Source organism: Hydra viridissima, unplaced genomic scaffold, assembly GCF_058129835.1.
Source record: "Hydra viridissima isolate aposymbiotic clone 2 unplaced genomic scaffold, HvirCarnegie_v1 scaffold_1, whole genome shotgun sequence".
Lineage (NCBI taxonomy): Eukaryota > Metazoa > Cnidaria > Hydrozoa > Anthoathecata > Hydridae > Hydra > Hydra viridissima.
In genome coordinates, this window is record NW_028324300.1 from 20,878,922 (window position 1) to 20,951,010 (window position 72,089).

The 72,089-nt window shown below is 29.0% G+C and overlaps 2 protein-coding genes and 1 pseudogene across 5 annotated transcripts; all 3 read left to right on the forward strand.

Annotated features, from left to right (window-relative positions):
- The first annotated feature begins 10,251 nt into the window (after positions 1 to 10,251).
- Positions 10,252 to 57,004, forward strand: LOC149893853 (uncharacterized). Of its 4 annotated transcripts, none has more exons than XM_090076299.1 (13): positions 10,284 to 10,455; positions 10,689 to 10,890; positions 14,591 to 14,878; positions 17,606 to 17,734; positions 28,668 to 28,736; positions 30,736 to 30,762; positions 30,981 to 31,001; positions 33,097 to 33,257; positions 33,461 to 33,761; positions 33,998 to 34,051; positions 41,279 to 42,628; positions 48,147 to 48,185; positions 56,323 to 57,004. In XM_090076299.1, exons 3-13 carry the CDS (start codon positions 14,593 to 14,595, stop codon positions 56,904 to 56,906), a joined length of 3,021 nt encoding a protein of 1,006 aa, XP_089932425.1. In that variant the 5' UTR covers positions 10,284 to 10,455; positions 10,689 to 10,890; positions 14,591 to 14,592; the 3' UTR covers positions 56,907 to 57,004. The 4 variants fall into 4 exon arrangements, with proteins under 4 accessions (XP_089932428.1, XP_089932425.1, XP_089932426.1 ...); XM_090076300.1 differs by lacking the exon at positions 56,323 to 57,004 and adding an exon at positions 55,295 to 55,739 and having other exon boundaries at positions 10,287 to 10,455; XM_090076302.1 differs by lacking the exon at positions 41,279 to 42,628 and having other exon boundaries at positions 10,252 to 10,455.
- On the forward strand, positions 45,950 to 47,640 carry LOC149893854 (uncharacterized; annotated as a pseudogene).
- A 1,645-nt stretch (positions 57,005 to 58,649) lies between the features above and the next one.
- On the forward strand, positions 58,650 to 61,650 carry LOC149893855 (uncharacterized). The gene is made up of 2 exons (XM_090096619.1): positions 58,650 to 58,860; positions 59,802 to 61,650. Exon 2 carries the CDS (start codon positions 60,770 to 60,772, stop codon positions 61,232 to 61,234), a length of 465 nt encoding a protein of 154 aa, XP_089952745.1. The 5' UTR covers positions 58,650 to 58,860; positions 59,802 to 60,769; the 3' UTR covers positions 61,235 to 61,650.
- Positions 61,651 to 72,089: the final 10,439 nt, after the last annotated feature.

Genomic DNA, 72,089 nt, shown 5'->3' on the forward strand with positions numbered 1-72,089 from the left:
TGAAATGTTAGTTGGTCAAATTTAGTGGATTCTGGATATTTTAGTCATGTTAGTTTCTGTCCACACTTTCTGTCAACCACACAGCTATATCAATTCCAATATGATTTGCAGTACAGAGGATTTTAACATATGTAGCCCATATACCACTTTTGGTGAGATACTTTTCAACGTCATCACCTAAATATCCTGATAAGAGACTGGAGCAAGGTTCTGTCGTCATGTGTTTTACAACCAGTTCGCGAACACATATATGTTGACATTCAGAACCTGAAAACAAAAACAAAATTGTTCGAAAAAAACAATTTCCATCAGCTTTGCATGCATCCATTTTTAAAGGTACATTGATTTCTTTTCAATCAATAAAATTTGGCATAAAAAATATTTTGAGAGCAATTTTTTTAGCAATTTTCTAGCGAAAATCTTTGCATTGATGTTTCATTAGGCTGAGGTGGCGTTGAAATTCATCTTTATTGCCACATTCTGAAGATAGTACAGACATTTTTGAATTACTTTCTTTTTCAACAAATGGCTTAAGATGATGTAGAGAGTATTTTTTTTGCAATGTGTTATTCCCTTTATTGTTCCTTAATAAGTATGTAGAATTTAATAAAGTATCAAGAATCTCATATGGACCCAGCCACGAGAAAGTAATTTTTACACCTTTCCTATCATCTCTTTTAAGATTTCTTAAAAGTACTTTCTGACCAACACAATATTTTGATGTTGTTGCATGCTTTCTGTCAGTCTAATTTTTGCTTGTTTTGTGAACAAACAATGTTGTTCATGGCTTTTTCTTCAATTCCTCTTTTCATTTCTAAAACTTTTTGTAAAACCTCTTTATCATATACAGGATAATATTCATCATCATTATAAATACATAGAGCCTATCTATGTATTTTACATCGATTGGAAGGCAGGGTTGTTGGTTATAAGTAAGGAAAAACGGTAAATACCCCATTGAATCATGCAAAAAAGATTCCATCTAAAACTGACACCCAAATTTTTAACATTTTTATTTAAGAACTTAATGATTGCTTTCTTAATTGTTTGATTCTGTCTCTCTTCAAGGCCATTGGCTTGTGGATGGTAAGACGAGGTAACATGCTGCTGAGTACCTGTCATGTCATGTAATGCAATGGATACAGAGTTTACAAATTCTCAACCTAGGTCATTGATTTGTATTTTAAAACTACCATATCTGTATATAACCGTATAGAGAAAGGATGCTACTGATACTGCTGTTTTGTTGTTAAGAGATTCAGCTTCAGTCAATTTAGAAAAACAATCAATAAGAACAATTACAAATTTGAATCCGTTTGATTCAGGTAATTGAATTAAATCCACACCAACTTGCTTCATTACTTGTTGTTCTACTTTAACAGGTTTTAAAGCAGGAGATACTTTAAAATTTCTGTTCGAGGTTTTTTGACATCGCACATATTGACTTATATGTTTTGTGATATCCTCCACTATGGAATGTTAAAAAAATCTTGAAGATATTTGCTTTCTAACAGCATTAATGCCAAGGTGACTGGCGAATGCAAATATAATAGATCTTAATTTGTGGAGTTTTCCTTAAGGATTTATGAAACCAAATTAAAAAAATTTTATTTACTTTTTCATTGACATCGACAAGAAGGCTTACAGTTGCACAAATGAAAAAGTATATTCATTCTATTTTTTTCTTTCTCTGAAGTTCCTTGACCCTCGTGAACTTCTTTAACTATGTATAGTTGCTCTTCTCGATCAATTACAACAAGAATCCTACAAGAAACAAAAGTTTTTTAGTTTAAATAAAAGTAATAATTAGAATTATATTATTTTTAAAATTTCTTTTGCAATACATCAATTCGTTGTGTACAATTGCAATGTTTTTACATTGCCTTTTTTCCTCTCGTTTACATCTTCTGGAAACTTTTTGCTATTCAAATATTTCATGATATCATCATGAAAGTTAATATTTTTGTACATCTTGAAAATGCCGATAAAATAAACGCCAAAAAAAACTGTATATTAAAAAAGTCAGTAAAATGATAACGATAGCTGTAAAATTTTAACGACAATAAATTAAAAACTCTAAATCGGCCGTGCGATTACAGCAGGTCATGTAAAATACTTGTTTTAAAAACAAGCTGTATTTTTATTACCATTTAAGTAATCAAGAATTGAGTAAGCAAGTGAAACAAATATGGTTTTGCTTTAAATATTCTTTCATCAAAATTTTGTTAAATTTCTAAAATTATTATTTTTATTTTTATTTCCAAAACCTAAAGACACGTTAAAAACTTAAACTTCTCAAAAATTGTTTTTCTTCCAAAACAAATATGACGTAATGTTCTCAACTAAAATATAAACCAATGACAAGAAATATTTCTAAAAAAAAAAAAGCCGTTTAAGTCCAATTTATTGAAAAGTATAAGAGTACGGCTAGAAACAAAAAACAAGACAAATAAAGGTTTTGCTTTGAATATTCTTTCATCAACTCCTTAAGTTTTTTATTTTTTCCAAAACAAATATGACGTAATGTATAAACCAATAACAACAAATATTCCAAACAATCTTTTGAAGATTTTTGGTCCAGATGCATGAAGAGTGTAGGAGAATTCTGGAAAGCAAACATACGGCAAATAACTGCAAACGAAAATAGTATATGCCTCACTTAACTAGATGATGATAGATTCTATGGTCATTTTTTCTAATAAAATCTTTTCTTATCACGCTCGTGTTATGAAAAAAAAAAATTATGCTGTATCATTTTTTGCTGATTTTACGAAAAAAATCAATTTACAAAAAAGAAGAACAAAATTTCAACTTGAAAGTTTTTGTTGAAATTGTTTTTTTTGAAAAAAAATTTCAGCTGTTGTTAAAATAAATGTTGTTAGGTTTGAAGCTTTTAGTAAAATTAATTTTTCCATAATTCAATATACAAAAGTGCAAATCAGTATATTAGAAAGATGAGTTCTTTAGGTCCGTCTTTTTGGTCATGTAATTTTGTGATTTTTTGTTTTCACCTTCGTTTTATTATGTCAATTTTTGAGAAAGATAATTATCTATGAATTTAAATAAAATAAAATACGACAGGTTTCTTTTGAAAATATTTCTTTATTTTTAAAAATTTTAAATTGTTTGCCGCATTATTGATGGAAGATAAATTCGCTCAAAGATTCCATTTCTCCAATTTTTTCTTTGTTTACGAGCAGAAAAAATAAACTTTAATCAATTTTATCTCGAAAACTTTATAATCACATCGTATTATTATAAAATATGCCACATGCCTTTGGAGGTTTGTTTCTAATTTATATTTTACATTTAGTTGTAAAGATTCGCAATTGGATTGTGGGCTTTGTTTAATCATGGAGTTGTTACCAACAAATGAAAATTTGAATTGCAACATTGCAGTTCTCGTTCAACCAAATTTTCATCAAGTTTTTTTTATGACGTTTGCTTTTAGGGACTTTCAAACACCTTGTGATCATATTTATTACAAATCAAGTATTTTACAGAAAGTTGAAAAATAATCAAACATGGTTAGGGTTTAATTTTTAACGTCACTTTAAACTTTTTACATATTAATAAGAGTGTAATTAATATGCAAAAGCTGATTATATTTGAAGAAAATTGTTACTTTGAATTTTTGATTTTATGAAATAAAATCTGTTTAACTTTAACTAATTTTCAATTAAATTTAATCATTTTTATGAGTTAAGGTGGCTCACCCCCTTTAAATCTAACTTTTTATTTATAAAGGTTAAAAACTTGTTTTTTATTTTTTATATAAGGAAATTATATTAAAACTTTAACTTCTTAAAAGAAAAATGAAATTTCCACTTTTTGATGCTGAGTCAGCATAATTTGTCTAAAATCTTACCTTAGCTAAAACAATGATATCTGGAGTAAAATTTGCACTGAATACACCATATTTTGCCAAATGGTAGCTAAATAGTTGCTCCAGGGCTGGAACTAAATCTTTTTTTTCAAATGTTAAAAAAAACTAAAATGGCAGCAATAAACGTGCAGAAATTGATTTAGTGCCTGTGTCAGTCTAACAAACTACATTCAAACTAATTTATTTATACTTAAAATGTTATAATTCTAGTCCCAGCCCTCATAAATAAGTTAATCAACATACTGTGAAAATCTGAAGATTAAAGCTTTAATGAAACTAAAGATATTAACATTTTCGTAAGAAAAACATACGAAAATAAGAAAGTCTTGAAAAACACACTTTAAAAAATACAACATAAAAACAAAAAGTTTTTTTTATTAAAAGTTACTAAAAACTGCCACTAGCATAAGATTTCACATCATCATTCTCCTTCTCAATGTCTAAATAACCTTTATTCATTGATCTTATATGTTCTCTTCGTTTTTTATTAATATCAGTCGATTTTCTTGACATATTTGATAATCGCTTTTTATCTTTTTTGAAAGCTCCTTTTTCGAAATAAACACCTCCAGAAAACCCAAGCATTTTAAAAAAGCAAGTTAGAGAAGAAAATCCATCATTGTAATATAATACAAGAATAAACAGATATTTTAAGAATTTTCCTTGCAGTAAAAGTAGTTTTAGGGCATCGCTGCCTTATGAAGCCATTAAATGACTCATTGCAGTTTTGTGTCATCCCATGTAAACACTTTCTTAGCATTTCAGGCTTTGACAATTCTTGATAAATAGGTTTTATTTCCTCCATATTTGCCACAGGTAAATTAATTTTTTGTCTATATCTTGTTTTACCTGTAACTTTATCTGATTGCCATTTGCACTAAGTGTTTTTCCATTTTAAACAAAATTGATGACGAGTGATTTCATATGGAAAAATTGTACAATGGTAAAGTACAGCTATTACAAAATTTCTTATACTCAGTAGCTTATTTTTATTTTGTCTTATAGCTTTTCCAACAATGTTCGGCCCTACTGCACTTTCGCAACCCCCCTTTTTTTATTGCAGATTATGATAGGGAATTTTATGCTGATTCAGAAAAATATAAAAACATAGACCTGAAAATAAACGGAAAGTGCTCTAATTCGAAGTCAAAGTTGTAAAAAATCCCACTAAAAACCCTAATATTCGCCATTTTGAGAATAATAAGTTAATGATCTTTTAGCTTATAGAAGCAATAGCATGGTTTTTACGTTACAAAAGTCGTTAAAGTATGTTTTTCCGAAGTGTCTTGGTAGAGCGCAATGCGCTCTACATAGCCATAAGGTACTCAGGGCGCAATATTGTACACGCATGCGCAATTATTTTATTATAACTACGATTTATATTTCACAATAAAGCTGGTTTAGATAGGCGGTTAGGGTTAGGGTTAGGGATAGGGATAGGGATAGGGATAGGGATAGGGATAGGGATAGGGATAGGGATAGGGATAGGGATAGGGATAGGGATAGGGATAGGGATAGGGATAGGGATAGGGATAGGGCAATACAATAATAATTATTCATCAATTTGTCTACATTCTCACATTCTACGTTTAACCTTTATTTGAAATCTTCCATTAATTTCATTTCGTTATAACACTTTCGTTAAAATACTTTAAAATGATAATGGTAAGGCTAATTGAAACCAGGTCTGCTTATTGCGCAATGTAACGGTAAATAATTTTCGTTAAAACTGAAAGCGTTTTAAAAAAGATTTTTAAAAAATGGGGAATATTTGGGATTTTTAGTGGGATTTTTTACAACTTTGACTTCGAATTAGAGCACTTTCCGTTAATTTTCAACTTATGTTTTTATATTTTTCTGAATCAGCATGAAATTTTCATAATCTGCAATAAAAAAAGGGGGGTGCGAAAGTGCAGTAGCGCCCAAAGTTCTGCATAGTGTTAATAGTTTTATAGGTCGACCTTCCTTTTCCAGATATTTTTAAGCCATCGCCTAACGACCTGCCTTTAAAATCCCATACGTATAGATTCATTATGAAAAATAGTAACCTTGCTATTACACTCACCGCATGTAGAATACTGTTCAAATATATTTTTAATAATTCTAAAGTTATAAATAAAGAAAAAATTGTCAACTTCGGAATCACATTTTGTTGCAGCACTAAAGTTATGTTTTTTCTTAAGCTTTAATGCACTTGTTGTTTCTGATTTCCTGCTACAACCATTTACTTCCTCTTCTCTCCTTGCATACCTATTTCCTTGATATTTTCTCTTTAAATTTCTAATTTTATTTCATTTGTTCGCCATATCCAGATAGATAGTTTTCAGTTAAATTACATTGTATTCAGTTCAATTACATTGATACAGAGCACATTTTTAAGAAATATCATATTTTACAGAACAGTAGAAAAGCATAATAGATCTAACATTGAAAAATACTTCAATATTCAAGTTGAAACCTTCAAGAGGTAATGAATAAATTTGTTGTTTACACCGTTGCTATGGCGCTGCTAAGGAGTAAGAAACTGTATTAACCACAATAACGGTATTTTTTGTTACTTTTTAAGCATATAATAGTAAAAATATAATATGGATTTTGTACTTCAATGCTTAAAATAACATAATTCAAAAAAAAATAATTTTTTTTTTGATTTTTAATGGGGGTGAGCCACCTTAAATATCATTTGATCTCATTTACTTTGTGTAAATGAAAGTCTTTTAGATTGATGATCGTTTTATGTGTTATGTTGCTTATCGTGCTGATTTAAAACTTTTTGTTAACAAAACTTCGTCATCAACGTGTTAAAACTTTTCATATGTTTTCATTTGGTTAAAACTTTTAAGTTGAGAGTTTTAACTGAAAATGTAGTTTTGTTCTTAAAATGATTGTAGAAGACTAAAGATGAGAAATTCGCTTGATAACATATTCAAACTGACAGCAGACACTGCAGAAAATGAAAAATGTGACGAACAAGTAAAAAGTGATGATTTACATAAAGGTATTGACGGCTATTATGTTTTGATTAATGAAAAGAACATGACTGGTGATTTAGAGAACGAAATTCTGAAATCAATTTATTACTAAATTTAGAAGAATATGAAAAATGCTTATTCATGCCGGAAAATAATCATACTTATTAAATTACCTGCCGTCCTTTTCTTTCAAATAAATTATAATCAATTCAGAGAAGAAGAAGAAGAAGAAGGCATCAACTGTATGAAAATAAGAAAGAAAATATGATGAGAATATTAAAAAGAATCATGTCGGAAAAAGATGCTTGATAAAAGGTATATAAAAATATTTTAAGAGGTTTTTTAAATTCTTTTGTGAGTTTAATTTATGGTTGAATTTGTTCCATTGTTATAATCTAATTCCACTTTTTGTTTGTCATAGTTTGAAGGAAATTCCTTTCGTTTTTCTTTCATTTAATAGCTTCATTTTATTTTTTTAAACATGGCGAGAAATAATTTTTTTTTAAATGTGTAAAAACTTTTGCTAAAACAAGACGCTGAGAAGTTCAAATAGAATGCTAAAATGTAAACAGGGGAAAGTCAGAGGTTTTCGGTGAAATTTTTTGTGTTTCTCAATCAATTTTCAAAGAAATCAAATACCGCTAAATCCAGCAGTATTTGAAAACTCTTCACAATTACTAATGAATAAGTATCTTCGATGTTTTCCTTCATACAGCGCTGTGCAGTATGTCCTTACAATGGATTTACAGCAAACAGCTCTAACAGCTCAGAAAATCTTTGCGAGTAATTCATGTCATTTGCAAAATTATTTATACTGATATTTGTGCAGGTCAAAATAATAGCCGAAAAACTTAGAGAGTGGTCATAATCGTTTTAGAAAGAATACCAACACGTGAGCAGACCGGATACTCACAAAAGAAACATGATTCCATTCAATCAAGAAGAGGTTTACACATTGCAATGAAATCTTTAAGAGACATCGTGATTATCCTTTTAATAGAAGTTTTCTGTTTCAATTGAGAAAAAACTTTATGTTATTTGAATTCAGCAAGAGTTTCCAAAACATGATGCGTATCAGATGCTGAAACACGAATGTTCTAAAAAACCAGGTTGTTATAATGGCGTGATAATTTAAACATGAATGAATTCTCATGTTCTATTATTCAAAATCTTCATTATGATAAACTAAAAACCAGGTTGTTATAACATTTAAAAGACAACTTTTTGACAAAAAAATAATCATCACTCAAGAAGAAGACCAATATCAGCGATTTTTTGCAATACATCCACCCTAAACTATATCGCCGTTGTCGCAAGCAAAACGTGTCCAGTATTCTAAATTTTACAGGGCATAAAACAAATTGTTTATTTTGTCACTATCATGTAACCAGCTATAAATCTTTGTGAATTCAAAAATCTTGTAACAATACTTGAAATATAATTAAGCTGCTGTAATATTAACCACAATGCTCTTTGTACTAAACAACAATTTTCATCAATAAAATAAAATTTTTGAGTTTAGTGGTTTGTTGCGACAACGACGATTTATTTTATGTGTTAAAGAAAAAAGTTTCTTAACTGCCAAGTCAGTGTATTCTCTGCTCACTGGATGAAAATAAAAAACTAACAACCAATTTAACTTCATTCTTAATTAAATGAGTATTATCAAAACAAGCTGCATCAGTTCATTGAAAAAAGAGATTGAAAAAAAAACATTTACTTTTTAGTAAATTATGTTAAAAGATACCTATAAAATTTATTATTTAGAACGAATTTAAATCAAAAATGAATAGCAACTCCATAGGTGAGTCATTAATTTGCTTAATGGATAAATAAAGCGAAAAAAAAAATTTATTTTAAGAGATGTAAGAAAAATTCTAATTGGTTGTTACACTTGGTTGTGTTGCAACTTTTAAGTAACTGGATTACAAATAAGAAGGTACCTTCTTTTCCATTTTGATAGTCATAAGTACAATGGTTTTTCCGATAAATCATCCGGATAGGTTCTTCGAAGAACCCAAAAGAGAATCTTTTTTTAAAAAAGAGAAACTATTTGTACAGGTTCTTCAAAGAACTGATTTTGAAGAACTATTTCATATTCAAGACATCTGACTGAAAAAATGTTCACTAGACAAATTTTTGAATAATCTTTTGAAAAAAAGCCATAATTAATAATTATTACTGAATTTTCGGATAATTTTTTAGCCTACTAATTTTATTAAAACTTATTATTTTTTCAAACAAATTAATTCATGTTCAACGACTAGGTTAACAAAATTACATGGGGTTCCACATTTTCCTCAGTGACACAAAAGATTTGCTTTTCAAATTGTTTTTTTCTATTAACATCTGACTGCAAATACAAATCATGCATTTCAAACAATTTTGCAACACTTAAAAACACTGAAATATTTTTTGTTGAATCACAACAACTGGGATTTTATATTTTAAATTTAAGACTTGCATGTTTATTTATCACTTTTTTAGTTTTGCACTTTTTGGTATTATTAAAAATTTTAAATTCCAGTGAAGATTGTCTCTTTTTCTTCTTTTAAATATTGATTTCAAAAATTTATAAAAAAATATTTAAAGTTAAGCTACTTTTCACAATTTTTATAACAAATTACAATTAAAGACTATTTTTCTGTTCCTTTTTTTCTTTTATGAAATTTAGAAATAAAATGTTTGAGAGAACGAAAATTCGACAAATAAAAAAGCTGACGCCAATCGTTCAAGTCACATGCTGCTTATAAAAACATATGCTAAGGGACGTCACTTTGGAGGGGGTAGGGGGGGAGTTTCCCCCTCCCAGAATTAAGAAAAGAGAAAAGTTGGGAATTTCCTTGCCACGAGTTGGAACAATTGTGCGTATAAGTTTTGTAATAAAATAATATTTTCCATATTCCTTTGTACTAATTCATTTCCGTAAAATTTTAAACTGCTATATATGCTGCCAGAATAGTTTGTAAAGTTTATTGGACTTGAAACTTGTAACATTTTTTTGGGCTGATACAATTTCATTATGAATGGGTAAAACCTTTAGACGTATTTTGAACTGAATATTTTGTATATATGTAAAGGAAGCTATGTTTTGTTAATAGAAGTTAATAAATACTGATAATTGGCATTTCATGAGAGTGAGTGCAGTGTAGAATAACAATCAGTAGATTTTATAAATAGGAAAAAAATTGATTTCTTGAATTCTTGAATTATAAAAAACAGTTGTTAAGCAGTTGAAAAAAAAAGGTTTTTTCCCCTCCCCCCCTGGAGTTTTCTCACGCAACGCCCCTGCATATACTGCTTATAAAATGACAAAATTACGAGTTTTTTTTTTTTTGTTTATATGACTTTATTATGACATTTCTTATGGCTATTGAATCACTGTCTCCTCAACGTTTTTTTTTTTTTTTTTCAACAAATCTGGTATGATGTTTGACAATCAAGATATTCATAAATCCTTTTAGATCTGTATTTTAATTTTATAATTAAAGTGAAAAAGATTGCTCACAAAAATTACCTGAAAATTGCACAGACCAGAAATATTTGAAGTATTTGTGGGAACTGGTTTAAATTCACAAATTCATAAATAGCAACAAGGTGAAATTTTTTAATTTCATGCATTTTGTTTTAGTTGAAAAGAAAGTTGAATTGCTAAAAAAGTTGCTACCTTTTTCATTTGTTTACACTCGCGCGCATTTAGTTCGAGATTTTTTAACGAAATAATAGCTCATGTATTATGTGAACCTTGTTTGTAAAAGAACTATTACAATCTTTTGTTAAATTGTAAAATTTTTTAATGTTTACTTTGCTTTTGATTTCTACTTTTGTAGCATGGGGACAATAACAGCGCTGTTTTGTTTCTTGCAAATGACGCTGCAAACATCGAGCTGTCACTCAAGCTGTTACTTTTGGTCACATGATTTTTAGGAGTAATCACTACTCAAAGTTTGAACTGGTCATTTAGCTTATACAGTTCAAGATCTCTGCTGACTCTTTGCATTCTTTCCTTGAGCAATTTTAACTGTGGAGTAGGTAAGAATCTAATTTTAAAATCGTATATCTCTAAGAAATATATTTCTTAAAATTTCATTAAAATCAAGTTAAGTATTAAGGACGAGATATTTTTAAGAATTGAAAAAGGACTCGTTATAAGTAACAATAGATATAGTTTGCTTGGAGTTTTCTGTAAATTAAAAAGCAATAATAGTATCATATTTAGAAGCAATCACTTTCTCAAGATTTAGTTATATAAATTAACATGAGTATAATAATAAAGTAATAAATTAATTGATAAATGTTTCATTAAAGTGCTAGTCTTCTCAGGTTTTTTCATTTGCATCTGGAAATTTTTTCCTTTATTTTGGAAAAGTCTTGATTTATCTATACCACAGAAAAAAGAATAATTAGCAAAGAAATAATTTATGTGAACTTTTTAATTCCAATATTTTTATGCAGATATTTTGCTCAAAACAAACATTAAGTTAGAAACTGAATTTGGTTTAAGAACATTTTTCACTGAAACCATTTATTCTAAAAATCTCTTCCAATGTTAGTTTTGATAGTTAGAAAGAAAGTTTGCTTTATCATTTATTGAAATTTTTTTCAAAGCAATTAATATTTACTACTTGTTTCTATAATTTAAGTAGCAATTGAAAATAACTTAAATAATAGTGTAATAGTACAATATATATATAATAGCAGTCTAAGAGAATTATTCTATTTTATAATTCCCATGTACAAGAAATTATAATTTTAGATTCTATGTCAACAATTGTTAATGCTTATTGTTATATTCAATTTCATTCCCTCTCATATTTTCTTCTTGTTCACATTTCAATTGTTACTGGAGAAAGTGACCATGTCAGTTTTTTAGTTTCAGTTCTGATTGTCAGCCGTTCATACAAATAAAGTTTAAAGAACATAAGTTGTGTGCCACTTATTTCCTTTTTAACTAGTTCATGTTGATGTGAGTTGTGGCTCAATGATTTCCTATTTCAATTAAAAACTTTCTATTATATATATGTGTGTATATATGTGTGTATATATGTATATGTATGTATGTATGTATGTATGTATGTATGTATGTATGTATGTATGTATGTATGTATGTATGTATGTATGTATGTATGTATGTATGTATGTATGTATGTATGTATGTATGTATGTATGTATGTATGTATGTATGTATGTATGTATGTATGTATGTATGTATGTATGTATGTATGTATGTATGTATGTATGTATGTATGTATGTATGTATGTATGTATGTATGTATGTATGTATGTATGTATGTATGTATGTATGTATGTATGTATGTATGTATGTATTTATATAAATCAACATGTATGTATTTATATAAATCAACATTTAAACCAACATTTCTGTCATTAAGTAAAGAGGTTGGGAAAGAATGGATGATAGGTATGATGAACTTATTAGCAACTTTTTATAAAATCTTAGATTAGTAAACTTTACCAGGAAAAATTGCTAATTATTCATCAAAAAAGTATAAAGTTATCAATAAAATTGAATTAAAAGGTTGCTTCATAGTATATAATGTTAAAATGTAAATTTAAAAGTGTTTTGGTGCTTGAATAAAATTTTAGTTAAGAATTTTATATTATTTTACAAATAAAGTTTTTAGATAAATCATGTGGGTATGAGTTAGAAGGTATCAAAAAACTTTTGTATTATTGAAATGTAAAGATTTAATATTTAAAAAGTCTATTTGCCAAACTTAGTAACATTTGAAGTCGGGTTAAGTAAATGGACAAAGCATTGAGTAAAAGTGCCAATTTGCTCATGAGTTAGCTTTGACTCTTCATTTGTTAACTATACTTTTATCTCAAAAACGAAATCTGAAAACATTAGATTTTATGCACAGTTTTTATTTAAAACAATTTTTTTTTCTTCAAATAAATAAAAAAGCTTACACACATCTTATGTATCTATATTTTCAAAGCATTCAACATTTCCTACTTGTTACTATTGATTAAGTTGCAATCAATGATTTTGTGTTCAGGAAAACCTTTCTGTTTTATAGTCAATACTTTTTATAATTAATAATATTGCGTGGCAATTAATATGTTCAGTGTTTTAGTCTTTTAATCACTGAATGTGATGGATACTTGCTTGCTGAATTTAGATCAAACAATTTAAATAAATTTCAAATCTTGCTTCTTAAACAATAAAATATTATGAAAAGGAAACCCCTCCAATTATTTTAGCTTTTTTTTATTTTAAAATTGTTTATCATGCACCTGGTAATACATATTTTGAAACCACAAGCTTCTTTTAAGTTGCCAGCTGAAATACCGTTTAGAAATTTAAAAGCAAATTAAATGAAGCAGAAAACAAAATGCTGAACATTTTTTATTTATAAAAATGCTCAAAAAAAGCAGAATGCTTCATGTTTTTTATTTTTTCACATGAATACAAACTTTTTTTAAAAAAAGCCTATTTGTTGTAAATACTAAAATATGAAGTTTAAAAATTGTTTTTAACTTATATTTTGTAAATTATAAACAGAACATTTTTTTTTTATTAAGTTCAAAGTTAAGCTGGTATTTGTTTTTACTTTTTTTCTTAAAATAAAGTGCCTGCTTTTCTTGTTAATTGTTGCTTACAAGTTGTTGCTTGTTGCTTACAAATGAGCTTAAAAAAGATTTTGTGGAAAAGTTCAGTTGTTTGAAAATTATTTGAAAAATATTTGAACACCTTAAAATAACAAATAAAAGTGTTTAAATAACAAAAAGAAATGTTCGAATATTCTTATCAAAATACTCTGAAGATGAGTTTTGCACTTTTTCTCAAAAAAATTTTGGCGGATCTGTTTTTTAAGATAATGTCTATTAAAATCTTATTCTCAATCTCAGGAGTCACTATATGTGGTGATTGCTCTTTTTCTTCATTGTAAACTTTAGTTATAATAACTATTAGTATCATTTCTTTCCTGGTCCAGAGTCAAGATTAGAACTGACTAAGTTTTCAAATTTTTTTAATTGAATATTATTGTACATTAAACATTATAAATCTTTTCGGGTAACCTTAATGGGTAACGCTTTAGTTAAAACAACTATTAAACAAAGCATGCGTTGATTCGTTTTCAAAGGGCTGAGTTTATTGATTAAAGAGAAGGTTGATTGATTGAACACTTGCTATTAATTATCAATGTTTTATGTTGTTCTTGTATTTTAAACAAAGGGTTGTTACTCCTTGTCATTCTCTTGTGGTTAGCATATTAAATGGTGTAAATCTAATTCACATTTATATATGCATGTATTTTACTGAAAAAAAATTTTAGGTAGAAACTGGTGAATTTTTCACGAAAACTTCATTCATATAAGTTTTCTTCAATTAACATTATTCTACTTGTTTCTTACATTTGTAAGAAGTTATTAAGAATTTTACATTTTTATTTCACCAAATATAAGTGCTGTTGCATTCAGTTTCATTCACCCTCAATTAGGTTGGAACAGGAGAAAATATTTGTATCAGTTTTTTTTTGTTTCCATTCATTTAAATAAAGTTAAAGAGCATAAGTTGTTTGGCACTAATTTCATTTTCAAGTAGTTCATGCTGATGAGAGCTGTGACTCAATGATTTATTGTGTCAGTTAAACCTCTGTATTTTGTAGTCTGTACTAAAAGTGATAATGAAACACATTTGAATGAATATGTTTGTTGATTGAATTATTTATAACGTAGTAGACAATAAACAAATTTTATTTAGGAATGGATGCAAAAGTAGTGAATATTTTAAAAGATAAGGTGGCATCAGAATGGAAAGTATTTGCATTTTGTACTGGTTTTAATGATGTGGCTGCTGTTGTTGACCAAATTGATCATGATGTGGATATTGATCAAAAAGGTCACAATAATTTGATAAAAGAAAAGTGTAAAATTGAATATTTCTTAAAGAAACTTTATCAACAACGTCCAAATGATTACAAAACTTGCATTCAGAATTCTTTGAAAGTTATGAGAAGGAATGATGTTTTACATGATATAGATTTCTTGGGTAAGTTACTTTTAGTTTTAGTCTTTCTTCAAATAAATACAAGTTGGGGAAAATTTTATAAAACATCTTTTTTTTGAAAAGTTGTTTTTCTTAAATTATTGAATTTTTGAAATTGTTTTTGTTAATAATTAATTAAACAAGTCTTTGAAGAAGCATTTTTAACCCTTGCTTTCTTTTGAGTTTGTATAGTGTAAGTAAAGAATTATTAGTTATAATAATAGTCCATAAAACTCTTTATCTATTTTATTTCATTATGATATTACTGAAGTTGAGTGAATTTTACTGGAATTTTTATTCATTTATTCAATCTCCTAAAATGTCAATGTTACCCCATTACTATTTTTAACATTGAGGCATGTCTAATTGTAATTGTAACAAGTTGCAATTAAGTGATAATGTCAAATCTGCAAACATGGCAAAAATATCACAGCAGATATTGGCATGTTCTTTAAAAATTATCAAAAGCACAAACACTACAACCATATGAATAGAAAAATTCTAACTTACAAGACTGTCTTTAATCTCTTCAGCAAGAATGTTAGTACAGATATTAGCACTTGTTTAGAAATATAATAATTCCATAATAATTTTTCTATAATGATTTACAGTTAAAATTTACATTGTAAAATGTTTTCAGAGAGATACGAGCAGCAAAGAGGATAGTAAATAACTGAGGAAATAACTTTCAAAAGAAATAATTTGAAGAAATAAAATTTAAAGAAATACAAATAAAGTAATAAAAATCATGAAAAATAAATAACTTGATTTTCTTGATTTAATAATATTACATTTTTTACATGATTCCAAATAAAGTGGGAATAATTTTTAGTTAAATTTTCTTTTAAGTAAAATCAATTTTTCAGAAAAATTAACATTAATTTATTTTTTCAAAAACACTAAATTTTTTAACAAAAGAATAAAAGTGAAGAATAAGTTATGTAAGGATTGAAGATACATGCAAAGAAATAAATTTTAAGTAAGCTTTGTTTTATTTCATTTTTCATTTCAAATTCAAATAATTCAAATAAGGCTTAATATTTTTTTAATTCAGAAAAATCATTTTAAAAAAAAAGCAAAAAAAAAAAAATTTTTTTTAAATAATTTGCAAACATAAGTAAATATATTTTTAAAAAATTAAAAGTTAAGGAAAAGTTCAAATTTAAATATAAACTTAAAAATAAAAAAAAATATGAAGAAAGGTCAAACTTAGTATCTAGTAAAACTTTCTTTTCTTCTAATACGTTCATCCATTCAATATGGTATAACATCAACCAAGTTAAAGCAACCATTTGAGGAGCATTGTTGAGATGATGAGTTACAGTTTTAAATAAGTCATCTTTGTTGAATAATTGCTGCTTTGCAAGCTGTTGGTTCGGCCCAGATAATAAATTCAACGCAATTGAGTTCTGGGCTGTAACAAACCAAGTCATTGATTTTGTTTTGTTATAACCAATCTTACACTGCATTCAAACTAACATTGAACAAGTAAACGTTCAGACACTTCATATGAAATACAAGTCCAAATACCAATAGAACCACTACCTTGCCTTGTTCATTTTAGCACACAATCTTTGCTGTATCTTTACCTGGTTTTTTGGCAAAGCATAACTCAACCCTTAGCTTGAATTATGCTTTGCCAAAATGATCAAACTCAACATTTATCTCCACTAAATAACACATTTTGCTACCAATTTAAAGGCTTTTGAATTTTGTCTTTAGCAAAATGCAATTGAATTTTAAATTGCTTTTTTGTAAGTCTTGGTTTTTTGATTATTGTATGCCAGTTAAAACCCTTATTGAAGAGAAGTTTCATCAACTAAAATACTCATTGGTAGCTTATTTGACAATGTTTGTCTTTTTTTTTTTTTTTTTTTTTTTTTTTCATTGCAGAACTTGAAATTTTCTATGGTCTACCAGTTTCCTTTCACTTGCAAACTGACCCTGGCTCTTTATAACATTTTAAAAGACTAATCACACACATGATTCACTTATCCTCTCTATTATTTAGACCCAACTCAGAATGGTTACTGATTTGGTTCTCAACTCTTGGGTAAACATGTGACTTGCAAAATGTTTACTCTTATTTCTACTGATTACTTTACTTTGGTGTTGTATTTTTAAATACAAAAAAGAATACTTTTGTTTGTATATTTTAATTAGTCACGTTATTTAATCAATGTATTGAATTAAAAATATATTTTAGTTAAGAGGTCTAATTAGCTTATTGTTTGAACAGAAAAACAAAATTTGAAACATTTCAAATTTTGATTTATAAAAAAAATTTTCATGATGCTTAACTTAACAGCATAACTGAACTAATATGCTCAGTGTTTTATTCTTATAAAATAAGAGTGCATTGGTGTTATGTTATGTTTGTATAGAAAAAAAAATTTTTTTACAAGTAGTTAGAGACTGCAATTCCACTATACATGTTCAATCCCTGTATTGGCAGTATCAGAACTTGAATATTCATCAATTTTGTTATTAAGTTATATTTGAATCTTAACATTTAAAGTTTAAGTTGTTTTTTACTGGTGGATTTTAAAAGAGATAAAGCAACATTTTAAGCTCACTTTATGAGATGATTGCATTTTCTCCTCAGATTAAACTCATTTCTATACTGGTCCAGAGTCAAGATTTGAACGTAAAAAATTTTCAGATTTTTTTTTACTGATAATGATTATTGTACATTAAATATTTTAAAACTTAGAACATTCTTTTTGACAGGTGTAATTGATGACATTCCTGGTAAAACAGTTGTTAATCAAAGTGTTGTTGACTTTCAAGAAACTGATAATAATTTACACAACGTAACTGAGCCTAACAATTCTCCATCAAGTTATTTGGATCATGAAGGTATGATATATGTAACATTTGCTTTAGATTTTCTGCTTTCATCATCTTGAACATCTAAAAATATTTATAGTTTTTTTTTTTTTTTTTTACCTATAAAATGCTTTGAATTTTTTACATTGTACTATATGTATTTATTAAATGTATATGAAAACTGCTTAGTTAATTTATAAGTTTCAAAGTATTTTAAACAGTTTCAAACAATTAATCGATTACAAAAATTCAATTTTCAATCAAATCAATTTTTCATTTTTCAAACAGTTTTCAGTGTAACATAAGTTTAATATAATTTGAAAAATTACCTTTAGTTCTGCATTAAATATTTAGAGTTGAAATTTATGCTATTGAACTGATATCTTTCCTTGCATAATTATTACCATTTTTATAAATATTTTTCTGCTTTTATGTAAACCAAAAGAAGAATCTTCAATTTTCTATATGCTAGTGTAAATTTGATTGATTGTTAACTAATGTATGTATGTATGTATGTATGTATGTATGTATGTATGTATGTATGTATGTATGTATGTATGTATGTATGTATGTATGTATGTATGTATGTATGTATGTATGTATGTATGTATGTATGTATGTATGTATCTATGTATCTATGTATGTATGTATGTATGTATGTATGTATGTATGTATGTATGTATGTATGTATGTATGTATGTATGTATGTATTTTGTTATTGTTAAATAAGAATTTACAGCAAATAAGTCATTTGGTAACCAAAGTTATTGTTCTTTCAATGACCAAATTTTAGTCTTTTGTATAGGGACACATAAAATAGAGTTTATGATTTTTGAAGTTTTAGAAATTTTAAGTATGATATTAAAAATTTTTTTTTTTTTTTAAAAAAATGGTTAAATTATAATCAGAAAAGGAAAAATCTTAACTAGGTAAAAAAAAGTAAAAATGATTGAAGGATGAAAAAAAAAAAAGGGAAAGTAGTAAAGTTTCAATCATTAAAATTAATAATTGGAAAAAAAGAGAGCATTTGAAATGAGAGAAAGAAAAGTTTTGCAAAGAAGTAAGGGTGGTAAATTAATCGGTATTTTGAATTAATCAATTAACATTTAATTTTAGCTAAATTAATTGATTAATTGATTAATTTTCGATTAATTTTTAAAAATTTTTATGATTTTCAAAAAGTATATTGCTACTCATTAAGGTTTTGTTTCTCTTTTTATTGTCAGATATGATCTTAAAAAACTTAAGTTATTATTAATATCACCATTTAAATTAGTTTGTTACTTAGTAATAAACAAACAAGCAGCCCTAAAACTTCTTTCTGCTTCTATAGAAGATGGAGGAAGGCTTGGCATGGCGTTGTAAGTCTTTTATAAAGCGCATGGTCTTTTTCCAGTGCTTTCAAATACTGACATTTCACATTTAATACAAATCAAAATTTCTTGAGGGGATAAATTACAAGTCCTTTAACTGTTCCTATTGATAAAGTTGTAGGTGATAGAATTTCTGCTTGTTCTTCAGCTTTAGTTTTTTTCTCATTGGTTCCATATTAGAAGTGGATTTAAACTCAGATGCTACTTCTAATTCACTATTCCTTTGGTTATCATCACCTAGAAACAAGCATACATACATTTCTCTTGCTGTTTTAACAATACCATTTTTCTTTGGGTACTTTAAAAGATTACCTGGTGATTCTGAATCTGACTTATAGTCACCCGGATTATCTAAATGGCAAAGTAAACCAACAGTATTATAATTTCTTCTTTTATTAATTCTTTGAGACAACAGTAAATAAATTTTGACCTTTATTAGTATTTTGCTCTTTAAGATTAAAAACAAAATAATTTTTTCAGATTTCATCAGATTACAGTCTCTATTTCCCTATGCTATAAAACATAGCTCTACAATATGAAGAGCCTGAACAATATCAGAGATCTGTTTTATTTCTTCTTTTAAAATCAAATCAGTTCTGGATATATCCACAAGAGCTTTTCCAATAGCACTTTTTATTTCCAAGAATCGTTTTAACATACTGATTTGAGAATTCCATCCTGTTTTAATATCAGAATAAGCTTAAGCTCTTTTCCTAAATCGGCTTTACAAATGTTTTGAAGAATATCATTTTTAAGTGGTGATTTTCTAAACATCTTAACTTTTTTACGAACCTTTGATATAAGAATACCATAGTCCTCAATAAACTGGGTTCCCTCATCAACAAAACTATTATTTTCTTCATTCCAGCATTCTTCATTGTCATTAACATCATCAGGATCAGATTCAGCTTCTTCATTTTTATCATCTTCATCATTGATTAGTTCTTCTTGAGTTGTTTCCATTGCTGAACTTTTTTTCTTATAAAGAATATTGCATACTGCAAGATAAATCCCATAGCAATTGCAAAGTTGGTGAATAACCCCCATTTCTCGTCCCATTTTCTTCATAATTGAAGCACCATCAGTGATACATCCAAAGATATCAATGGTCAGATTCAATCCGGATTCTTTCGACCAGGCTATTTGTGCTACCGCATGGAAAATGCTGTACAATCTCTGTAATTCTAATTTTTACGGGGAAATATAAAAGTTTGAATTAGAGAGATTTTCGAATTATAGAATGTTGACTCTTCTTAATCGCATTTCACAGTGACTTTACATTTAATCGAATTACAGAGGTTTTGGAATTATGGAGATTCAAATTAGAGAGATTTTACTGTATATTATTTGTTTACATTTCACAGCAGTACAAGGTAAAAGTTTATTGTCAAAAAACATTGAATTTTTTTGATTTTAAAAGCGGCTTTAAAAATTAAAATGCTTGAAACAATTTTTAAAATTATTTGATTAATCATTTGGAAATTAATTGATTAACGATTAAGTTTTTTTAATCGATTAATCGTTAATCGGTTACCACCCCTACAAAGAAGAGTGAAAATGCAAACATTTGGTATGAAGTTAAAATAGTTTTCCTTTATTTTCTTCTATTTCCTTACTGTGCCTCAAGCTTCAAAGATGCTGTTTGTTGTGGTAAAATTGTAGACAGAGGAAAAGACTGTACAGCTTCACAAAGACTCTTAAAAATATAACTTATATTGATGAACTGTGTCATTTCATCAGCTGCAATTCAAAATACTGACACTAAAGTTATTGAATTTTATCAAAGTAATATTTAATTAAGTTTGAAATTATTTGACTCAATTCCTCCTGCAATCTGACATTATTTTTCTATTACTAGTGCAATGTCAGTATCAGATGTTTTAGTTTCACATGATTGGAGAGTCAGAATTGTTTGTTGAGTTTTGAAAAGTCAAATGTGTTTGGAGTAAGGAATATGTTTTTATAAATCAACAGGCTTGAAATAAAATATGAAAAAGCAGATTAAAGTGATTTAAACTGAATATGAAAAATAAGTGTTATTGACATTTAAAAAGTTATTTTTAATATACAGTGTGTAGAAAAAACTTCCATTCAAAAGTGAAACTTACGTAGCATTTAAAAGAATACTTAAAGATGAGAAAAGAGTTCTAAAAACTAATAAAAAAAAGTGAACTATGCAGATCATTTTTAAAACTTATACTTTTTTAAGGAAACTTTTTCTTTGCTATGTATACTAAAAAAAAATATGAAATTTCCCACTTTAAAGCAGATATAATGCAGGATTGCTTGTAGCAATTGGGTTAAGCCATGAAATTTCCTGAATATTGATATAGAGATTTGGTTATTTGCAAATGTTTGTGTTTCTCGGCCTTTACCTTAACATACTCAGTGGACAAATATGGTATTTCAGTGTTGTTTTGATTTTTTGTGGTTCATAGATAATAATTCAACTTAAAACCATTTTTTAAGAAATTCTTAAGAAAATCAAAAAGTAATATGCTGCAAAACAGTTAATTAGTATTGGATGAAATATGTCCTATATATTAAAAAATGAGTTCTTCCTAAGAGTTCTTCCTTAGATGTAAAAGCTCTATTATTATAATTATTTAGATTTTTTTTTACATGCACATTAACTATTTCTACATTTATATAATAAGTTGGTTTCATCAACATAATTATGATTGAAAGATTCCCATGTATTTCTAAATCAGATCATCCAAACATCATTAACTTCATAGTCATTTAACTTTACTGAAAAAGTTTCTAATTTTTAATATTTGATTGAATGAAATAAAACTAATCACAAGTTTGAGTTATTTTTTGTTTTTCTTGAAAGTTTTGATTTCTCGAGACTTAATAATAATTTACACACAATATCCAAATCTGCCATTTTAAAGTTGAGAAAGTATTATTAAAATAAGACCTTTATGGAAGATTGTTATCAATCCACTTTTGGGACTGTGAAATATCTCCAAAGAAATTCTGTAGAAAATAACACAAATTAAAAATTTTGTAATTTTTCTCAGAATTTTGTTAACAAGATGCGTAAAAATGTTATTATTAAACATAAATGAATTTTGTTAACAAAATGCGTTAAAAATGCGTAAATTTGCGTAAAATGCGTAAATTTGCGTAAAAATGCGTAAATCTGCGTAAAAAGCGTAAAAATGCGTAATTACCGCGGTAATTTTGCGTAAAAATGCGTAATACGCAATTTTACCGCATTTATCACTTTTTACCGCATTTATCACTTTTTACCGTTTTTATCACTTTTTACCGCTTTTTATCATTTAACACATTTATGTTTATCACTTTTTACCGCTTTTTACATTTAACACATTTATGTTTTTGAAATTTAAAAAAATCTTTTTATTTATTACCAATATTTCAAATAAGACAAGAAAAAAAAAATCCATATATATTCGCAAAAAGATTTCGTAAATTTAAAACATTTTGTTAATGTCGATTAAAAACTTGTGCAACAACTGGAGTTACAATCTCTGAGGGTAGAAGCTTAGTTGGTAATCAGCAAAAAAGTGTTTAGATGCAAACGTTTAATGGATTGTTTCAGATAGTTTTAGAGTACTTTTGAAAATGTTCTTTTATAGAAATATATGTTTTAATTCTTTTCTATTAGAAACCTTTGTGTATATTTAAATAACTACTTGTAGTTATTTGAATATACACAAAAGTAAATTGTTTTTTTGGAAATCCTCAATTTAAGTCAAAAAAAGAATCAATACCAAATCAAACTGAAGGCTTCAGGATTTCAAAGGGCTTTAGAAAAGTTCAAGTTTTGAAGGCATTTTCAGAATAAAATAAAATTTGAAAGCAGGTTTAGAAGAATTTTATTTGAAAATTATGCTGTCATTTTTTTCCCTTAAAAAACTACTAATTTCCAAAACAATATAATAATTTTTATCAGAATAATTTTTTTCAGAACAAAAAGTGTTTATCAATTTCTTTATTACTATTTTCTTTTGTAAGTGCATCTAAAACTTCATTTGGTCATTTTGCTGTTTTGATTTTAAATAATAAATTTGTTTTCTGTTGATCTCAAGCATTTCTTATATTATCTCATTGAAAATTATGGAAATAAAGTAGGATTTGTTAAATCCAAATATGGGGCATGGAAAAGAACTTTTACATGTACAGTCTAAAAATTAAACTTCTCCTTATTTTAAAGAAGAGATAAAAACATGAATTATTTAACATAATATCTTTGATATTATCGTTTATCAGTTACACTGGGTAACAAATTTTCATGAAAGTTTGGTTTCATTTGAAAGCTTGATGTTTCTAGATAAATCTTTGCATATTAATTCTGAAAATCACTTCAGTTTTTGTCTAGCTATAACGGTTGTGTGTTCCAGCTGATTCCATTGTTAGAAAACAAAAAATACAATATAAAACAGAAAAACTACAATAACATTTATTTACTTTGTATATGAAATTAAATTTACATACTTGAACATAGGGCTGCTAGCTCGAACATTTTCAAGTTTGAACATTCAAACTTTATGCCAAAATTTTAACATTCAGGTTTGAATTTTTTTCGCTTAAAAGTTTGAACTTTCAGAAGAAATGCCTAAAATATTAAAACATTAAGTAAAAATAAAACATGGCTACTTTCAAAGACATTAGCACATCCAGAGGATCTGAGGTTTGGGATTGTTTTGAATTTTCCCAAGAGCTGCAACAAGCCAAATGTAAAATTTGTGAAGTTTTATTAAAAACTCCTGGCTCAACAACGAGCACTATTACAAGACACTTAAAAACAAAATGTAAAATTGACATTTTTAAATTATTGATATTATAAAATTGTATATAATAATTGACATTATAAAATTGACATTATTAAATACCTTGGCCTCTGAGGCTTTCGAAATTAGTCATGTTCCTAAAATACCAAGAATTGAAAACCTTTTTAGTTTAGATTAAAAATTTACCTGAAATCTTGAGCAGATTGACTGCTATTGATGGAATAACAACCATTGCTAATAGTCAAGTTTTGTGATCGCCATATCGTGCTGAAGGATGTAATTTGCCCAAAAGTCATCAAACTGTTCGTGATTTAGTGATGAAATACTTTGAAATAATCAAGAAACAAGTAATTGCTTTATTACAAAAAGTCATTTTAATTAATGGCAAATTTAGCCTAACATTTGACGAGTACACATCAGTTAAAAACAGGAGATTCATGAATTTGAATGCTCATTTTAATGGAGGATTTCAATCTCTTGGAATGTTAAGGGTACATGGCACAATACCAGCATCGAAAGCCATTGAAAAAACTAATAAAAAACTTAATTCATTTAGTTTAAACTTAAACAAAGATTTTGTTGCCTTTGTTACAGATGGAGCCAGTTTGATGAAAAAAATTGGCTATGACACTAAACCAGAACACCAAATATGTTACAATCATGCTATTCATTTATGCGTAATTGATGTCCTTTTTCAAAAAAAAAGTGCTGCACTACCAAATGATAATTTTGACAAAGAACTTGTTGATACCATTGAAGTGGTGATACCATTGAAGTTGGTAGTAACAATGAAGTTAATGAAACCATTGAAGTTGGTATACTATTGAAATTAATGATTCAATTGAAGATGTTAATGAAGATTATGATGGTGTTAGTGAGGAAGAAGATGAAAATTGGATTGATTATGTTTAAACAATTCAAATATCTACTGAAAATTTGGTACCCTCATTGAAAACTGAATTTCAAGAGCCGGTGGCCAAAATTAAAAAATTAGTAGAAATGTTTTGTAGATCACCTGTACAAAATGATGATGATCTTCAGCCAAATATTGTTAAAGCGTTTGGAAAAGAGAAAGCTTTGATTTGTGACTCCAGGACAAGGTGGAGCAGCACAATTGCTATGTTAGAACGATTTTTGGAAGTCCAAAAAGAAATAGAAAGAGCTTTATTTAGCAAAAACACCAATTTGCCACTTTCTAAGAATGAACTTGATAAAGTTAACAACCTTTGTGTTCCCCTAAAGCTGCTCAAACTAGCTATTAAAGCACTTTCCAAACGTGATGCTGATTTATTGTCTTCTGAAATTATAATTCAATTTATCTGGAAAAAGTTGGATGAAGCCAACACGCCAATTAGTCAACTTGAAAAGCAACAATTTGAAAAAAGAATTGTTGAAAGGAGAAACATAAAGTTAATACATCTAATGAAATATTTATCAAACCCAGATGTTTTGAATCAAGATGATCAGTTTGGGAATAAAATAAAAAGAATTTCTTTAGCAAATTTTGCTACCAATTTTATTCAAAGATTATTCCAGTCTAGCAAGGAAGACTCTGATGCTGATGGATAAGTCAATAACAGTGATGTAACTGATGATATGAAAAATACTGACATTAAATTTACTTTAGCTCAAGAACTTAAATGTTTCATTAAAACATCTGATTTTCAATGACAGTAGACAAAGGTGAACTTGGATCTAACCTCATTAAAAAGAAAATGGCTCTTTTTGAAGCCAGCAAATCAAGACCCAAAAATTTAGAAATGCTTTTTAATGCTTTTAAAACTATTCCTCTGACATCTGTAGAGGCTGAAAGGGCTTTCTCTAGCCTAGGATTATTTGCAACAAAAATAAGGAGCTCATTACGGTATGATACATTAGATGCATTAACATTTTTAAAACAAAATGTTAAAAATACTGAGTGATATTGTTTATTTTAAAATAGGCAATTTTTTCAAGTTATATGTAGTGAAAATAAGAAGCGGGTCTCAATAATAAACAGTTTTGTTTTTATAAATAAACAGTTTTATTATTAGATAAATAAACACTTTTGTTTTTAACTTGTACTCTTTTATTTTGCGTGTTTTAGAACATTAAAAAAAGTTCAAATTGGCAGCCTTACTTAAACATAAGATAATGTGAGTTAACATCATAAGTTCAGAAATGTACATTAGATCATTTTTGTCTTTTGTGAGTGGAGACATTATGGACCAAACTCCAGATAAAGTCACCCATCATGCTTCATTCCATCTTCCTTGGTACCGCTTTTCCATTATCTAGATGTCCTAGTGAAACTCTTCTCCATGTGAAACCTTTTTCCACCTTTCTTCATTAAAAGCTCCTAGATTTGGACAGAGTGTCAAGATGAGAGTGTAAATAGTGCAGTTTGGGTGACATTCAGCAGCCTAACTCCTGACAACTGTCAAGTAGTTCACCAACCAGTTCCTTATAGTTCTCACTCTTGTTGTTTCCCGGAAAATTGGAAACAACATGTTTGAATGCAACCCAGGCTCTTTTTCCTTTCTCTGCCATTTTGCTTTGAAGACCTAATGTGAACATCTGCTTTACCTGGGGTCCAGTAAGCACACCAGTTATAATTTTGGCATCTGATAGTTCAGGAAACATAGATCTGATCTCCTTAAATGTATTGCCACTGTGATCCAGTGCCTTGACAAAGTGTTTGATCAAGCCCAATTTTATGTGGAGTGGAGGCAGAAGAATTTTGTTCACATATACTTGAGCAACATTTTTCAGATTGTAGACCCCTGATTGCATATCTTTTCTTTCAGTACATTCTCTTTGGAGGTATTGATTTACAGTGCCTCTGCTGTACCACAAACACAATAAACAAGGATACTTAGTAAATCTTCCTTGCAGTTCAAGAAGAAAATCAAGCATCTTGAAATCTCCACATGCACATCCCACTTGTAGTAACCATAGTTAATCTTTTGCAGTAAAATTTTATAATTGTTGTAGCCTTTTTTTAAGTTTACACTGTGTCTGACTAGTATGAATGGATATTGATTTCCACTGTGAAGTACAGCCATTAAACTCTTTGTAGAGCTGTCAATAAAGAGCCTCAATTGGTCAAGTTGATGTGAGATATATATCTTGTTTGGTACTTGGTAATGCTCACATTTGGTTTCAATAGCTTCCATTCTTTCAATCTGGATGCAAGCAGTTCTGTACCAGCTTTTGGAAGATTCAAATATTTAACTAAATTGTCGATTTTGTGTTGGTTTGGAAAGTGAGATTCACCAGATTACCAAGCTCCATCTTCTTTCTCCTCCATTTATCATCATCCTTATCAAACATTTCCATGTTGAGTTGATCTGTATTTGCTTGAATTGGAATAGTTATATGTTCATCATATTGCACCAGTGCAATAAAAGGTGGTATGTTAAGATAGATTAATTTCTTCTTGTCCTCAGCTGTCTTATAACCATAAATGTCCACCATGGAAAAATAATGGTTAATCAGGTATTTGCTCGCTCTATCCAAATTCTGGTTGAATGCAAATGGTATCCTTTTCTTGGTGCCTCTTAACCATCCTTCTGATGTTGATTCACAACAGCCACAGATAACATTCTTGGTCCCCAATAAACATCCCAAGATACTTCACATAAGCTTGGTAACACTTTGTATCCCTTGAAGCTGTACATTTCACCTGAGCAGGTCCAATATGAAATCCACAAACATAGCAGAAGGAGTTCGCTAGGAATTTACAATGTCTAGAAGCCATTATAAATTAGTAATTTAACAATTTTTTAGTTCCCTAAAAAAATAAGAAAGAAAAAGTAATCATTATATAGTTAAAATAAAGAAAAAAAAAATCATTCACTTGAATAAACTAAACGCCTAAAGCAACATGAAAATGAGCTTCACCATTAAAGTTGCCATGGTCAAATTATGAAAAAAACGTTAAATAAAAGATTGAAATAAATTTTTGTTGGCTAGTGTTATTAGAAATGCATTAAGCTAATAAATTTTCTAAAGTGTCTTTGTAATAACCAGTGTTCATATTTCTGTAAATCTTTACTAATAAATCAACTTCATGTGCAGGGAAAATTCCCCAAACCATCACACTTCCTCCAACATGTTTTACATTTATATTTTGGTACCTAATTCTATTTTTTGTACCAGTTCAAAGCTGTCCATGTTGTCTACTATTGCTTCTTAGATTAAAATTAGACTCCTTTTAGAAAGCAACTTTTTTCCAATCTTTATTAATCTGATTTCAGTGATCTTCGGCAAATGGTAACCAGGCCTTCTTATTCTTTTTACTGATTATTGGTTTTTAAATGCCTATATGGCCAAAAAGAAAAGGAATTTGTGAGAAGCTATTACAATACTATCACAACCGTTTAGCAGAGTGTTAAGGAAGCAAAAAATTTCATTTGGTCTTTTGCTGTTTTGAATTTCAATAATTCGTTTCCTTTCTATTTATCTTGAACATTGCTTATATTGCAATAGCCTTGTAGGAAAACATGGAAATAAATCTGAAGACATCAAATCCAAATGTGGAGCTTGGAATAAAAATTTTCAAATATGGAATTTAAACTTCTCATTTTTTTGAAGAAGAGTTAAAAACATAATTTATTCAATATACTATTTTTGATATTATTTTTTCCTTATAATCAGAAATGCATTAAAGCAATTAAACTATCTTGTTTTTGCACCATTTAATATCTCATATTTAAGTTTAAAATATTTTTACATCATTGGATTCCATTTGTGCATAATAATATTTTGAAACAATCAATGCAATTATTTTTGCACTAAAGCAGGAGTTGTAGATTTTTCTATAAAATGACTTTTTTGATCTTGTAGAAAGTGAAGAGGAAGAAGAGTCATCAAATGTTAATTTTCTATTAAATCAAGAGCTAACAGAATCTTCTGGTATATTTGAAATTTTCATACTTTTTTTTGTATAAACAACAAATAAAAAATTGATTATTTCAAACACAATTGTAGAATATTAACACAATAGAAGTTTTGCACTAAAACATGAATTGTGGATTTTTTTATAAAATGACTATTTAGATCTTGCAGAAAGTAAAAAGGAAGAAGAGTCATCAGTGGTCAATTTCCTATTAGATCAAGAACAAATAGAATCTTATGGTATCTTTTTTGTAGAAGCAAAACTTAAAAGTAGATTCTTTCAAAGAATTCTAAAGAATTTAGGCTATAGAAGTTTTGCACTATAACATGAATTTTGGATTTTTTTTTTTAAATGACTTTTAACACAGAAAGCAAAGAGGAAGAAAAGTCAGTGGATTTTGTTTCTTATTTAGAACCTGATCAAATGGAATCTTCTGGTATTTATATGAATATCTCTCATGTTTTTTTACAGAACCAACAGCTAAAAAATAGATTACTTCAAATATAATCCTAGAGAATTAATGCAAAATAATTTTTTTTTAAACAAGTCAGGGAGACTGGGTCCAGTTGTCATATTTTTTCCCTTATTGACTGTAGAGTAGATGTTCCAGCAATAAGCAACAGTGTTTTATAATATTATTGTTCACAGTTGATTCATCTATAAATGATGGTGAAGCAATTTCATGAGTAGTCTTTCCTTCCCTTGAAAATTTTATTACTCTCTCACAAACTTAGATTTGCATATACCAAGCCATGTTTATGCTCCCTAAACCTTTTCTATGTTTAAGTAAAATCTAGACTTAATAAGTTCTATTGTCTTTGGGGTTTCTTTTTTAAACCAAAAAAAAAAATTGAAACATGTTTTTAGCAATTGGTTGTTTTCTGACACTATAGGCTACAGTGTCATTATTTGTCGCATAGCATTCTGATAGAATGAAAAAGTTACACCTACAAAGATTTTTAAAACTGAAAAAATCTTTATAGATGATCTGTTGATTTTATAGCTTTGTGAGGTTGATTTAAAATCTTATGCAAAATTCTCAATTCTGTGCATTAAAAATTACATGGTTGTATAGCAATATCTAATCAGAAACTCCATAATTATGAATTTAAAATAACATTAAAATAATTTTTAATGTTCCATGAATACTTATGGCTAAATTGATAATCAATGAATTCTTTATTAAGTATAAGTATAAAGGATTTTTAACAATTTAACATATGTCATCATTGGGCTCACTTAAATCATTGAAGTTTTAAAGTTCATGCATAATGGAAAAATGCTGTATTAATATTATAATGCCAATGTTTTTTTTTTAATAGAATTGCCAATCTGGCAATAAAATACTTTTAGAATAGGATGCTGGAATAGTATATTGTTCAAATATAGATAAGTATGTTGGACTAGTATAATGTTTAGATATAGATAAGACTAAGATTAGATTTGATAGTTTTTGGAGTAAATTTTGCAGCTTAATCCAAATCAACTAAGTGAAATGTTATTGGCAGCTTAGTGAATTTAAAATTGAATTTGTTTTTAAAAGGCCTATACAAAGTGTGGGACCATTTTCGCTTACAAAAGTGTGAAAGTTTTTAGGGGTATCTGCTGCTGCATTTGTACAAAATTTCAAACTTCCATGTTGAACAATAATGACAAGTTGCTTAGAAATGCCATATGAAACAGCAAAAAAAGAAATAAAGGCCTCATTTAAAAAATAAAAAAAAACATTTAAAGATGCTGTAAAAGTATAACCAAGTTATAATTCTTTTCGAAATAAAAAAAAAAATAGTTATTTGCATTTACAATAAATAGTTTAAGTAATGTTATTCAAGTTTAAATGATTTTACATTCTTTGTTTTATTTCAGTAAAAGTCTTGTTTATTGATTTATTTAGTTTGTCTTTTATTATTATTTAGAATCTTTTAATTCCCCTTTCGTCTAATATTTTTTTGAATTTTCTATTATTGATAATTCCTCGAATACATTTGTTAAGCTCATGCTTACATTTTGTTTTAGTTCCTGATGCAAAGCGGATCAAAATTGGTAAATGGTTTCATTTCTTTAATATTTTATTCAGTTTTAACAATTTCTAATCATTTGAGTAAAAGACTCATTCAGTTTCTTACTTATTCTGTTTTAACTTATGCTTAAACAATCATTTAGTTCTCTTCTCATTTGATTCTTTCAGATATTTTATTTACCTACAATGCATTTTTTATGCTCATTAATAACTATTGTCTTTTTTTTGTTCTTTTTTTCAGATGCAGAACAGTATAAGCATGGTAAGCAAATTCATGTGAAATTACATTTTAAATAAAATATTTTTCAGCTATAATAAAACATGTAAAATAAAAAAGAAGTTGACAAAATTTTAGCTAAATTTTAACACCACTATTTAAGACCTGTTGACAAAATCAGACAAAAAATTTGTTTATTTGCAAGTTTCTCTTTTACCATCAGCAATTATCTTCCATTAAAATTTTATTATGTTGAAATTATGATAAATGATAATTGCAGATTTATATTCAGGCTATATCAGAGGGGGGTTACACCATTTGGCAAGGGTCTCATGATACATATGGACCTCTAAATTAAAGCATAAAAACTTTAATTATTATATTATAAACCCTAAGTTATGTATCAGTACTACGATTCATTATTATCATTATTACTTATATAAAAATAAGCTACTAGTTATTTAATTCTTTACTAGTGATTTATGATGAAAATAAGTATGGGTTGTTTTAATAACTGGAGAAAATTTGCATATATTTGTATCTATTGTTATCATATCTAATGTTCATAAATCTAATATTAATTTATGTTTTAACACTGAAAATGATGCTAAATTCTTTAAAAACATTTTTCTGTTTTAAGTTATTTCACCAACCCATTATTATTGTATTTGATATTTGTATTTGAGTCTTATGATTCTAGATTATTTTCAATTATTTTTTATGCTGTTTCTAATGATAATCATGACTTTAAAAAACTATTTTTTTGCAAGTTTTCCATTTAGCATCAGCAATGATCTGCAATCATAATTTCATTCGATTGAAATTATGGTGGAAGATCATTGGTAGCATTATTTTTATTGTTATTGCTGTTATTATGATTATTATAATTACTGTTACAACTATTTCTATTATTTGATAATTTTTGTTTTTAATGTCTCAGATTTTGATTAAACTCATAAAAAACTGGGAACCTGAAGCATTTTATGCACATGGTTAACAATAACAAGTTTTCCTAAGTTCACTTGGCACTCTGTAAAATCAAAATTTATTACATCTTTAATTTTACAATTTTTCTATTTTGGTTTTTTAAAAAATTAAAGTTGAGAAACATAACAGGCAAAACAAGTGTTCACATCATTATAGTGAAATAGGCAGTTTTAGTATTTTTGCATACACAGCATAAACATAGCTTAAAGTAAGAGTTAAAACCATTTTTTAGTTCTCATAATTTTACTTTGACTATGAGTGTTAAGCTTTCTTTTATTAATGTGCAAAATGTTCAGCACAGTCTGAAAGTTATTTCTTGAGTTCAAAATAATCTAAATTTGAACTCCAGAAATAATCTGCCTTCATTTCATAATCCAGTCATTCATTATATCTTACTTCCTTAACTAAACTGAATATCTTCTTTTTGCTCTTTACTTTGCTTGTTACTAGCTAGCAATAACACATTTAAGATTTTTAGGAAGATTTTGTGATGATCTAAAAGTTACATAGGAACTGGTTCAAAAGCAGTAAACAAAGTAACAAACTGGCAGATCACTGAACATAAACCAACAGAAACCTTCAATTAAAACCTTGAAAATTATTTTTTTTAAAATTCAGTTAAAATCATTTTACTTAGAAAAAACGTGTTTAAACAGTCATTAGCCATCATCTTTGGAAAATCAAGAAAAATGGCCAGAGGTCAGTGTTGAAAGTAACTTTGAGGTAATAAATAGGAAAAGCAAAGATCTCAATAAGAAATAAACTTGAAAAGTAAAAAAGATATAAACTTGAAAAGTATAGTTATTGCTTTTTTGCACTTGGTGGCAGTGATAGTGTTATTATATGGGGCTGTTTTAATCGGAATTGGTAGGTTTGACTGGGTCCAGTTGTCATATATTTTCCCTTATTGACTGTTGATTAGCTGTTCCAGCAATATTGTAAAATGCCATTGTGGATATGCTTTTCAGTAGCATATCCACAATGGTATTTTACAATATTATTGTTCACATGAATTCGGATTTTGAGTTTATACTCCCACAACCATCTATCTAATCTTGAATGACCCACTGTTTCAATATATATTATGTGGCTAGAAACTTTTTTAAATGTAAATACAACATTCAATTATAAATAGCATACATTCTATTTATAGGTGAACCATTGGTAGCTCAAGTTGATTTGGAAAGTGGTAAATCAGCTGTTTCTATATGTATTGACCTTAATTTGTCACAATCTGCTCCATCATCATTTTCTAATGAGGGACCACCAAGAGTTGCTGCCCTTTATGATTACTCACCTGTTGATGAAAATGAGGTATTTTTTGTATACTCATAATTACACTATATTGTATTTTAAGATATATATTATGCTTTATACATATTATTACATTTTTAAACTGAGGTTTAAAAATGTAATAATATGTATAAAGCATAATATATATCTTAAAGTACAACAAAAGGTTTAAACAATTGTTTGGAAAAGTTAAGAGAATATTTTTGAAGTTGTTTCTTGTTTAGGAAAAAGTGAATGTTGTAAAAGACCAACCAAAAATGAGTGATATTCTTGACAATTCAGAACTGCTGTTACAATTGGCAATGATGGTTGGGGAAGATTGGCAGATTTTGGGACGCTTTTTATCAATCAAAGATCATGAGCTTGATGTCATAGATCTTGAATATAATGGTTTGAAAGAGAAGGCGCACAGAATGTTAAGCACTTGGAAAAACCAACAAAAGTTTCCTGCATTAGATGCTTTAGCAAAAGCAATATACAAAATAAATAGATTAGATTTGATAAGAGTGATGGAAAAGTTCTCAAGTATAAACTTATTTTTCTAGTTTGAAGTAAAATAATTTGTAGAAATCTTTTTTTTAACTTTTAATTTTTTTTTACTTTTTTTTTTCTAAATCTGAAAATTTTCTGAAGTTTATAAGCATTGTAAAAAAGGTTCTTTAATATTTCTTTTTTATTTTGCTTTTTATAACAGAAGTTGAAGTTATTTTTTACACAAAATTTGTGAATAGTTTGCTCATTTTTGATAAAATACTTATTAGATAAATCATTTGAGAGAGAAAACCCCCTGAAGCCATCCATTGAAGAAAAAGAAAGTAAGTTGTTGTTAGCTGTATATGAGTTATTTGGTAATATGCAACATCTTATTAAAATGCTGTTTTTTTCTTTTCTTTTTGCTGATTTTACCTTTTTTTAAACTCATTTTTATTGTCTAATGAATTATTCATTAGTTGTCTATTGGCTTTTTTGAAATTTTTAAATGAACTGCAATAGAAGCTCATACTAGAATGTTCTTATATATTGCCTAGTCTTTTTCTTATACAATGGTAGATAGATAATATGGGAATAAGTTAAATTGACTTCTATGAAGGTTAAAGTCTTTTTCCATTGATTTAATTGGTTAAAAATCAAATTGCCCAACCAGCAAATACAACTTCTAAAGAGTTATTAGAACTAGTACAATGAAGAAATTTGTCAGTTTTATAAAATTAGTAAAAGAAAGTTATTTGTCAATGTGCAACATCTTATTGTTTGAATATTGTTTAAATATTTTTAAACATCAAATCACATCAACAAAACATGATTTTTGTTTATGAGGTTTTAGCTCATACAAAGGATTATTCCTATTCAATTATTTCTATAATAATTTTTTCATTGATGAAAAAATTATTATAGAAATAATTGAATAGGAATCCCTTCCAAACCAAAATCAATAATTGAATAGGAATCCCTTCCAAACCAAAATCAATAATTGAATAGGAATCCCTTCCAAACCAAAATCAATTTTAAGGAAACTCAGAGGGTAACTTTGAACTGTGTAAACAATTCTAATTACAGTAAAATACTCTCAAATGATTGGTGATTCCCTAGTTCTATTGATTATGACTTTTGATTTTAATCATTTTAAATTAATACGTTTTGCGATCGGTTAGTTTTCAATGTCTTAATAAAAGATGGCTTATTTAAATCTTTTACTTTTAGGTTACTCTTCATTTAAACAAAATGTCATAGAGTTAATGTAATTGTAGTAAATGTCAAAATTACTAATAAATTTTAGTAAATGTCACAGTTACTTCATACTGAAGAGTAATGCTTTTATATACCTAAATTTTAATTTTTCCACTAAACACCAGATATATATGGCAGATATTTAAAAAAACCAGGAAACTTTTTTCCATCATCTCAATAATATCATCCACCTTGCGATAAGCAGTCATTTGTATCTTCTAGAATTTGTGATGACTGAATTTTCAGCACTGAGCAGCTGTACTTGAGGATGTTATTGAACTTGTAATGTAGTAAAACGAGATCAGGAGAATTTAAGCATGTCTGAAGGGCTTTGCTACTTTCAGAAGTAATCATAGGTTTGCAATTATCAACTGCAAACCATTAATCACTGCTTGTGACCGCCAAAAATGAAAAGAAAGGCACTAATTGCTGACTAACTTTTTCTTGGCCAACCAATAGATGGTTGTAGAAAATTTCTCGTACAAACTGTAGGTCTGGTTAAGTCCAGGTACCCTCCTCAGATTAAGTGGGTTGTGAACTGAAGAGAATGCCACAATATAACAAACTTCTAGTTGGTATCTACTTTCAGTCATGGTTCACATCTTGAGTAGTTGTTGATGCACCATAAAATAGCATTCAACTCATTTAAAAGCTCTATCCCTACAATTGTGTTGTTTTGTAGACTATTGATGTAAAGATGATAGTTCACCACTCATGGTACTTGAACCTAGAGCTGGGGACCCTCTGTTTGTTTTCTTGGTATCTCTCTTATCAGAAAAGGCACAAATTGTGTCAGGAATTAGAGGTGATTGAGGACTGCATCTATTTAAGACTCTGTCTCATGCAGTGCAAGAATTATCTATCCATAGAAGTTTTTTCAAGTCCATCACCATTGGAGACAGTTTTTTTAGAGATTTCAGTTACAGAGAGGGCTGAAAAACAATCATACAAGACTGCATCTGAGATGTTTAATAATATGGCTTGTGTTAATGACTGTGCCAGATTTGGTGTTGCTCTCATACAGAATTTCAATGTCACAATAACAAAGGAAGAAGAAGCAAAAGAATACCATTTGCAACTTGTGGAAAAACACTGGAGTAAATTTGCAAAGTTAAATCATAGCAATCTTGTAAGCTTTTAGAACTGAACTGTTTTGCAGTTCTAAACAAAAGCTTCTGATCAGATATTATGTTATTATTAAGGAATTGACAAATTTACAAACAGTAATTCTGAGCATAACTAAACAAAGTATTATCTATTTGTAATTTTTTGCTTTTATTTTTGTATTTGTGTCATGGTACTAAATACTTATGCAACATTGTGCAATTGTAATTTTGTATTTTTAATTGATGCCATGGACACAATGAATTGACAATTCAGCCTGGTTATGATTTAATAATTTTGTATTTACAGGATTTAGCTTTAATTGTATCTTAAACTCCAGTGAGGGATAAATAGAAAAACATATTTGAATTCTAATGATAAAAAGTTCTCTAATGGTGAAAAACAATCAACAGTAGGATAATCACTGATTTGTAGAAAGTTTCAGAAGATTATGACACAATGAATGCAATTTTCATTAATTTTTTGGCATTGGTTTGCAAGAAATTCATGAAACTTTGGGGATCCCTAATTGTCAATTAATTAATGTAAAAATTTAAAAAAATGAGTATATGCAACACTTTTAAAAAAAAAACGTTTTCTTGGTTATTTTAGGACACCATAGTAGTTGTTAAGGGTCTGTTTAACATTTAAAATCTTACAGGTTCTTCAAATATCTTGCAAAAATTCATTCCATCATAAGGTGGGAAGGTTTCTATCAAAAATGACAAAATTAATTTCTTATTTTAGTAAGAATGGAATAAAACTTGATTCTTTTTCAAAAATACTACAAAAAAAGTTTTAAATGAGTCTAAAAAAATTAATGTGAATAATTAAACTGAATAAAGAAATCTTTTTACATTTTTAATAAATTTGTATGTTATTTAATCCAAAATTTATATATAAAGGTATTTCTGAATTTATTCAGTTTCTTTCCGAGATAGCACATCTGTTAGTGGTGATTATTTAATGATGTGGGTTGTTTCATAGATGTATACTTTAGTGCAATTTTACTGCAAGAGATGTTTTTGGAAATAGTTTTGATTTGCATGGTTATTTTAATTTTAATAAATTTACTTTTTTTAATGCATTCAAGAGATGAAAACAGAGCTTTAATTAACTGTTTAGAGCTGTAATTAACAGACATCAGTGATACTTATCTTATGAATGTTTATAGGTTCAATACATTTGGTTTTTTTTCTAGTATTGAAATTGATTCTTACGTGGTTCCAAAAATTGATTCTTATATGGTTCCCAAATTTGATTTTAATGGAGATTGTAGGCGACTGCAAATGAAAATGCTTTAGTTTTACCAGTACTAAAATTAAGCTGATTGTATCAAATGCAGTTGTTACTCATTGTTGAACTAACTTTTTAATTTTGTATTAATTTTTGTGTAATTTTACATTAATGCAAAGACTTATTATTCCACTTAATTCCCAGTCCTTTTTTGATCTCTTGGAGTTTTATATTTAAAATTATATGCTGTTGTTGATTTTCATCTTAATAATCAAGTTTTTTGATTATGATTTATATTTGTACTGTTTTTAATTTTTATAAACAGGTTGATGAGATCTTTTCTTTTTTTTTATAGTATAGTTATAGTTACATATACTAAATGGCCTCCTTTGAAAATACTTTTTGTAAATCTTTATTCTATTTCTTTATTAAATACAGCAAAACTTCAATCTTCATAGAGTACTGTTACTTATTCTTATCATAGTTTAATTGAAAAAGTGAAACAAACTAAAATAGGTTGCTATTAACAAAGCATTTTTAGGAAGAACCTTTACAAATTTGCATCATTTTGAACATTTCAAATTTACTTTTTGTCTCTCTGATTCAACTTATGATTCAATACTTTTTTAGCAACAGGATTTAATGGTTTTTATGTAGTAACAGAAAAAATATTTTTAATGACTTGATTTTTTTAAGTTAAAAGGTTTTCATTTTACCAATTCTCAACATTTTACTTTTGAAGCAAAATCATAATATTGAACTTTTGTAGACAAAGTTTGATTGCTTTTATATATTCATGTATATTCTTATATGTATACATTTTTTTGATGTTTACATCTTTATTAGAGATTTCAAGTTGAAAGTTTTTGCAACAATGAAAATTTAATTTTGTCAGTTGATTAATTACTAAATTAACTGACAAAAGTTTTTCTTTTAAGTAATTTTTATTTTATACAAGTTTTTAATTTTTTTTAGTATAAAAAGCTCAATTAAAGAAAATTTGATATTAATTGTAAGTAGTATGTGGTGACACATAGTTAATTTTGCTTAATTATGTGCCAGCAGACACTGATACTTAGCAAATAAATTTTTAAAGAATGTAATTATAAATTATTGATTTTGTAAAATATAGATCAATAAGTTCGTATATCAATAGCTAAAGAAGCATTTGTTTAAAAGATAATTAATATTTATTTGAAATTAAATGTATAGTTTAACAAATAAGTGTAAATATGAATACAAACAGCCACAATAGGAAGTTGTAACAGCAGGAAAAAGGGAACCTTTTTTTTGTGGTTTTTAACTTTATTACAAATGAATTATTTAATGTATTTTTGTCAATGAAATTAACAAATCTTGAATGAAATAATTTTTTATTTTTTTTAAAGAAATTAAAATGATTTTTGATTTAAATATTTACACTATATTCATATTTTTCTTCAAAGAAACTATTTCCTAAAATTTTTACATATAATAATAGGAAATTTTTTTTAAATCTTTGAATCTTTTTTGTTTATATTAGATTTAAATTTAGAAGTGTTTTTTTTTGTTGCTATTTTTGCTTATGCTATTTTAACATCAGGTTCAAAATATGTTTTCTTAACTTCTTTGTTTAAGTTTAATATTTTCTTGTGTTTTATGTTCATTAAATATCTTCTCTATAATAAATTCACGAAATTAAAGTATTTTTTGCATATTTCCTTTTTGACTAAAAACTTTTGTTTTTCATCTTAAGTTGATAGTAATAGAGTTCCTTCTGATTTGTGAAACAAAATTAGTATATTTTAAGTATATAAGTCCTAAAAAAAATTAGAAATTGCAAAAGTATTTTTAATTACAATCTTTCTTTTTAATGTTCTATTTCATAGTAATTAAAACTTTAAAGCTTGAAATTTTCAATATAGTTTAACATTATGCTGATTAACTTGAAATAAAAATTGAAGTTGATCAATTTTAAGTTTGATTATGTTATTCTTTTCATTGTTATTGTTGTTGCTGTCATTATTATTAGTTTTATTATTATTATTATATTGTTATTATTATTATTATTATTATTATTATTATTATTATTATTATTATTATTATTATTATTATTATTATTATTATTATTATTATATTATTATTATTATTATTATTATTATTATTATTATTATTATTATTATTATTATTATTATTATTATTATTATTATTATTATCATTATCATTATCATTATCATTATCATAATTATTATTATTATTATTATTATTATTATTATTATTATTATTATTATTATTATTATTATTATTATTATTATTATTATTATTATTATTATTATTATTATTATCATTATCATTATCATTATCATTATCATTATTATTATTATTATTATTATTATTATTATTATTATTATTATTATTATTATTATTATTATTATTATTATTATTATTATTATTATTATTATTATTATTATTATTATTATTATTATTATTATTCTTGTTACAATTATATTGATGAGTTTAATAAACTTAGACATTACAATGAAATGTTATAAAAAATATTTACTCTTTCTTCTATTTTGATTTTTAATAAAAACAATTTTTTCACTACATAAATAAATGACTGATAAACTTTTATTTGTTATCATAAATTTTTTATTATAGATCATTTTTGTTATCATCATGTTATCATTTTATTTGTATAATTTTAATTGTAAGTGAGTGTGAGCACAAAAACAACTGTACTTATGTAGAGCCTTTAGATGAAACTTAAGAGATAACTTAAAAGCATGCACAAATAGAATTTACATAAACAGTATAAGTAAGGTTAATAATAATGTTATACTATGAAAAGTTGTGCTTCCTACAAAATATTATCACGTTTGTAAAGAACATATCAAACAACACAAAATGCTTTCAGGTAAAAACAAGTAAAATATCATTTTATTCTCTAAAAATATCAATAATAGCACAGATAATTTTTTGTTTGATTTGTTATCACCTTTTTTTTTCCTCTAGGTTTAACTCAATTCATTTTTCTGAAAAAGCTGAAACAAAAATCTTTAAAAGTAGATTTATTTTCAAGATATTGGAAGAAATTTTTTGTGTTTTGAAAAGGGCTATTCTAAGTTAAAGTTTTTATTTTACCATATGATAACTTATTCAGTATCTCTGACATCAAACTTATCTATCATACAGAAATTGTTTGAGTAAACCACCTTTGGTAAAACCTCATCTTGAGCTTGATTTATTTTATATTCCATATTTGTAATCAAATATCGTAGCTAATAAAGGTTTTTAAAATTAAAATCATTTTATAACTTACTTAAGCGTTTTTTGTTTCCTAGAAAAGTTTTTTTTTAGAGCTCCTTAAATTCAGAGGTCAGTGTAGATGATGTTCTTATCCTCTTGATATCTTTTTCTAATTTTTTTTTATAGAATAAAATAAATAAAATAAATAGTTAAAAGCCGTGCAAATGTTTACAAAAGAAAAAAAAATTAATATTAACATTATTTTTATTATTATTATAAATTGTTACTATTATTGCTATAAAAAGTATTTTATCAAGTGATTTAAAAAAATATTTTTTTAACTTAATACTGTAATAAACAATAAATAATTAAATGTACAATACAAGAAAATATTTAGCACTTAAAAATAATAGAATTTTACCTATTAATAATAACAGTTCATATTTACATCAATTTATTTAAAGAAAAAGGGTGAGTGCGTTTTGGGTCATTATCCTATTGAAGCAAAAAATCATTTCCTAATCTATGTTTTTGAGCTGAAGTTTTTAAACTTATGTCAATAGATCAATTAACAAATTAGGATTAATTGTTTTATCAATAAACTCTAACTTACCAACAACTTTCCAAACTATACAACCCCAGACCATATTACCTTGTTGTATTAAATGATTAAGGTGGCACTGAGACTGTGGTTAAAAGAAAGTTCCTAATGGCACTTTTATCTGAAAACTTTTTATTTTTTTTAGATATAAGCAAAGCACTGAAAACCCATTATCTTAAAATCTATAAAACAACTGAGCAACTTGTACATAAAATGATAACCCCTATTGACGTTGAACTTTCTGATAAATTTATAGAACTAACTTTGGTTAATGCAAATGAAGTGGAGAGAGATGCTGTGAATAATTCTGAAAGAAAATATTTTCTTCAAAAACATTTGAGTTATGAAAGAATAGGTTTGCAAGAAGTATTATCAGAAAATCCTTCTTTACTGTTAATTTCTGGAATTGCTGGTATCGGAAAAACATGGTATCTCAAGAAATGCTTACTTGATTGGGCAAAGGGTTTAATATGGAAAAATGTAGATCTTGTGTTTTTTCTGGAATGCAGGCAGTTAAATCTGTTTGATAATATTGGCAGTGTAGATGAGCTACTAAATTTTTTTTACAAAGATGTTTTAGAAGGCTTTAATATTTCTCCATATCTCTCAATGTTGTTTGTGGTGGATGGCTTGGATGAGTTTTTCTGGTTGAATGAACTGTTGAAACACGATTCCAAAAATCTGAGTCAATATCCTATTGTTAATGCATTAGCAGATGCTTTAAATTTTGATAAAGCCAAATGCGTTATTGCTGGAAGGGTTGGTGCTATATCAAAATACAAGTGCACAGTCCAGAATAAGAAAGATAAGTTAATCATACAAATAATGGGTTTCAATAATGATGGAATTAATGATTATATAGAGAAAAACACAAACAAAAATCAAATTGAAAGTGTAAATAATGTACTTCAAGAATCCTATGCTGCAAAAGCTATGGCATCTGTGCCATTTTATTTAGCAGTAATGTGTGCAATCATTACTTCTACATCTGAAAAGTATTATTCATTTAACACTATGACGGAGTTGTACTGCTGCATTTTTTTATATTTTTTACAAAAACACATCAACAAAAATGAGGAACCAATTTGGAAGATGATGGAAAGTGCAAGTGTTAAGGAAACTATATATAGAATTTGTAAAATTGCTTTTGAGTTGCTGAATCAGGGCAAAGTTATTTTCACTGACTCTGAGATGAAACATATGGGTAACTTTGATAATCATGATAATGATAAAGTATTTGGTTTCATTGAAAAAATTGATTCACATACTGGTTATCGGTATCAGTTTGTTCACCTTACTTTAATGGAGTTTTGTGCATCTGTACATGCATACATTTGTTTAACTCCAAGTGAGATAATGAGAGACAAAAGAATTCGAAGTTTAGTGCCAATGATATGTGGATTAGCTAATAGAGATTCCAGCTGCTTTATAAATTTTATTGCCAAAATGAAGAAGTCAAGAGAAGAAAGTTATTCATTGTTACAAAAAGTCCTTAGTAAGTTGAAATACTAAGTTATCTTTTTCTATTATTTTACTTTGTTGTTTTAACAAATATTTCTTGTATAGTCCCAGTACAGAGAAATTACAAAAACTGTTGAATGTTTGTTTTGTTTTTTACCTTCTTTTTGGTAGGCTTTGCATCACATTTTTATGGGTTAGAAATTAGTGTGTTTTCGTTTTCATATATGTTGTGTTTATGTGTTTGTGTATCGGTTGTAAGGGGTAGGAGAGGACAGAAAACAATATGATGTGTGAGATGAAGTTTTGTATATTTGTTCAAAGATACTTTTCACTGAATGTCACTGTTCACTAGATGTTTAATAAAAGTAATGAGATAAAAACTTTTAAACTATTTTTTAGATAATTAAAAAGAAAAACAAAGTTTACAAAAAGATTTCATGTTTAAATTAAATTTTAAACTCACGAGGTTCAAACCAGTTGCTCTTCTTTCTTCAAGCATTTTTTTTTAAATCGAGTTGTTAAACATTTTTCTCATGCTTGCAGGTTGCTTGATGCTTGTAGTTAAGTGTAGTTAAATCAGGGTTAGCAAAAGCTTAAATTCTATAAGTAATTGCATTACCCAGGTAATTTACTTGGGTAGATTTTCCTACAAATGGCAAAAATCAAACAAAGTTAGTGGGAACAAGCTTTTTTATGCTAACTGTAAATGTCTGTTTTATAACTTTTGAGATTTATGCCTTTTTTACAAAGTAAATATTTCTCTGAATTTTTATCGAGGTAGTCATTGACTTCATCCAAATTCAATTTTTTTAAACTATTTTAAAATGTTTTTTTATACCATTTTGCTGTTTAATTAAGTGTCTAACTAATCTTTCTTCAAAAGAATAAAACAGTTTTTTTAGTTGTTTTGACATCTCTTACTGCTTAAAAGATGTGTTAAATTCTGCAAAATGTGTTAAATTCTGTGTGTTAAATTCAATGTGTTAAATTCTGCAAAACAGACGACAAGGTTTTTAACTTCAAGAATCTTGTTATATTTAGGATTTTTCAATTTTAATATTGAATAAAATTCTTTTACTACATGGTAAAAAATAGTTTCTTTCATGTCAAAGTTAATTTACGTTAATTAAAGTTAACTTAGAAATAATAGAATCGATGTCATCTTAACTTATTCGTTTGAAGTTATCAAAAATGCTTTTAAAAAAATGATTTTAGAAGAAAAACTTTTGAGATTTAACTTAATAAATTCGTATAAATATTTAAATTCGTCGGAATGGTAAATATTTAACATAAATTAAATCATTTGGCAATAAGACATTTTTAAAAAAATATATTGACCAGCATTTGCAACAAATGCTCCTTTAAAAAAATTTTCATGAACATGAACATAACATATATATCTGTTAATTATATTTATATGCATAACAATTTAAAAATGAAAGGTATCTGTTTTTTACTTCTAGATTAATAAATATATGTCAAAAAGAGTAAAATAATAAAAAAGTCAATTTTTAAAAATAGATTAAAGTAAGCGTTAAACAGTATGCAGAGTGTAAGGGTAGTTTTATTGTTTTTGACCATAAAAAGTTTAACATAAATATTTGACTCTTATTACACAACGAGAACATTTTTTTTTTTTTTTTTTTTTTTTATCATAAAAAAATACCAATTTTGACTTTTCAAGATTACAAGACCATAAGATGGAAAAAAAAGATGGAAAAAAAATGTGGCCCTCTTATTATAAGTATTGACATGTGCATAAAGTATAGTATTATTCCTTATTGATCTTTATTTGGAAAAAGACTTATATAAGAATTTCAGAGGCAGAAGGCGTTTTAAAGTTTTGTAGTTTCTTTGCAATTTTTTTTGCTTTTTACCGTAACAAAAACACGAACTTTGACTTTTCAACATGGCTACAAGACAATAACATAATTAAAACATGGGGAAAATATGTTGATTCCTTATCGCTTGTAAGGGTCTGCGTATCGTTATCGGTATATCGGTATGAACCGATATTTTGAACCGATAACGATATAAAATGATAACGATATGAAACGATATGAGTTTGTCTATGAAACGATAACTTATCGTTTGAACCGATAACCAACCGATAACTTATCGGTTGAAACGATATTATCGGCTTTTTTATCGGTTTATCGGAATACATAAAAATAACGAGAATACCGATTTTTATCGGTATAATAACGATATTTTTCACAATATTCCAATTTATTTTTTTTTTTAAATGCCAAATTTTAGTTCAAATATTTAATAAATCTTCAAGTCGAGTCAAGATGTCGTTTTGCCTATCTTTACCGGTTTTACAAGTTAATCCTTCCCAATTGTATATATTATCTAGATGTCTAACTTCACAAAAATTCTGTAAAGAAAAAGTGAAGCAACACTGTTCTCCAAAATGAACCCCAGGTTGAAACTCTCCCCACTCCTGATTTTTTTACATTTAATCAATCATATGCATTAGTAAACACAATATATGTTGTCAAAAAAATCTGAACTAAGTGCTAAATATGTATACTTCCAAAATTAAAACGCATAATTTTTGGCTTTTTTTCTTCCAAAGTTTTAATAAAGTCAGCCATTATGGTAGTCAAAATAACCCATTAATATATGTATAGATCAAAGTACCTTTGATATACTCTCTAGCCAGTGTGTGTGTGTGTGTGTGTGTGTGTGTGTGTGTGTGTGTGTGTGTGTGTGTGTGTGTGTGTGTGTGTATATGTATATATATATATATATATATATATATATATATATATATATATATATATATATATATATATATATATATATATATATTATATATATATATATATATATATATATATATATTTATATATATATATATATATATGGCTATAACACAAACACATACATATTGGTATTATATAATATACTTCAGGTAGAATAATGTATTTGATAAAAAGAATGTATTTCAGGTAAATAGGAGTACTATTAGGCGAACCTCTGATATGTATCCAGACAAATAATTAGCCAGGGTCAAATACTTTAAATGTAGCTGAAAAAATCTGTGGACTCTGCTATTTAAATCTTAGTATAGATTATTTATATTTATGATTTTATAATTTAAAAATAAGGTTTAAAATAAGATCAGTTAAAACATTTTTTCTCTTTATGTTATTTTCTAGTTTGATTCAATATATTTTTTACTGTTTTTACTTATTTCAAAAACTGTTATAAAATTCTTACTATTAATTTTAGAGGAGTTTCTCATGATTGTTGCAAAAGTAAAGCTGTAACCAATATCGTAGATATTAGTGAATCACTTAGAGATAAACATGCGGAACAAGTAGCATCTGGATTGTTAAAGCATAAAATGGAGAGTGAAAGCATTTTAAGTGTAGAGCAGTTCAAGATGTCTACAGGTGGAAACCTTCTCTCTGTTACAGTTGGAGTAAATGAAATTAAGTCAAAAAAAAAGAAAGAAAATCATATTTTGTTCCAAAATATTATGGAGCTATCAAATGCATTAGAACTCTCTAAAAATAAAACCAAAAAATCATGTTCTACTTTACACAGGAATCTAACAAGTACTGTAGAACCAATTATTAATGTTAAAATGACTGAATTGCAGGAAACTCTGAATATCTTTAAATGGTGGTCAAAACTTCTTAAAAGTTATTATTAATGTTTTCAATCCAAAAAATCATTATTCTTCCTTTGAAATATATGAAGATTCTGGTGTCAAGGAATGCTATATTCTTGCCATTGTGGAGATGGTCTTAGAGGATAATGGCAATCTCCAAAAATTATTGGCACTTCTTCAACTTGAAGTAAACTTCAGTATGGCATTTGACCTAAAGTGTGCAAATAGTGTTTTTAGAACTTTCAAGTCACTCTGGTAAATATGCCTGTCTGTATTGTGAAGGAGAATGCTCCCTTGAAGCAGGGAAACTAAGAATGTTGGGCTCCATAGACTTACGTTATGATCAATATGTATATTGTGGAAAAAAAAGATTGAAAATGCAGGAATACAAAAATGTAAGAAATCCTCATTTCATTTACTTAAAAGAAGATCAAGAAACTTTTCTTGAACAAATTGTTCCTCCACCTGAGCTTCACATTATGATGGGAGTTGTGGATAAACTTTGTACTTTGCTTTAATATGTTTGGTCAGCTTTTCAAAGCTGGTTGAAAACACATTGCATATTAATGAGTGGGTATCATGGTGTAGGTTTAGATGGAAACAATGATAATTGATTTATGCCCCTGTTAGATATTTTGGAGAGGGGTTTTACCTTAACAATCAATATTTTACCAATAATTGTTTGCGTAAGTTTTCACTAGTGAAATCAGCTGTGTTTGGTTTGGAAATGGGTACAGATATTTCTGTTAAAATTGAAGATTTCAAAAGTTCATTTTCTTAACTATATACATCTTGTATTTGGCTATGACTTAACAGTTTAATGGAAAATACATATTTTAGTGTGTCACATTCTCACCTTAGTAGATTGCAATAATATTAGCTTAGGTAGCTATACAGAACAATTTGGTGAATCAGTTCATCACAAATTTAAAAAAACTTTGATGAACTATAAAAGAAACATAGGACAAAAAAAGTTATGGAGAAAAGCTAAAATCTGCTGTGGTAAATTTTAATTTAAACAAGCATTAACTTAAATATCATTTGTGATACAAATGTATTTATTTTATGGTTTTTTTGTAAATGAAATAAATAAATATTAATGGGTTATTTTGACTACCATAATGGCTGACTTTATTAAAACTTTGGAAGAAAAAAAGCCAAAAATTATGCGTTTTAATTTTGGAAGTATACATATTTAGCACTTAGTTCAGATTTTTTTGACAACATATATTGTGTTTACTAATGCATATGATTGATTAAATGTAAAAAAATCAGGAGTGGGGAGAGTTTCAACCTGGGGTTCATTTTGGAGAACAGTGTTGCTTCACTTTTTCTTTACAGAATTTTTGTGAAGTTAGACATCTAGATAATATATACAATTGGGAAGGATTAACTTGTAAAACCGGTAAAGATAGGCAAAACGACATCTTGACTCGACTTGAAGATTTATTAAATATTTGAACTAAAATTTGGCATTAAAAAAAAAAAATAAATTGGAATATTGTGAAAAATATCGTTATTATACCGATAAATATCGGTATTCTCGTTATTTTTATGTATTCCGATAAACCGATAAAAAAAGCCGATAATATCGTTTCAACCGATAAGTTATCGGTTGGTTATCGGTTCAAACGATAACTAAACCGATATTATCGTTTCATAGACAAACTCATATCGTTTCATATCGTTATCGTTTCATATCGTTATCGGTTCAAAATAGTAACGATACGCAGACTCTTAATCGCTTGGGAATATTGATTACTTATGCCAAAAAATATCGTTTTATAAATTTAACTTTTTGAATTTTTGCTGAGCCACAGGATAAATGATTTAAATTTCTTTCCCCTTCCTTTTTTTTGTTTTCATTTCTTATTAAATAAGTTTTTTCTAAAATAAAATTTCATACATCGTGCTTATTTGTTTTTAGATTTGGTACCAAAAGGTATTGATCGGCGTACTGTAAGTGGTAAGAATTATTTTAGTTTGTTTAGGGAAGCTTTTACGTGATCAATGATTTGAAAATGCGATTGCTTAATTTTTGGAGCATATTTCATCGGTTCGTTCTCGTGCCACAAATTTAAAATAATTGATGAATTTGACTATTTTTCTTCTCTCATTTGCAAAATGACGCCCATGACTTTCAGTATATTATAGAGATTCAGTATTTTACTAATTGTAGTGTAAATGATGTTATTATCAGTTACGTTTGTTATCTAGTTAGATGGATTGTTTTATCTGTTTTATTTGTTAGCCTCGTTTTTACCATAAACTTTAGTTTTAACATATTTTCTATTTTGTGAATTTTTGTTTTCAGTGTCAGTTTTATTAGTTTATTAAATTTCTTGAAAATAGTTATTAGTTATCAATTTGTTAGGTATCAAAAGGTTAGCAATGTGTATAAGACAACTGTAAGTGTTTATATTGAAAAACATTCATTTTCCTTGTGCATTTGAAACCTTAAGCTATAATTGTAAGACATGTACCAGAAAAAATCTGCGCGGACATTATAAAGGATATTTATCTAACTATTGTATTTCGATATTGAATGTTATGTATATTTTGAAAGTACATATATTACTATTATTAAATTTCACTTAAGAAAGTTTGTGAAGTTTTGTACGTGAGAACGCACGCACTTTGCGTTTTACACTCGACATCAGCTTTTACACAGTCTTCGGCTGGACTTTCTTGGTAGCTCTCATCCATTTAATTTTGAAGTCTTTAATGTTTTTGACTTCTTTTACATTGAACCTTAGTTTTCTTTTGACAAGAGCCCAATATCTTTCGATAGGACGTAGTTCGGGACAGTTTGGTGGATTGCAGTGTTTTTCAACGAAATCTACTTTTTGTTCTCTAAGCCAGTTTAAAGTTATCCCAGAGTATTGACATGATGCTAAATCGGGCTTAAACAACTGGTTACCCGTGTGTTCTTAAAAACGGCAAAAGACGTTTCTTGAGGCATTCTTTTATGTATATTTTGGAGTTAATTGTTCCCGTAGTCACAAAACAAGAGTTTGTTTCACCACATTCACAAATTGCTTGCCAAACTAAGAATTTTTTAGCGAATTTTTGCATTCCAATGAATTTATATTTGGAATTCAGTTTCTTGCAATTAATTGCTGAATAATATTGGTGTCCTGGAAGAGATCGGAAATATGCAGTACAATAAGTTTCATCGTCAATAATCAAACAAGATTTTTTAGCACATAATTTTTTATAGAGCAGCTTTGAACATCGAATTGCAACATTTTCTTGCTTTTCTTCACGACGAAGAACTTTTTTCTTTTTATAAGATTTATAACCACAATTTCTTTTTACTCTTTGTATAGTGGAAGCACTTGTCTTAAATTTATTCGCTAAAGTTCGAACAGGAATCTCCAGTTTTCTGTCTAAGGCATCTTTTACCTTTTTACCAAGATCTCGTCTAACAAAAGATTTTTTTATTCCACTTCCTGATTTTCTTATGATTGTACCAGTGTCCTTAAATCGTTTCAAAACACTCTGCACTGTTCTCAAAGCAATCTGCAGCTCTTTAGAAATTGTTTTGTTTGATACACCAGGATTTTCAACGAGAAAATGCAAAATTTTTTCTCGCTTCTTATCTTCATTTGATGACATTTCAATTAAAGCTAATTGTTTTAATAACAGAGTTGTTTAAAGTTTGAACGACATTAATACAATCACATTTTAAATCAATTTGCTATCTTAAATGATGTACAGTTTCCGTAAACACCACATTAGAACACGCGCAGATTTTTTCTGGTACATGTCTTAGTATTGTTCGTGTAGTTTGACTTGAAATGATTTGATTTTATTCTTTCACTGATCCATTGAAATTCTTTGTGAAAATTAGTTTTCAATGTGATAAAAGCCCATCAACGGAATTTTGAAAAACAGAATCATTTACACTTGTGTTTTACTTTGCTACCCTTCGAAAATCGACTTTGTTCGGCCACATCAGTAGATCAAGTCTAGAGGGTGTCACACCCAAATAACCTCTAGTTCAGGTTTTATGTAAACTCTTTTGTCTAAAAAATTCTCTCTCTCTCTCTAAAACACCCTACCCCACCCACCCCCTACTCACCTTTTAAGCTTTACGGAGATGGTTCTTTTTAGCATATTAAAGAGGAAAAAAAGAAATAAGAAAATAAACTTAGAAATATCTATTCTTTAAGAATAAATCCTTCCATTTCTTTAGGCACTTTCTTTTGCATAATTAAAAACCCACGTAAAATTAAAAATCAAGAGAAACATTGCAGCCCCTTTTAATCAAAGTTGCACCCTTCTAACTCTGTTCTTGATTAAACTGAAACATTCTATCCTCCCCTAAGAGATGAAGCTGTGGGCAAGCAATTTACTACCCATAAAGATTTACAGTAAAGTGCAAAAGTTTATAATCAGCTAAATTTTTCAAGTTTTTTTGTCATAACTTTTTGGCTGTTCACTGAAGATGAATGAAATGTTTAACAATTGCTCCTATAATGTGATCGTATAATTTACTCAAAAGAATGATAACTTGTAATGGAAGGTAGAAATTCAAATCTTATTGAAAACATAACCGTGCAAAAGTTTATAAACAGTTCCATGCCCATTTAGAAAGTCAAAACTTCATTAAGAAAAATTAAAATTAATTTACTGGAGATAATATCTAACTTAAGTTGAATTAAAAGAAACAATGGGAAAGGTTAAGGAATTGTCACGAAAAAAAAAAATTTAGTAATACGTGTTGTAGAGAAGATTCTTATAAGCAAATTTCTGAACTTTGTGATGTGGCTAAGTTAACAATTAGTGAACTAGTTAAAAGATATAGAGAACAAAACGTCAGGTTAGAATTATTTTGTTCTATCTCCTATTTTAAACGTTGAAAGAAAGTTTTTGATTTTTTTTATAAGTAAAAATTATTTATAATTTTGCTATTATTTTTTTAAGAAATAATAACTTATTCTTTAAATAATTTATATTTAAAGAAACTATTTAGAAAAAAAAATTTTAAAATAAAATTTATTTTAAAAGTAATCATTACTTAGTAAAATTAACAACTCATTTTCTCCCAACGTTTAAAATTAGAGATAGAACAAAATAATTCTAACCTGACGAAAAGACACTTGAAAAAAATGATGGCTATAGAACTTTTGTTTGAAGTTTTAATTTCCTTATTCAATATGTGGTCTCCTTTAGTCAGACTGACTACTATTTTATAATATTTATCTAAATTTAAAAATGAAAATCCACACTTTAAAATTTCACTTGAAAATAAAATATTTTATCTGCATTCTGTACATTTTGAGTTTTTGGTTAACAGAAGCAAACTTGTGAACCAAAAAGGTCGCTCTTATATTTTTAGATAGAGAGTTAAGAATTGAATTTTTTATTATAAAGCAAATGTTTCTCTGTTTTAAAAAATTGAAAACAAGTATTTTTCATTTATTTGAAAGTTCCGATTATAAAAAGTAAAAATACTTCAATCGCGTTCTTGCTTTCAAAAATTGTCATGAGTTGCCCTAAATATTCTCAGGAGAACTGAGAATATGTAAAGCGTACCATGACAAATAGAGCGAAGAGAAAGATTTCAAGCTGTCGTTCCACAAGCCACGTTCGAGTTTTCAATTACAACTAAACCCTCACTCTGGATTAGTTTTCTAGCAACTCTGTAAGCATTTTTTAAACTGGAACAAAGCGAATATATGAAGTTACAAACTTATTCATGAGTATTACTAGAATGACTACAGCTAGTGATTGACCGAAACCGAAATTTGAGCCGAAACCGAAAGTACCGAAATTTCGGTTCAGTAAAGCCGAAGCTGAAACTGAAATTTCAGCCGAAACCGAAACAGCCTAAATTTAAAAAAAAATGTTAAAAATCCCTGAACCTTTTATGATTACCAAGTTAAAGCAAAAAAAACTATTTTATGTATATCTAAGCAATCACCATGTAACATAATTTAATAAAAACTATAATATGTCAAAAAAAAAAAAAAAGAATATGTCTAGACATTTAAATAATTAAAGTTAACAATTGAAATATTTTCTCTACAGAATAAAATTTTTTCCATGTTTTATGGCAAAAGTCTGTTTCTTTCATTTGAAAGAATGTCTCCAGCAGTTGAAAACAACCTTTCAACTTCGGTAGATGTTGGTGGAGGTATAAGGAATCTCTTTGCTACTTTTGGCAAACCAAACTTTGCTTTTAATGTTGTTTTCTCTTCACACTCTTTTCAAAACTCTAAACAGTATGAAGATGTTGGGCTTTCTAAATACTTATTTAAAACTTCCTTTGCCAATTTGGAAGTTGGATTTTTGGACCTTGTATTTTGTGACTCTGCAATTATAATTTGCAACATTGAAGAAAACCCAGTGTTTTCAATAGACTTAGTTTTCATCACAGGAGTAATTTCATTTTGGCTCAAAATGGAACTGTCTAATTCCAAAAAAAATTTTTTTTAGCAGCTTGAAAGGCTTCTTGGGATCTAAAGAAGTGGTGCTTGAATCTAGGATCAAGATGTGTTGCTATTGCAATATGATCAATGATTTCTAAGTCAAAAAAACGTGCTACCATTGCTTTCTTTAAAGCATTTTTCATGCCCATTACTTCTTCGTCATCAGAGGGATTTTCAAATGACTTCAGGATAGTTGTCACAATTGGAATACATGCACTGATGCAAGCAGCCTTTCCAGAGAGCAATTTGGTGGCTTCTTCGAAAATTGCTAAGATGTTTACCAGCTTTTCACACAGGTTCAAATCATGTACAGTGAAATCATTTTTGAGCCCGAGCCTGTCAAAATTGTTCATTTGAAGCTCTTGTTGTTTGTAAAGCTCAGCAAATAAGGAGTTTGAAAAAGAAGCTTGAGTGCAAAGCTTTCGACATTATTCTATCAAGTTTACAGCACTCTGGAGTGAAAAAGTTTTTTTTTATCACTAGCTGAAGTGAATGATTTAGACACCCAGCAGACTTGTAAACACAATGTGGCTCTTTGAAAGCTGCTTTTATATTTGCTGCATTGTCTCTTAAGCAGACTGTGATCTTGTCCTTTAGCTCCCACTCTTTCACTTAAATGTTAACTTATTTAAAGAATGATTTGAGAATAGTAACTTGAATCAATTATGTAACGTGATTTCAATTAAAATTTCTACAATTGTTATAATTAAAAATTGATTTACTAACAAACGATTACAATTAGGAAATCGTCATGATCCCACTCTAAATTAAAAAAAGTTATCTAAACTTTAAAACTAATCTTATTAAAGTTTTGGTTCATTTCGGTTGTGGTTTGAACCGAAATTTCGGCCGAAACAGGAAAAGTAAAAAATTGTTGAAGCAGAAATTTCGGTATCGGTTGAAGCAGAAATTTCGGCCGAAGCCGAAAGTTTCCGTAGATTAGGGTAATTTGAGCACCTTGGAAATATGAGCATACCTTAAGATTTCGTAGATGTAAGCATTGAAGTTAAAGTTGCTTTGTATTTTTTGAATCGACTTTATATGGTGATAACAGGAATAAGTACAATTAGCGTAAATTTATAAACAGTAATTAGCGGGTTTTATCTAATTAAAACGCTGTTAAATTTTTTGCATTTTTAAAATAATATCGTCACGCATGAATGTATCTGTGGCGCGAAATTTAGGTGCAAAAATAATGAAATTAATTTTTTTACAAAGAAAAATATATTAGCTAAAAATTTGTTCTGTTTTTGTTTGAAAAACAATGTATAGAAACATTTAGTTTTGAGTTTACTTAAAGATGCCATTTTTGTGTAGTATAAGCATGCTCAAATTACCCCATGTTTTTCATTGAAATTACCAAGTTTAAAGTCCTAAAACAGCAGTGGTTTTAATTACTATTTGAATAAAAACAAAACATGGCAAAATATTTTATCATTTTAACAATACTAAATATTCTTCTGTAATTTAAATTCAAAATATTTGAATTTTTATCATTCAAATGTATGAGTTGATAAAATTGAAAAATTAACGAACAACTTTTTTTTTTTTTTGCGGAAAACAGTCGTGTTGTTTTAACAAAAAGTGGCTTAAAATTTGATCTTTTAATGATAAATTTTGTTGATAACGAATCATTATATTCCAAAAATTAGTCCTATATGTCAGGTTGATATTTTTTTACTTAATTAATGTTATTTTTTTTGCGCTAGATTTAAAGTGCTCATATTAACGAGTAATATTGGTAATATGAGCAATTTTATGACTTTTTTAAAACCTTTGTGCTTTTAAAAAATAAATTCGGGTGCCCAAATATCTAGGTAAGCTATGAGAAGGGATCCCTAAAAATTGTTAATTCGCAAAAGTTTTGGATCCAGCATAACCATTTTTGAAAATATTCCCATTTTCGCTTAAAGTGCTCATAGTACCCTAATCTACCCTATTAAGTTAAAATAGATAGATGAGATAGGTTAGAAGCTCTTTCTTCTCTTCTAAGCCTGGTCTCTTGTTATTTATTCTCTTGTAAGCAAAATGACTCGTTCGATTACACCTTATTTGTATATCAAGAAACTCAACTCCATATGTAATTAGTTTGTTTCTACTCTATCGTCAACACAATCCCCCTCATAAAACTTTTCGGCCTTCAAAACCTGAAGAAAATGTATTTTTTTATCCTAAGAAAAGAGAAATGGATAAAATCATATAAAATATAAGTTTTAATGTTACTTTGAAAAATCTTTTTTTACATTATTTATACGAGGGATGTAAGGGAAAATTGAATTCCATTTTTTCGAAATATCAAAAAGAATATTTGGCGACATTTTGTTATTGCTTTGTTAAACAGATTGTTACTCGATGTTGGGTCTTTCAGTAGAAATATTAGGGGTGTGGCTGTAAAAAACTAAAAGTATCTTTTGATAGTTCATGATCTTTTGTAGCAGCAGCAGCATGAAAATCCCTGTTTTTTATGTCTCAGAGAATATTTTTAACCCCTCATTTCTACGCATTGTCTTGGAATTTACACTGTTAAAAAAAGTATAAAAACTTCATTCATGTTTTTAATTTTAAGAATGAATAGTCTTAAGATGCTCTAAATATTCTCAGAAAAACTGAGAATATTAAAAGCGTACCATGATAATAGGAGCGAAGAGAACAATTGCAAAGTATTGTTCCACATTCGACTTTGGAGTTCTCAATTACAACTAAACCCTCACTCTGGTTGAGTTTTCAAACAACTCAGTGAGCGAACGGACGTTTTTTAAGTGAGAACATCGCCGCAGGAGTTGAGCTATATCATTGAGGAAAATCGCAAACTTCTTCGTTCATTTTCTTGTTTATAGTAATTTCTGAACGAACGATGTGAAAGAAGTGTTTAAGATTTTGTTGTTATGTAGTTGTTAAAATCAGTTTTGAGCAGAATATATTTCTATTACTTAGGTTTTTAGGGAAAAAGCGATAACAAGTTATAAGTTTAAAAAGTTTTAGTTTTTTTGGTGATATTAAAATGGTTTTTTAATAATTTTTTCTTTTCAAAACAAGTTTGAAAGTTTAAAAAAAGTTGTCTCTAAAAGAAATGGCACCTTATACGGTACTTTTCGTGTGAAACTTTTAAAATATAATTTCCAACCGTTTTGAGAATTTTATTTCACTGTTACCGCTTTTGACACACATTTTTAGTTTACTTTTTTATAATACTTTAAAATATTTTTTGTTGCTTCAGCAAAGAAATAGAAAGCGAAAATATTTTTTATTTCAGTTTTAAAATAAATTATTTTTGTATAAAAAATCTCACACGACTTTTAAATAAAGTTGAGCGCTGTTTTAATGCTTTTGGTCAAGCTTCTGATTGGCTGAATTGTTTATCGTATTTCTATTGGTTGGAGCGCAACCAAAGTTTAAAAACGGCGTATGACAAGTTTCAATAAATGTTTTACTTTTGTATTTCGTAAATTATTTATTTGTTTAACAAATAATTAGTAAATAAAAAGTATTTTTTGAACTAATTTGTGATCATTTGAACTGTTTTGATGTTTTTTATAAAGAAAATAATATCCGTTTTATATTTATTAAACACGATATTGTGTTTTCAAATTTTTGCAATTAGGTTTTCTTGATCAATTATTGCAAATAAATAAATATTGATAATAATATTAATATGTTATTCTTCAGAAGATTTATATTACAATCGTTATGATGAATACAAGATATTCATTGAATGCTTCTTTGAAGCGCACGCGTCGATTAAAGAGGACATGAAAAGATTAATCGATGAACGAGAGTGGAGGATTTGGATTTGCAATGGAAAATCTGTTCATGAAGTTTCACATGAGAAATATTTCATGGAGAAATTTTTTGACGCAGGATGCAAGTTGAATAAATTAATTGCTGATAAAAAGATTTTATCTGAAGATGAGAAAAAACTTGTCATTTTATGTTCGACCAACGTTCGTCGTGTCTGGTTAGATTATCCAGTGAAGATCGACGAATGGACACCGAAGCATAAGTTAGAATCGTTGTGGATAAACATCAAACTTACTTTCGTACCAAAGAACGAGTTCGAAGGTTTCGTCCTCCCGTGGATTCGACTCGCTGAAAATTTACATCTTGACCTTCACGACGACACGAACTTCATCGACGACATTTGTGAATGGCTTCGTGGTTCGAACTTCAAGAAGTTGTGGATCGAGTACCGTGGAAAATATTTTAATAACATCGAAGAGTTTAAGAAACGCGAAAAATTTTTATTATGTTAAATAAAAAATAAATACAAATGTAAATATGTAAAAAGTATATGTAATATAAGAGAGTTTTTATAACATCGAAGAGTTGAAAAAGTTGAAATGGTACGAAATACTTTTGATTGTTTAAATATTTTTAATATGTTAAATAAAAATGTAAAATGTATATATAATGCAATATAATTATTTATGAAATCAAATATTAAGTAATTTTAAAAGGAAAAAAACAACTTTCTTTTAAAACTTGAAAAGCGGAAAAAAATTGAAAGATTTTCATTTTTATTTGGAGTTTTTGTTGCGAATATTTGTTGTTTATTAAAACTTAAGGAAGTTTTTTAATTACTGCAAAAATCACGGAAATATAATGAAGTGAGAATAGTTTAATGTAATAATAATGGAAATATAAAATAATTAGGTTGTTTTTTTGTTGTTGTCAATGGTAACAGTAATAAAAAAAAATATTCGAGTTTTTAATGAGATTCGATAAATTTTTAGAGCGGAAAGTTTTTTTTGATGTTGTTAAAAAAAAAAAAAAAAAAAATTGGGACTCGGAAAATTGAAAAACAAAATTTTTGCGATTTTTTAAAGCTTCGAACGGTGGACATTTTTTTTCATCGAAAGCGGCAGGCTGTTTAAAAAACTTTTTTTGTAAATATAGTAGTATAATTTTATTAAAGATTTGTGTTTTGTTTGTGTTTTGTTTCGAAAAACTTTCGTTTGTTTTCAAATCAAATTTTTTTCAACCCCAATCATTTATGTTGGCTGATTTCATTTTTCATGTAACCTGGATCAATTTACACTTGCCGTTTCCATAGCAATTAAAATGACCTTGAGAAAAAAACTTTGAAAAATTTGTTTTGTTAAGATAGCTGTCAAAGAGGCGTAGGCACAATCTAATTTTTAGGATGTTAAGAATGATGTTGAATGAGGATGATTTGTAAGAAGTCACGGTAGTCAGAGCTAACCATATCCCGCCCTGGCCTCTAACTGCCCTCTTCCAAAAAATACGTCTTCTAAAATCATGATCTTTTTTTTTTTTTTATTGTTTAAAGTGTCTCATTAATTTTGTTTAATATCATTATTGACTGACTGGGTAAAACACCCAGTGCTCGACGATTTTTTTGACCTAGTCCCAAATATAAATTATTCTCTCACTCGTTTTTTCAATAAGTTATCGATCTCGAATTTTGATCGTATAGAGAGAAGATTACTCTTTAAGATGCCCTTAAAACGAATGACCTCGATAATAAATAAGGGAACTACACACACAAACACATATATATAGTTTCACCAGCTCCAACTAGGAAATGTCCGTGTCTTGATTGCAGGGTTGGGGTGTAACGAAGTACATTTACTTCGTTACCTTTTGAAGTACTTTTACAGGTAACGAGTTACATTTACATCGCAGTACTTTTACTTTTATTTTCGTTACTTTTATGACTTACTTTTTTACTTTGTAACGATTTTTTTCGTTACAAAGTAAAAAAGTAAGTCATAAAAGTAACGAAAAAAATTACTTTCAGAAAAAAGTACTTTAAAAAAGTACTTTTTGGTTAGAATGAAGTATAATATAGACAATATTATTGTCACGCCAAATGTCAACAAACCGTATTTCGATTGTGCAAAACTCTAGAACATTTTACAGCCGGTACCGGTTTCAATTTCTTGATATTATCAAGGAATTGATATTATCAAGAAATTGAAACCGGTACCGGGCGTAAAATGTTCTAAAGTTTTCCATAATCGAAATTACGGTTTGTTGACATATGGCTTTATTATAATGGCAGCCTCCAGTAGTGCTATTGAAGATGATAAATCTAAATCTCCTTGGCCACACTTAAATCCGATGTTTAAATGTGTTAACGTTTCTGACAAAATTTGTAAAGTTGTTTGCTTGATGTGTGTACCACAGCCTAAACAGGTTTCAGCATATACTAACTCTCCATCTAACCTCCGGAAACATGTTAAGGTATGTATTTTTTGTATTTAGTGGATTTTTTGTAATTAATGTATTTAGTGGATTTTTTGTAGTCGTAGTTAATCATTTAATGGTTATTAAATCATACTTATAGTGGAATGAATTTTCTATAGAATATATAACAATTTTTAGATAGAAAGTCTTTAATGTTTACCTGTTTGAATTAATTTTTTTTTAATACTATAATTTTTTGGAAAGAATGTTTTTTTTTTACTTTGCTTTTTGTAACCTTGTTATGTTGTGCTACATTTGTTTGTTCTATAAAGTAAGTTTCAAAAACTTTTCTTTTTTTCAACACACTGCTATAAGTTTTTTTTAAATATATTTATATTCTGGAATTTAGTTATAATTTTTTTTCTGAAATTTTTATTTAGTTAGTTGTGTAAAACAATTAATTAATTAAAAGTACAATGAATTTTATTATTTAAAAAATAAGTTAGTTGTTGGTTTAAGTTTTTTGTTGCAAGTTTTGATCAGTTTTATTTTTATTACAACTTTTATTTTGTACAATAGTTGTATACTTGCTTCAACTGTTCAAAAATAAACTGAAGTTTTATTTTATAAACCAGAGTTGATGTTGGTTGCTATTGTCAGCTTACTTTGTTGGTTGTTATAATATTGAGATTTTATGTTTTTTATCTTGCCTTTGAACACATGTGTGTTTAATATAATTTTTGAGATTAATTTTTTGTCTGTTACTGCTGTTGTTGTTATATATTTTTTATCTTGCTGGGATACAGCAACCTTCAAAAACATGACAAGTTATTATTTAGTTTTTGGGTTTTTATTGTTTGGTACAATCTTCTCTGTGTTTTTTTTTTCACTTTTTATGTTTTTTAAATCATATATTTGATGCTTATTTTTGTTATTTAAAAAATTTATGTATTTTTAGTAATATAGCATTGATATATTTACAATTTGAGTTTCTTTAGAGAATTCATTCCACTAAAATAAAGGAGTATGACAAACAGATTGCATACAGAAAGTGAAAGATTGAAGATCATGCATTCAACCTCAACGAGTTAAGTTTCAGCAAACAGTCAACTTTGTGAGAAACTCTAAAACTGCATCTCAGGAGACTTTAGATAAATCTGTAGTTGATTATATAATAACTGACCTGCAGCCATTCAGCACAACTGAGAAGATTGGTTTCAGAAAATTGATAACTACTCTGGCACCAAACCGAACACTTATCTGTCGAAAATCTGTCATAATACAAATTGGTGAACGTTACCAAGTCATGCGTCAGAAAGTTACTAGCCTGTTACAGAAACAGCGTTTTGTTGCAACTACAACTGACTGTTGATCAGCTCATCATCGGTCATACATTGGTGTCACAGTACACTGGATTGAAGAGTCAACTTTAAAGAGAGGATCAGCAGTATTGGCATGTCGACGCTTGAAAGGATGCCATACCTATAACGTATTAGCAGCTGTCCTAGAACAAATCCACTCAGAATTTGACATTCAAGATAAAACCACAAAAACTACAACTGATAATGGTTCAAACTTTTGTAAAGCATTTAACCTGTATTCACAAGAGTTAGTTAGTAGCCCTCATGCCGCACATGCTTCAGAAGAACCAAAAAATGTAGATGAAGAGCAAGAAATTGAGTTTGTGTGCGTTGATGACATTCTTACTAAACCTAATTCAACATCTGATCTTGAATATCATCTGCCCTCTCATCAGCAATGTGCATGCCACACTTTGAATTTAATAGTTACTCATGATGTTGCAACTGCTAACTATGATGCAGCCTCCAAAAAGATTAGTCAATCAACGTTTGCAAAATGTCAGGCGTTATGGAACAAGCAGTCAAGAAGTAATAAATTTGCAGAAGTTATTAATGAATCATTTGGACTACAGTTTGTTGTTCCTAATCAGACGAGATGGAATTCAATGTACATGTCTATGGAACGCATGAACAGGCTGATAACTGAAAAAGGAATTGATGCGATGAACAGCGTTTGTGACAACCTTGATTTGCCACAGTTTCAACGAGCTGAAGTAGCATTTGTTGCAGAGTATGTCTCTGTTATGAAGCCTCTTGCTCAAGCTTTAGATATCTTGCAGTGTGAAACAAAGGTCTATATGGTATACCTGCTGCCAACTATAATGACTTTGAAAGAAAAAATGAAGTTCCTTCTTCGCAGCAGCTCAATCCAGTGCTGCAAGCCAATGGTGGAAAAAATTGATGCTGCCATAGATATCAGATTCAGTCAGTATATTATGAATGATGAGTTAATAGCAGCAGCAATTGTTCATCCAAAATTTAAGACAATTTGGATCAAAGACAGTGAACAAAAAAAAAATTGGTCTGGAATTCTTAGAGAACAAGATTCGACAGCAGCAACAGCTGAGTAAAAGTAGTGACATTGCTAGTGCAAACTCAGCAGGTGAAGCAGCCATGTCTGAAATTGAAGACAATTTCTTTCAATTTAGGTCATCTTATGACACTAGTACTGCTACAAATAATATTGTTTCAACATACATTAGTAGCACCAGTTCATCACTCGATGATCTCCACTGTTGAAAAATGTCTTTCTTGAACTGAACACTGCTTTGCCAGCAAGTGCAGCCTGCGAACGTTTATTTAGTGTAGCAGGACAAGTGTTCATGCCAAACCGCACTAGAATGACAGATGAACATTTTGAACAGCAACTGCTATTGCGCGTCAATGGAAAGTTGTAGTAGATCTGCCAATCTATTGGAATAAACCTATTAATGTTGATTAATATATTTGTTTTATTCCAAGAAAAAAAAGATTTATGGATAAACTTCTTTTTTGTATGTTAGTGTTTAATGTGTTTATTTTTGCGACGCGCAAAAGTACTTTTTACTTTGTAACTAAAAAGTACTATCATGATACTGTACTTTTTTACTTTTACTTAAGTATTTTTGTTCAGCAAGACTTTTTACTTTTACTTCGTTACTTTTACAGCCAGTACTTTTACTTTTTACTTAAGTATTTTTAAAAGGTAACGACCCCAACCTTGAAGGTGATAAAGCCAACATCGGAATTTAGAGTGGCTTTAGAGAAAGGAGTGTTGATATTTTCAATGGAGACTCGCGGTATTTTTTCGGAAAGCTTTTAATTTAGAGAAGAAAATGAGGATGAAATGAAGGTTTATTTAGTGCATCGGTCTGAGCAGCTGTATCGAGTTTTAAAAATATTTTCTTTTTCAAGCGTGTTAGATGTGTTTGTGGAAGAGGGCAAACCACTGATGATTTCGTCCACAGGAGAAATTGGAACGGTAAAAGTGTATTTTCTTAAGATTCTTTGAATCCAGAAAAATCTGCGATTTTTTAGACACATGAATATACAAATAATTTTTTATTCTTGTCAAATAAAAAATTTTCAAATTATAGAATATAAAGGGTATGCTTGAAATGGGTGAATTGGGTCCGAGCATTAAACCGGATCCAACAGATTCGTATCCTTTACCAGTTTTTAAGAAGAGTCCATCTCCGTTGACACTTTTAGACCAAGGTCTTAAGTATAATTTTATTCCTTTTCCATTTTTGTTTAAGTAAACTACGCCACGTCCAGCGATTTTATCTACCATGGGAGAACCGGCAGGAGAGCCAACACCAGCAAGAAGTCCAGTGGCAAGAGCAGGGACAACTCTTGTGGCTAGAATGCTTCCGAGCATACCGAGCAAAGGGAGTAGGGCACCGATAAATCCTCCTTCAATTTTAGAGTTGTGCATGAGTTTTTTTTGCTGAGTTTTAAGTGTGACACCGGTTCCGTTGCTGTATGCTTTTTTAATTTTGTTCAATTGCGAGTTTGTGACTGCGATAATGTGATTTCCTTCTAAATCTTGATGAGTGAGTTTTATGCTGAGATCGGTTTTATCTTGAATGGCTTTTTTAATTTTGTCAGCTTGACCTTGCCAAATATTTAATCTAATCTTTTGATAATTGCTCATTTTTTTAGCAAAGGAAAAAAAAACTTGAGATTCTTCTAATCAGCGAATTTCATAAGTGAAATTTACCGATCAAAAGCGCTGCTGGAGTAAGGTTCGGTTAGAGTTGAGTATATTCTTTCTCTGATGTGATATCTAACAATGATGTCTTCCCCTCTAAAATCGATCAAGTTTCCATTTTGGTCAACAATTTGCGTTTCCATTCTTGAAATTTTGCTTACAACGACTGGGAGGTATATCAAGTGAAAACGTTTTTCAACAATTTTGTTGCCAGGTTCAACCTGTGGATAAAAAGAGTAAATGTCGTTTATAGTTTTTCCGTCTAAATAAGACGAGCCGATAATGTCGTTGGTCACACGTATGACAGATGTTCCTTCAATTTTCACAATATTTTCAGACTCGTAAGTGTCGATCACACATGTCACTTTATTAGGATTTTTAGGGTCTTCTCTTTTCTCCACGTAGGTGTATTCATTTTGTCAAATCTACCCAATATTTTGTCATTGGTCCTGGCTTTCTAAATGTCAATACGGATTTCAATGAAGAACTCGTTTGCTGTAATAGTGACTCCGTCTACTCTGTACAATCTTCCTGTTTGTTTTTGCATTTCAGTTTGAAGGTATTCGTTGATCTGATTTATACCATAAGCTTTATATGACGTTTGTTCTTTTTCCGTTCAAATAAGACGAGCCGAGAAGGTCGTTTGTCACTCTGATATCTAGAGTGTTATCATTCACCGTAATATAAGTCTCAAGACCGAGAAAAGTCATTTCATATTTTTTATTTAAATCCAGCTCGATTGGGTTCTCGAAGCATGTCTCGATGACGCTGTTTGATACTGTGGGTATATCATTTTTTGATTTTACCATTAAATAAAATCTCGACATCTTTTTATTTACGCAAGAAATTTTTTAAGCAATTTAAAAAAAATTTTTTTTTCACGAGTTTGGAAAATAAAAATCGTCAAATCCGCTTCTGTATTTTCGATGTCCTTTTTGGAGGATAAATCAATGACGGCAAATCCGTGGGGTTGAGACCAGGAATATCTGCAAAACTTTTTAAATTCTTCTTTTTTCATGTCGCTTGAAACGTGGTCTTGATAAATGTGGTCAACGTTTTTTTGGTCTTGTGAAAAGAGGCAAATAAAGTTGGCATTTTCTCTGATGGTTTGTCTGGGGAGCATGAAATAATTTTGAGCGAGATAAAAGCAGTCGACGTTGTTATGCCTTCCTCGTATATAATATTTCTCGCATTTGTTTTGTTTGGTCAGTTGCAAATCGTCAAAGATCATTAAATTGTTTTTGTTTGAATCGAGATCTTCAGGTTCGGGCACGTCGTCAGCAGTTTCGAAAAATTGGCATTCCATGTCTGTTTCTCCGTTACATTTTTTTGAAATTTCTTCAATGACAGCTTCAGATTCGCGTTTTTTTGTTCAATTTTGTTTTGAATGTTGAACAATTCTAGAATAACCTTTTTCGGTTGTTTCTTTTCAAAGGTGGTTTTGAGTAATTTGTACTCGGGTTGGAAAAGAGATTTGCCAAAGACTTGCAAGCGGTTATAATCTAACCATCCAGGTCTAACCAGCAAATTTAAAAGTAAAACCGCTTTTCCACATCCAGACTTTCCAACAATGATTCCTCGTATACTTCTTGGCAAAAGCGCGTTGTTGTTTCTTTTGCTTTTACCGATGTTCCATGGCAAATCAATGACTTCCATTTTTATTTTAGAAAATTTTATTTTAGAAAATTTTCCAGAGATTTGCAATCGAATTTAAAAATATTTTTTTATATACGTAAAATGTACTGCGTTAAATGCAAAAGAGAAACAGAGGCAATTCATTTGAAAAACGAGATGAGTAAAAACAACAGACATATGTTGAAAGGGACATGTGATGTTTGTGGAACGAACAAATGCAAGTTTGTTTCTTCGCATGGATCATCAACAACAAAAGGAGGAGACTTAGTGGAATCGATTAATAAACTGTCAATTAAAATCAAGCTTCCGTGGGCAAAATTTCCAGGAGAAATGCATATTCCAGGAATGAACTTTTCAGGACCGGGAACAAATCTGGACAAGAAATTGACTTCAACAGAAATGTATCAGGAATGGAGCAAGCCGGTGGACAGAGTGGGCAATGCAGCGTATCATCACGATTTGGCTTATAAATATTTTAACGAGACAAAACAGGAATGTGGGAGATCAAATGATGCTTGAAGAAATGAATTCTATAACCTATCCAACACAAAAAGAAATTAACGAAAGAAAGCTCATTACACCGGTGATTAAAGCCAAAGCTAAATTTGGATTGGGAGTGACGAAAAAAAAAAATTCCCGAGAGTCGTCTGAAATGGACAGATCAGTTTGCAGAGGAGCTTCATACACCGGTAATTCGCCATTTTAAAAGAAGAAGAGTGGTTGTGAATGACGTCGATGAAATATAGGCTGGAGATTTGGTTGACATGCAATCGTTTTCAAAATTTAACAACTGCGTAAAATATTTGCTCATGGTGATTGATGTGTTTTCAAAGTATGGGTGGATTGTTCGATTAAAAAGCAAAACAGGTCTTGATGTGGCTGAAGCGTTGAAAAAAATATTTAGTGAAAGAAAGTGTTCCAAATTGTGGGTGGACAAAGGGAAAGAATTTTACAACAAGCATGTCAAAGCGTACGCATAACTTGTGCGCAAGAACAAGTGACTCTGCGCTAAAGCATACGCATAAAAATTGTTACGTATGTGTGAATAAGTGGTTTAGCTAAAGCATGAAAAATGTGACGAAAAAAAGTTATAAATAAATTTCAACGCAAATAAAAATGCCGTCTCCAATTCGCGAAAATTTTTGCATTGAAGAATTTGATCCGGAAATTCAGCGAAGTGTCATTCACGTCTTACCGACAAAAGAAGGTAAAATTTTGCAACGACTATGGACTAGAGAAAGGCTGTTATATAGATGGTTTCTTGAAAATAAAAAAGACAAAGAAAGATTGACCCATTTGAAAAAAAGTTTCCTTTTTTGTTAAAAAGAGGAGAAGAATAGTTTATTATGATAAAAAGAAGTTAAAATCGACAGTGCATTTTGACGAAAATTTAAATCATCCTCCTAGAAAGGTGCGTTCTAGATGTGAAATATTTGCTCAAAGCGACATTATACTAAATCGTCTTTCTAAACAAAAGATTGTTTTTATGTTTGGAATTAAACTTGATGATGGAATAGCCTTGGTGAATTTGAGACATAGCCTAAATTTAGAGCTGAATTATTTTAATCACAGCCTGTTTTTTTCAGAGTCTGTAGATCAAGTCTTTATGGATATTTATAACAAAAGCGACATGGACGTGACGATTTAAAAAGGAGAAAGTTTATGCCTCGTAAATTTCTTTTGACCATGAAAAAGAAATTTTTATTTTTCCTTAATAAAATGGTGTATAATAGTTATAAAGAAATATATCCGACTCTTCCAACAGCTCCAGCAGATGAAGGAGGACACGTTTACCGTCTTCAAAAAAAAAGCGAAATCCAAAAAGAGATGGACAACGAAGGAAAAAAAGAGTTCATCTTAGTAAAAAGTATCATTGTGTTTTTAGAATCATATCCAATGTGGACAATTCGATTCAAGCCTTATGCATTGCTTTGGGAACTACGGGAATTGGACTTTTGGCCACCGTTATTGCCAGTCCGATAGCAATTGCGCTCGAGGGTGCGGCTATTGGAATGGGTTTTTTATCCATTGTCGGAGGGCAAGTGAACAAAAAGATGGCATTGAAAGCGGAAAAGCATGAAAAGATAAAAGTTTTAGCAGAGTCGAAATTAAAAACCATCAGCGAGCACATTTCCAAAGCCCTCATGGACGGTAAAATAAGCGATTTATAGTTTCAATTGATTTTGGAGGAGCTTCAAAAATTTAAAACCATGACAGAGGAGATGAGAACAAAAACTAAAAATGGAATAGACGAATTGGCTAAAGAGTCACTGATTCAAAAAGGTCGAGAAGACGCCATTTAAGCGTTTAACAACCTATTTAAAAAATCATCATTATTTTCCATGGATCCAAAGGATTTAAAAAATAAATCTTTTCAAGGTATTATAAAATAATCCAAAAAATGATCCCAAAAACAATTTCTAGCGTATTTTAAAATCCATGTCTTTTTTTAAAATACAAGACCCGAATGAAAGGGAAGAAATTGTGAAAGAAATTAATGATAGAAGAAAGAAAATTTATCAGAACAGCATCAATGACAATATTTCAGATGTCAATTTCCAGACTGATTTGAGCAAACTGTACAAGCCGCTCATCGAAAGCAACGAAAAGATGATAAAAAGAATAGAGGGCAAAATGAAAAATGACGTGAATTTAGAACAATTTACAGAAGAAGAGCCTATGAATTTGGGTGATACAGCTATTCACGAAAGTTTAAACGATTGCAGAATTTTCAAATCTAATCTTCGGTTTTTCTTGAATAAAAATCTAACGGAAATAAATATCAAAATAATTATTTTTCCGATTTGGTAAATAGGTTATTTGTTAATAGAATAAAAAAAATTAGGTTTTGACTCATTACCGTTTACTCAGAAATTTCATTAAAAGGTAGGTAATACAAATTAAGAGGTTTCACAAAAGTTTAAACGATTTTATTTAGGATCAATTATTTGCTAATTAATTGATAAATTCGCTGCGAAATTTTTTTTGCAGCGAATTTATCAATTAATTAGCAAATAACTGAGTAGTTTTTCAATCAAAAAATTCATCACAACATCATCAGGCAGCTTTTAATTCATTAAAAATCAACTTAAAATATTGTGAATTTCAAATTAATTTCAATTGCGTGCAAATGGGTCGAAAATCAGTTTCTAGTGACATCAAATGACAAGTTATTGGTATGGCGCGGACAAAAAATCACACAAACGTTCAAATAGGCAAAATACTTAACATTTCTGAATATTGCGTTAAAAAAACCATCAAAACCTGGGAACTTACCAAGGACGTCTCCGACATGCCGCGTACTGGGAGACCATCCAAACTCAGCAACCGTGACAAAAATGGTATACTCAGAATGAGCAGAGAAAACCCCAGACTCAGCTACAAAAAGCTAGCACAAATCTTCAGTGAGTCAAAAAATAATCCAAAAGTTAGCAGAGAGCTCGTGAGACGAACATTGTCGGACAAAGGTATTGGAACGTACATAGCTGCTAAAAAACCTATTCTTTCAATCACGGATAAACGTAAACGACGAGTGTGGTCCAAAGAAAGGCTGGACTGGTCTGTAGAACAGTGGGCAAAAGTTATTTGGAGTGATGAAGCTAACTTTCAAGTTGTAAACCGCAAGGGAAGAATCTATGTCAAAAGATTTGCAACTGAGAAATATTCAGACAGGTTTTTGCAACATCGTCGACAAGGCGGTGGAGGTTCGGTTGGCATTTGGGGATGTTTTTCTCACAAAGGTATAGGCTTCTGTGAGCTGTATGAAGGCCGAATTAATCAATACACCTACAAGAACACATTGTAAACGTGTTTAGTTCCATCAATCAGACACTTGTATGGCAGAAGCAAGCAATTCATCTTTCAACAAGACGGGGCTTCAGCTCACACAGCTCACTCAAGCAAAGAATATTTTTTGAAAAAAAAGTTCAATGTGATGCCCTGGTGCCCTAGATCACCAGATCTCAACCCAATCGAAAATATTTGGTCTTGGATCGACAATCAACTGACATACCATGAAATTCAATCAACTTAGCATTTAAAGCAACTTTTGAATGAGTACCTCGCGTGATGTGCATGAAATTAGTTGAATCAATGCATAAACGAGTTTATCTTTGCTATAAAAACAAAGGAGGACACTTCAAATATTAATTTCGCTTTTTTTTTCTTTTTTTGTTCGAATGTTGCAATTCGTTTAGACTTTTGTGCTTCTAATTTTTCCTATAAGATTTTTTGTAATAGCGTTTTTCTAGCTAAATATTAAAGTTTTTATAACATGTTCATATTCATTTTAAAGCTAATTACTTTTTCTTTAATAAATAAAAAAAATTAATTCGATATCATTTTACAGTTTTTTTTTATTAAACAAAAACCAAACATACTTGATAAAAATTCTGCAATCGTTTAAACTTTCGTGAATAGCTGTATTTCGTCTCAATACTTGAGCAAGTACAGCAAGGAGGCTTCCGATCGAAGAAAGAAAAGATATTTCTAAGTGAAGAAAGTTGGAAATAAAATGTACATTGGTAAATCGGAAATGACTGTGGATGGAAATGGTATCACTGTTGGCGGAGAAAGTTATAATGGGACAGAAGGTCTTTGGGAGCTTGTGATGAAATCTGATCCTCCAAAAGAATATACTCAAGCTACTGAGTAAGATTTTCAAAATTACGGAAAAAAACTCATAGACACTGGTGCTATACAGCATGGATCCACAGGGAGCAAAAAATTTAAAGAAATTATTGCGCCTATTTGGGAAAAATTTAAGAGTGGAAATAGAGATAAAAAAGGTTCAGGAGTCACCATTCTTCCCAGCGATCCGAATGCGCTCGTGCAAAGGCTTGAATTGAGCGTGGCAGCTAATCTTGCTGGAAATACGGGGTCGAGAAATGAAGCTTTGAGCATTTGTGACGAGTTGTTGAGACAAAAAGTGATTAACAAAGACCAGTATAAATCGATGATGAAGACCATTGATGGATAAAAAATTTTTTTTGCTAATTAAAAAATGATCATTTACAGAAACAGATATGTTAAGAAACACTTTGTTGGACGAAGTGGAATAATCGACACGTTAAGAAATTTTTTAAAAAGAGCTGCCGCGTCGAGCGCCTCAAAAGCAGCGTCTACTTTGGCTAGCAAAATTGCAAAAAGCGAGCTGGGAAGAGAAGCGATTACAGCTGCAAAATCTGCAGGAAAAGAGCTGGCTTCTTCGGCGATTGTTACTGCTAAAGTCGTGGCTATTGATAAAGGTAAAAAGGCAATAGAGAAGGTATATGCCAAGACTGGAACTCCGAAAGCTCTTACTCAAAAGAGCAAAGACATTATTTCGGGAATGGTATCAGCTCCAGCGACCAGCAGTGATTATTCTTCGCTCGGGGTTGGCTACGTCCAAAAAAGTTGTCTAAAAAGAATGCGATTAGAATTAAGGACCTTGTAAAAATGGGAAACGGTGTGAAAGTGGTCTAATTTTTTCAGAGGTATAAGGCAAAAATTTTTTTTTCTTTTATTTAGAAAAATGGCAAATTCCGAAGTTTTAAATATTACAGAAGAAATCATCGGTGATAAAGAAATTGAGAGATTTGAATTTCAAGAATACGAACCGGTCAGTAACAATTTAAATACTGCTGGAGAAATAAGAATCAGCATTGAGGAGCATGATTTGTTCACGCTTCCCTCTGAGGCGTACCTTTTGGTCGAAGGAAGACTGACAAAAGCAGACGGAACTTCCTATACGGATACAGATGTGGTCTCTCTTACAAACAACGGCATCATGCATCTTTTCAGTCAGATTTCTTATCAATTGTCGAATCAAGAAGTAGAAACCATATACAGTTCAGGTCAAGCCACCACCATGCTCGGTTTTCTTAAATATCCGGTGGAGTATCAAGTATCGGAAGGAATGAATCAGCTGTGGGAAAGAGTCACCACTGCTAATGCCGATCTTGTTGGAAACAGCGGATTTAGTCAAAGACAGGAGTTTATTATTTAGCAGCCTGTTACCAAAGGAACATTTTCATTCTGCATTCCGTTGAAGCACATTTTTGGATTTTGCGAAGAATAAGAAAAAGTTCTTTACGGATTTAAGCATACGATTACTCTTGTGAGAAAAAGCGACTCTGATGCGATTTTTAAGAGCGCTGAAACAGCCGCAGGAAAAGTGGACTTGAGCAAACTGTCCTTGTTTATGCCTCATGTCACTCCCTCTTTTATGGCAAACAGCAATCTTTACGAACTCATTGAGTCCAAAGTGGACGTGCCGTTGTCGTTTAAGTCCAGGCAGTGCGACACCATCGCCGTTCCTGTGACCAATACATTCAGTTGGAGGTTGAGCGCTAGATCTGCCAGTGAAAGACCGAGGTACATTATTGTTGGATTTTAGACCAATAAAGATGGCAGTCAAGATTTAAACCCTTCCGTATTTAACCACTGCGATTTGAAAAGGATGTACGTCACTTTAAACAGCGAAAGGTACCCTGCCGTTAATTACGACTTGTCCTTAACAAACAACAAATTTTCGAGGGTTTACAGGGATGCGTACAAGTTTGACAACAAGATTTTTGGAATCAGCGAAATTATCGCTCAGCCGAATTTGACAGCGTAGAATTACAGACACATTTGTCCCCTTTTTGTTTTTGACGTGAGCAAGCAGGCCTAGAAGTTAAAATCGACAGTGTTGGACGTGCAAATTAAGGCCACCTTTAATGCAAACGTTCCTGCGGACGCTCAAACCTATGCCGTTGTCATTTCTGACAAATTGCTCAGAATCAAATCCGACGGGAACAGAATGAACGTTGTGTACTAGGTCACCTAAAAATAAATTGGTTCCTTAATAAAAGAGTGAAGTATACGAAAAAAGATTTGAAAAATTTGCTTGTCGAAAATGACATTTCCAAAACGTCGTAAAGTAAAATGGGGTTAATGATGATTGCGGTTGAAAAGAATCTGATCGACAAAAATACGATGATGGAAGATGTTAAACCGATAGATTCTAAATATGAAAGGCTTCGTTTGATCCGAAACAATCCCGTGGCTGTAAAAATGACTCATGCTGAAACGGGTAAAGTGATCGAATATGGCTCTCTTTACAAAGCGATGAGAGAGACGGGACATGGCAGCAACTATTTGGAGAATCGAAATGGAAAAGTGGCTGAAAATGGATTTAAAATAGAAATTCTTAAATAAAAAAGTCGTTTCATCCGTTTTTTCTGGAGTGTCGTAAGAGAGAGTCTGATGTAAACAAGAAAAGGCCGCTCGAGGTTCTTGCGTTTGGAAATTCTGTTTGCGTGATCGGTCCATTTAAAATTCCTGAAATTTACAGCGAGAAGGAAAAAGACAAGCTTTACGCACTTTTGTGGGGAGGCAAAGAGAATGAATTTTCGCGAATGGAAAAAGAAATCAAAGAGTACAACAGAGAATGGAGCAATTTGAAAAAGAGAGAAAAACTGAGAGCGATCAACAGACACGTGTTTCGTTTGGACTGTGATTTCGAGGAGAAGAAAAGAATTTCTGAAAAACTAAAAATGGCCATGTTGTTCAACGCGCTCGACATTGAGTATAAAAATTTCGAAATTACAAAAATTGCTGAAAATTGAAAAAATTGA

Excerpts from the sequence above, each read along its gene's own strand:
- LOC149893853 (XM_090076299.1), top strand. The coding sequence starts at position 14,593 with ATGGATGCAAAAGTAGTGAATATTTTAAAAGATAAGGTGGCATCAGAA. Across the intron at positions 28,737-30,735 it reads AGAGCTAACAGAATCTTCTG|TTCCTGATGCAAAGCGGATC; the intron begins GTATATTTGAAA and ends ATTTTGTTTTAG. Across the intron at positions 42,629-48,146 it reads ATTGTTACAAAAAGTCCTTA|ATTTGGTACCAAAAGGTATT; the intron begins GTAAGTTGAAAT and ends ATTTGTTTTTAG.
- LOC149893855 (XM_090096619.1), top strand. The coding sequence starts at position 60,770 with ATGTACATGTCTATGGAACGCATGAACAGGCTGATAACTGAAAAAGGA.